At 45.4% G+C, this 72,089-nt stretch overlaps 1 protein-coding gene across 1 annotated transcript; it reads left to right on the top strand.

Moving 5' to 3' along the window:
- Positions 1 to 14,524: 14,524 nt before the first annotated feature.
- LOC142186715 (secreted Ly-6/uPAR-related protein 1-like) lies at positions 14,525 to 33,217 on the top strand. The gene is made up of 3 exons (XM_075261345.1): positions 14,525 to 14,528; positions 15,198 to 15,317; positions 32,964 to 33,217. Exons 1-3 carry the CDS (start codon positions 14,525 to 14,527, stop codon positions 33,215 to 33,217), a joined length of 378 nt encoding a protein of 125 aa, XP_075117446.1.
- The last annotated feature ends 38,872 nt before the right edge of the window (positions 33,218 to 72,089 follow it).

The following is a 72,089-nucleotide window of genomic DNA, read 5'->3' as shown; positions in this document are numbered from 1 at the left end:
TGTACATACATTACATTACTTTTCCTGTATTATACTCCAGAGCTGCGCTCACTATTCTGCTGGTACAGTCACTGTGTACATACATTACATTACTGATCCTGTATTATACTCCAGAGCTGCGCTCACTATTCTGCTGGTGCAGTCACTGTGTACATACATTACATTACTTATCCTGTATTATACCCCAGAGCTGCGCTCACTATTCTGCTGGTACAGTCACTGTGTACATACTTTAAATTACTTATCCTGTATTATACCCCAGAGCTGCGCTCACTATTCTGCTGGTACAGTCACTGTGTACATACATTACATTACTTATCCTGTATTATACTCCAGAGCTGCGCTCACTATTCTGCTGGTCACTGTGTACATACATTACATTACTTATCCTGTATTATACTCCAGAGCTGCGCTCACTATTCTGCTGGTACAGTCACTGTGTACATACATTACATTACTTATCCTGTATTATATTTCAGAGCTGCACTCACTATTCTGCTGGTACAGTCACTGTGTACATACATTACATTACTTATCCTGTATTATACACCAGAGCTGCGCTCACTATTCTGCCGGTGCAGTCACTGTGTACATACATTACATTACTTATCCTGTATTATACTCCAGAGCTGCGCTCACTATTCTGCTGGTACAGTCACTGTGTACATACATTACATTGCTTATCCTGTATTATACCCCAGAGCTGCGCTCATTATTCTGCTGGTGCAGTCACTGTGTACATACATTACATTACTTTTCCTGTATTATACTCCAGAGCTGCGCTCACTATTCTGCTGGTGCAGTCACTTTGTACATACATTACATTACTTATCCTGCATTATACTCCAGAGCTGCGCTCACTATTCTGCTAGTACAGTCACTGTGTACATACATTACATTACTTATCCTGTATTATACTCCAGAGCTGCGCTCACTATTCTGCTGGTGCAGTCACTGTGTACATACATTACATTACTTATCCTGTATTATACTCCAGAGCTGCGCTCACTATTCTGCTGGTACAGTCACTGTGTACATACATTACATTACTTATCCTGTATTCTACCCCAGAGTTGCGCTCACTATTCTGCTGTTGCAGTCACTGTGTACATACATTACATTACTTATCCTGTATTATACTCCAGAGCTGCACTCACTATTCTGCTGGTACAGTCACTGTGTACATACATTACATTACTTATCCTGTATTATACTCCAGAGCTGCGCTCACTATTCTGCTGGTGCAGTTACTGTGTACATACATTACATTACTTATCCTGTATTATACTCCAGAGCTGCGCTCACTATTCTGCTGGTGCAGTCACTGTGTACATACATTACATTACTTATCCTGTATTATACTCCAGAGCTGCGCTCACTATTCTGCTGGTACAGTCACTGTGTACATACATTACTTATCCTGTATTATACTCCAGAGCTGCGCTCACTATTCTGCTGGTACAGTCACTGTGTACATACATTACATTACTTATCCTGTATTATACTCCAGAGCTGCGCTCACTATTCTGCTGGTGCAGTCACTGTGTACATACATTACTTATCCTGTATTATACTCCAGAGCTGCGCTCACTCTTCTGCTGGTACAGTCACTGTGTACATACATTACATTACTTATCCTGTATTATACTCCAGAGCTGCGCTCACTTTTCTGCTGGTGCAGTCACTGTGTACATACACATTACTTATCCTGTATTATACTCCAGAGCTGCGCTCACTTTTCTGCTGGTGCAGTCACTGTGTACATACATTACATTACTTATCCTGTATTATACTCCAGAGCTGCGCTCACCATTCTGCTGGTACAGTCACTGTGTACATACATTACATTACTTATCCTGTATTATACCCCAGAGCTGCGATCACTATTCTGCTGGTACAGTCACTGTGTACATACATTACATTACTTATCCTGTATTATACCCAGAGCTGCGATCACTATTCTGCTGGTACAGTCACTGTGTACATACATTACATTACTTATTCTGTATTATACTCCAGAGCTGCGCTCACTATTCTGCTGGTACAGTCACTGTGTACATACATTACATTACTTATCCTGTATTACACTCCAGAGCTGCACTGACTATTCTGCTGGTACAGTCACTGTGTACATACATTACATTACTTATCCTGTATTATACTCCAGAGCTGCGCTCACTATTCTGCTGGTGCAGTCACTGTGTACATACATTACATTACTTATCCTGTATTATACTGCAGAGCTGCGCTCACTATTCTGCTGGTACAGTCACTGTTTACATACATTACATTACTTATCCTGTATTACACTCCAGAGCTGCGCTCACTATTCTGCTGGTGCAGTCACTGTGTACATACATTACATTACTTATCCTGTATTATACTCCAGAGCTGCGCTCACTATTCTGCTGGTGCAGTCACTGTGTACATACATTACATTACTTATCCTGTATTATACTCCAGAGCTGCGCTCACTATTCTGCTGGTACAGTCACTGTGTACATACATTACATTACTTATCCTGTATTATACTCCAGAGCTGCACTCACTATTCTGCTGGTACAGTCACTGTGTACATACATTACTTATCCTGTATTATACTCCAGAGCTGCGCTCACTATTCTGCTGGTACAGTCACTGTGTACATACATTACATTACTTATCCTGTATTATACTCAAGAGCTGCGCTCACTATTCTGCTGGTACAGTCAATGTGTACATACATTACTTATCCTGTATTATACTCCAGAGCTGCGCTCACTATTCTGCTGGTACAGTCACTGTGTACATACATTACATTACTTATCCTGTATTATACTCCAGAGCTGCACTCACTATTCTGCTGGTGCAGTCACTGTGTACATACATTACTTATCCTGTAGTATACTCCAGAGCTGCGCTCACTATTCTGCTGGTACAGTCACTGTGTACATACATTACATTACTTATCCTGTATTATACCCCAGAGCTGCGCTCAGTATTCTGCTGGTACAGTCACTGTGTACATAAATTACATTACTTATCCTGTATTATACTCCAGAGCTGCGCTCACTATTCTGCTGGTGCTGTCACTGTGTACATACATTACATTACTTATCCTGTATTATACTCCAGAGCTGCGCTCACTATTCTGCTGGTACAGTCACTGTGTACATACATTACATTACTTATCCTGTATTATACTCCAGAGCTGCGCTCACTATTCTGCTGGTACAGTCACTGTGTACATACATTACATTACTTATCCTGTATTATACTCCAGAGCTGCGCTCACTATTCTGCTGGTGCAGTCACTGTGTACATACATTACATTACTTATCCTGTATTATACTCCAGAGCTGCGCTCACTATGCTGCTGGTACAGTCACTGTGTACATACATTACATTACTTATCCTGTATTATACCCCAGAGCTGCGCTCAGTATTCTGCTGGTACAGTCACTGTGTACATAAATTACATTACTTATCCTGTATTATACTCCAGAGCTGCGCTCACTATTCTGCTGGTACAGTCACTGTGTACATACATTACATTACTTATCCTGTATTATACTCCAGAGCTGCGTTCACTATTCTGCTGGTACAGTCACTGTGTACATACATTACATTACTTATCCTGTATTATACTCCAGAGCTGCGCTCACTATTCTGCTGGTGCAGTCACTGTGTACATACATTACATTACTTATCCTGTATTATACTCCAGAGCTGCGCTCACTATTCTGCTGGTGCAGTCACTGTGTACATACACATTACTTATCCTGTATTATACTCCAGAGCTGCGCTCACTTTTCTGCTGGTGCAGTCACTGTGTACATACATTACATTACTTATCCTGTATTATACTCCAGAGCTGCGCTCACCATTCTGCTGGTACAGTCACTGTGTACATACATTACATTACTTATCCTGTATTATACCCCAGAGCTGCGATCACTATTCTGCTGGTGCAGTCACTGTGTACATACATTACATTACTTATCCTGTATTATACTGCAGAGCTGCGCTCACTATTCTGCTGGTACAGTCACTGTTTACATACATTACATTACTTATCCTGTATTACACTCCAGAGCTGCGCTCACTATTCTGCTGGTGCAGTCACTGTGTACATACATTACATTACTTATCCTGTATTATACTCCAGAGCTGCGCTCACTATTCTGCTGGTGCAGTCACTGTGTACATACATTACATTACTTATCCTGTATTATACTCCAGAGCTGCGCTCACTATTCTGCTGGTACAGTCACTGTGTACATACATTACATTACTTATCCTGTATTATACTCCAGAGCTGCGCTCACTATTCTGCTGGTACAGTCACTGTGTACATACATTACATTACTTATCCTGTATTATACTCAAGAGCTGCGCTCACTATTCTGCTGGTACAGTCAATGTGTACATACATTACTTATCCTGTATTATACTCCAGAGCTGCGCTCACTATTCTGCTGGTACAGTCACTGTGTACATACATTACATTACTTATCCTGTATTATACTCCAGAGCTGCACTCACTATTCTGCTGGTGCAGTCACTGTGTACATACATTACTTATCCTGTATTATACTCCAGAGCTGCGCTCACTATTCTGCTGGTACAGTCACTGTGTACATACATTACATTACTTATCCTGTATTATACCCCAGAGCTGCGCTCAGTATTCTGCTGGTACAGTCACTGTGTACATAAATTACATTACTTATCCTGTATTATACTCCAGAGCTGCGCTCACTATTCTGCTGGTACAGTCACTGTGTACATACATTACATTACTTATCCTGTATTATACTCCAGAGCTGCGCTCACTATTCTGCTGGTGCAGTCACTGTGTACATACATTACATTACTTATCCTGTATTATACTCCAGAGCTGCGCTCACTATTCTGCTGGTACAGTCACTGTGTACATACATTACATTACTTATCCTGTATTATACTCCAGAGCTGCGCTAACTATTCTGCTGGTACAGTCACTGTGTACATACATTACATTACTTATCCTGTATTATACTCCAGAGCTGCGCTCACTATTCTGCTGGTGCAGTCACTGTGTACATACATTACATTACTTATCCTGTATTATACTCCAGAGCTGCGCTCACTATTCTGCTGGTGCAGTCGCTGTGTACATACATTACATTACTTATCCTGTATTATACTCCAGAGCTGCGCTCACTATTCTGCTGGTACAGTCACTGTGTACATACATTACATTACTTATCCTGTATTATACTCCAGAGCTGCAGTCACTATTCTGCTGGTGCAGTCACTGTGTACATACATTACATTACTTATCCTGTATTATACTCCAGAGCTGCGCTCACTATTCTGCTGGTACAGTCACTGTGTACATACATTACATTACTTATCCTGTATTACACTCCAGAGCTGCGCTCACTATTCTGCTGGTACAGTCACTGTGTACATACATTACATTACTTATCTTGTATTATACTTCAGAGCTGCGCTCACTATTCTGCTGGTACAGTCACTGTGTACATACATTATATTACTTATCCTGTATTATACTCCAGAGCTGCGCTTACTATTCTGCTGGTACAGTCACTGTGTACATACATTACATTACTTATCCTGTATTATATTTCAGAGCTGCGCTCACTATTCTGCTGGTACAGTCACTGTGTACATACATTACATTACTTATCCTGTATTATATTTCAGAGCTGCACTCACTATTCTGCTGGTACAGTCACTGTGTACATACATTACATTACTTATCCTGTATTATACTCCAGAGCTGCGCTCACTATTCTGCTGGTACAGTCACTGTGTACATACATTATATTACTTATCCTGTATTATACTCCAGAGCTGCGCTCACTATTCTGCTGGTACAGTCACTGTGTACATACATTACATTACTTATCCTGTATTATACCCCAGAGCTGCGCTCACTATTCTGCTGGTGCAGTCACTGTGTACATACATTACATTACTTATCCTGTATTATACCCCAGAGCTGCGCTCACTATTCTGCTGGTGCAGTCACTGTGTACATACATTACATTACTTATCCTGTATAATACTCCAGAGCTGCGCTCACTATTCTGCTGGTGCAGTCACTGTGTACATACATTACAATACTTATCCTGTATTATACTCCAGAGCTGCGCTCACTATTCTGCTGGTACAGTCACTGTGTACATACATTACATTACTTATCCTGTATTATACTCCAGAGCTGCGCTCACTATTCTGCTGGTGCAGTCACTGTGTACATACATTACATTACTTATCCTGTATTATACTCCAGAGCTGCGCTCATTATTCTGCTGGTACAGTCACTGTGTGCATACATTACATTACTTCTCCTGTATTATACTCCAGAGCTGCGATCACTATTCTGCTGGTGCAGTCACTGTGTACATACATTACATTACTTATCCTGTATTATACTCCAGAGCTGCGCTCACTATTCTGCTGGTACAGTCACTGTGTACATACATTACATTACTTATCCTGTATTATACTCCAGAGCTGCGCTCACTATTCTGCTGGTGCAGTCACTGTGTACATACATTTCATTACTTATCCTGTATTATACTCCAGAGCTGCGCTCACTATTCTGCTGGTACAGTCACTGTGTACATACATTACATTACTTCTCCTGTATTATACTCCAGAGCTGCGCTCACTATTCTGCTGGTACAGTCACTGTGTACATACATTACATTACTTCTCCTGTATTATACTCCAGAGCTGCGCTCACTATTCTGCTGGTGCAGTCATACATTACATTACTTATCCTGTATTATACTCCAGAGCTGCGCTCACTATTCTGCTGGTACAGTCACTGTGTACATACTTTACATTACTTATCCTGTATTATACTCCAGAGCTGCGCTCACTATTCTGCTGGTGCAGTCACTGTGTACATACATTACATTACTTATCCTGTATTATACTCCAGAGCTGCGCTCACTATTCTGCTGGTGCAGTCACTGTGTACATACATTACATTACTTATCCTGTATTATACTCCAGAGCTGCGCTCACTATTCTGCTGGTACAGTCACTGTGTACATACATTACATTACTTATCCTGTATTATACTCCAGAGCTGCGCTCACTATTCTGCTGGTACAGTCACTGTGTACATACATTACATTACTTATCCTGTATTATACTCCAGAGCTGCGCTCACTATTCTGCTGGTACAGTCACTGTGTACATACATTACATTACTTATCCTGTATTATACTCCAGAGCTGCGCTCACTATTCTGCTGGTACAGTCACTGTGTACATACATTACATTACTTATCCTGTATTATACTCCAGAGCTGCGCTCACTATTCTGCTGGTGCAGTCACTGTGTACATACATTACATTACTTATCCTGTATTATACTCCAGAGCTGCGCTCACTATTCTGCTGGTACAGTCACTGTGTACATACATTACATTACTTATCCTGTATTATACTCCAGAGCTGCGCTCACTATTCTGCTGGTACAGTCACTGTGTACATACATTACTTATCCAGTATTATACTGCAGAGCTGCGCTCACTATTCTGCTGGTACAGTCACTGTGTACATACATTACATTACTTATCCTGTATTATACTCAAGAGCTGCGCTCACTATTCTGCTGGTACAGTCACTGTGTACATACATTACATTACTTCTCCTGTATTATACTCCAGAGCTGCGCTCACTATTCTGCTGGTGCAGTCATACATTACATTACTTATCCTGTATTATACTCCAGAGCTGCGCTCACTATTCTGCTGGTGCAGTCACTGTGTACATACATTACATTACTTATCCTGTATTATACTCCAGAGCTGCACTCACTATTCTGCTGGTGCAGTCACTGTGTACATACATTACATTACTTATCCTGTATTATACTCCAGAGCTGCGCTCACTATTCTGCTGGTACAGTCACTGTGTACATACATTACATTACTTATCCTGTATTATACTCCAGAGCTGCGCTCACTATTCTGCTGGTACAGTCACTGTGTACATACATTACATTACTTATCCTGTATTATACTCCAGAGCTGCGCTCACTATTCTGCTGGTGCAGTCACTGTGTACATACATTACTTATCCTGTATTATACTCCAGAGCTGCGCTCACTATTCTGCTGGTGCAGTCACTGTGTACATACATTACATTACTTATCCTGTATTATACTCCAGAGCTGCGCTCACTATTCTGCTGGTACAGTCACTGTGTACATACATTACATTACTTATACTGTATTATACCCCAGAGCTGCGCTCACTATTCTGCTGGTACAGTCACTGTGTACATACATTACATTACTTATCCTGTATTATACTCCAGAGCTGCGCTCACTATTCTGCTGGTACAGTCACTGTGTACATACATTACATTACTTTTCCTGTATTATACTCCAGAGCTGCGCTCACTATTCTGCTGGTACAGTCACTGTGTACATACATTACATTACTGATCCTGTATTATACTCCAGAGCTGCGATCACTATTCTGCTGGTGCAGTCACTGTGTACATACATTACATTACTTATCCTGTATTATACCCCAGAGCTGCGCTCACTATTCTGCTGGTACAGTCACTGTGTACATACATTACTTATCCTGTATTATACTCCAGAGCTGCGCTCACTATTCTGCTGGTACAGTCACTGTGTACATACATTACATTACTTATCCTGTATTATACTCCAGAGCTGCGCTCACTATTCTGCTGGTGCAGTCACTGTGTACATACATTACATTACTTTTCCTGTATTATACTCCAGAGCTGCGCTCACTATTCTGCTGGTACAGTCACTGTGTACATACATTACATTACTTATCCTGTATTATACTCCAGAGCTGCGCTCACTATTCTGCTGGTGCAGTCACTGTGTACATACATTACTTATCCTGTATTATACTCCAGAGCTGCGCTCACTATTCTGCTGGTGCAGTCACTGTGTACATACATTACATTACTTATTCTGTATTATACTCCAGAGCTGCGCTCACTATTCTGCTGGTACAGTCACTGTGTACATACATTACATTACTTATCCTGTATTATACCCCAGAGCTGCGCTCACTATTCTGCTGGTACAGTCACTGTGTACATACATTACATTACTTATCCTGTATTATACTCCAGAGCTGCGCTCACTATTCTGCTGGTACAGTCACTGTGTACATACATTACATTACTTATCCTGTATTATACCCCAGAGCTGCACTCACTATTCTGCTGGTACAGTCACTGTGTACATACATTACATTACTTATCCTGTATTATACCCCAGAGCTGCGCTCACTATTCTGCTGGTACAGTCACTGTGTACATACATTACATTACTTATCCTGTTTTATACTCCAGAGCTGCGCTCACTATTCTGCTGGTACAGTCACTGTGTACATACATTACATTACTTATCCTGTATTATACTCCAGAGCTGCGCTCACTATTCTGCTGGTACAGTCACTGTGTACATACATTACATTACTTCTCCTGTACTATACCCCAGAGCTGCGCTCACTATTCTGCTGGTGCAGTCACTGTGTACATACATTACATTACTTATCCTGTATTATACTCCAGAGCTGCGCTCACTATTCTGCTGGTACAGTCACTGTGTACATACATTACATTACTTATCCTGTATTATACTCCAGAGCTGCGCTCACTATTCTGCTGGTGCAGTCACTTTGTACATACATTACATTACTTATCCTGTATTATACTCCAGAGCTGCGCTCACTATTCTGCTAGTACAGTCACTGTGTACATACATTACATTACTTATCCTGTATTATACTCCAGAGCTGCGCTCACTATTCTGCTGGTGCAGTCACTGTGTACATACATTACTTATCCTGTATTATACTCCAGAGCTGCGCTCACTATTCTGCTGGTGCAGTCACTGTGTACATACATTACATTACTTATTCTGTATTATACTCCAGAGCTGCGCTCACTATTCTGCTGGTACAGTCACTGTGTACATACATTACATTACTTATCCTGTATTATACTCCAGAGCTGCGCTCACTATTCTGCTGGTGCAGTCACTGTGTACATACATTACATTACTTATCCTGTATTATACTCCAGAGCTGCGCTCACTATTCTGCTGGTACAGTCACTGTGTACATACATTACATTACTTATACTGTATTATACCCCAGAGCTGCGCTCACTATTCTGCTGGTACAGTCACTGTGTACATACATTACATTACTTATCCTGTATTATACTCCAGAGCTGCGCTCACTATTCTGCTGGTACAGTCACTGTGTACATACATTACATTACTTATCCTGTATTATACCCCAGATCTGCGCTCACTATTCTGCTGGTGCAGTCACTGTGTACATACATTACATTACTTTTCCTGTATTATACTCCAGAGCTGCGCTCACTATTCTGCTGGTACAGTCACTGTGTACATACATTACATTACTGATCCTGTATTATACTCCAGAGCTGCGCTCACTATTCTGCTGGTGCAGTCACTGTGTACATACATTACATTACTTATCCTGTATTATACCCCAGAGCTGCGCTCACTATTCTGCTGGTACAGTCACTGTGTACATACATTACATTACTTATCCTGTATTATACCCCAGAGCTGCGCTCACTATTCTGCTGGTACAGTCACTGTGTACATACATTACATTACTTATCCTGTATTATACTCCAGTGCTGCGCTCACTATTCTGCTGGTACAGTCACTGTGTACATACATTACATTACTTATCCTGTATTCTACCCCAGAGCTGCGCTCACTATTCTGCTGGTGCAGTCACTGTGTACATACATTACATTACTTTTCCTGTATTATACTCCAGAGCTGCGCTCACTATTCTGCTGGTACAGTCACTGTGTACATACATTACATTACTTTTCCTGTATTATACTCCAGAGCTGCGCTCACTATTCTGCTGGTGCAGTCACTGTGTACATACATTACATTACTTATCCTGTATTATACTGCAGAGCTGCGCTCACTATTCTGCTGGTACAGTCACTGTGTACATACATTACATTACTTATCCTGTATTATACTGCAGAGCTGCGCTCACTATTCTGCTGGTACAGTCACTGTGTACATACATTACATTACTTATCCTGTATTATACTCCAGAGCTGCGCTCACTATTCTGCTGGTACAGTCACTGTGTACATACATTACATTACTTATCCTGTATTATACTCCAGAGCTGCGCTCACTATTCTGCTGGTGCAGTCACTGTGTACATACATTACATTACTTATCCTGTATTATACTGCAGAGCTGCGCTCACTATTCTGCTGGTGCAGTCACTGTGTACATACATTACATTACTTATCCTGTATTATACTCCAGAGCTGCGCTCACTATTCTGCTGGTGCAGTCACTGTGTACATACATTACATTACTTATCCTGTATTATACTCCAGAGCTGCGCTCACTATTCTGCTGGTGCAGTCACTGTGTACATACATTACATTACTTATCCTGTATTATACTCCAGAGCTGCGCTCACTATTCTGCTGGTGCAGTCACTGTGTACATACATTACATTACTTATCCTGTATTATACTCCAGAGCTGCGCTCAGTATTCTGCTGGTGCAGTCACTGTGTACATACATTACTTATCCTGTATTATACTCCAGAGCTGCGCTCACTATTCTGCTGGTACAGTCACTGTGTACATACATTACATTACTTATCCTGTATTATACTCCAGAGCTGCGCTCACTATTCTGCTGGTACAGTCACTGTGTACATACATTACATTACTTATCCTGTATTATACTCCAGTGCTGCGCTCACTATTCTGCTGGTACAGTCACTGTGTACATACATTACATTACTTATCCTGTATTCTACCCCAGAGCTGCGCTCACTATTCTGCTGGTGCAGTCACTGTGTACATACATTACATTACTTTTCCTGTATTATACTCCAGAGCTGCGCTCACTATTCTGCTGGTACAGTCACTGTGTACATACATTACATTACTTTTCCTGTATTATACTCCAGAGCTGCGCTCACTATTCTGCTGGTGCAGTCACTGTGTACATACATTACATTACTTATCCTGTATTATACTGCAGAGCTGCGCTCACTATTCTGCTGGTACAGTCACTGTGTACATACATTACATTACTTATCCTGTATTATACTGCAGAGCTGCGCTCACTATTCTGCTGGTACAGTCACTGTGTACATACATTACATTACTTATCCTGTATTATACTCCAGAGCTGCGCTCACTATTCTGCTGGTACAGTCACTGTGTACATACATTACATTACTTATCCTGTATTATACTCCAGAGCTGCGCTCACTATTCTGCTGGTGCAGTCACTGTGTACATACATTACATTACTTATCCTGTATTATACTGCAGAGCTGCGCTCACTATTCTGCTGGTGCAGTCACTGTGTACATACATTACATTACTTATCCTGTATTATACTCCAGAGCTGCGCTCACTATTCTGCTGGTGCAGTCACTGTGTACATACATTACATTACTTATCCTGTATTATACTCCAGAGCTGCGCTCACTATTCTGCTGGTGCAGTCACTGTGTACATACATTACATTACTTATCCTGTATTATACTCCAGAGCTGCGCTCACTATTCTGCTGGTGCAGTCACTGTGTACATACATTACATTACTTATCCTGTATTATACTCCAGAGCTGCGCTCAGTATTCTGCTGGTGCAGTCACTGTGTACATACATTACTTATCCTGTATTATACTCCAGAGCTGCGCTCACTATTCTGCTGGTACAGTCACTGTGTACATACATTACATTACTTATCCTGTATTATACTCCAGAGCTGCGCTCACTATTCTGCTGGTACAGTCACTGTGTACATACATTACATTACTTATCCTGTATTATACTCCAGAGCTGCGCTCACTATTCTGCTGGTGCAGTCACTGTGTACATACATTACATTACTTATCCTGTATTATACTCCAGAGCTGCGCTCACTATTCTGCTGGTACAGTCACTATGTACATACATTACATTACTTATCCTGTATTATACTCCAGAGCTGCGCTCACTATTCTGCTGGTGCAGTCACTGTGTACATACATTACATTACTTATCCTGTATTATACTCCAGAGCTGCGCTCACTATTCTGCTGGTGCAGTCACTGTGTACATACATTACATTACTTATCCTGTATTATACTCCAGAGCTGCGCTCACTATTCTGCTGGTACAGTCACTGTGTACATACATTACATTACTTATCCTGTATTATATTCCAGAGCTGCGCTCACTATTCTGCTGGTACAGTCACTATGTACATACATTACATTACTTATCCTGTATTATACTCTAGAGCTGCGCTCACTATTCTGCTGGTGCAGTCACTGTGTACATACATTACATTACTTATCCTGTATTATACTCCAGAGCTGCGCTCACTATTCTGCTGGTGCAGTCACTGTGTACATACATTACATTACTTATCCTGTATTATACCCCAGAGCTGCGCTCACTATTCTGCTGGTGCAGTCACTGTGTACATACATTACATTACTTATCCTGTATTATACCCCAGAGCTGCGCTCACTATTCTGCTGGTACAGTCACTGTGTACATACATTACATTACTTATCCTGTATTATACCCCAGAGCTCCTGAATCCTTAATGTCACCTGTATCCTATAGGTCACCTGGTGAATTACCTGACTTGGAGTCTGCGCTCCTTGGAATTAACCCTTTGTGAATGTCAACTTGAATCTATTTTTTCGGATTGTTTATGATTTGGTCCCGAATGCTGAATGATAATTAGGAGAGGTCGATGATTGTGGGGTTAGATTATCTGTCTATGTCTACTTGGTATTAAATGAGGAAAGAGTTAAACCAATACTAAGACACAGAACTGACAAGGCCGTCCTGAAGGAAGTCATTTACACGCACCTACCATGTACCTACCATGTACCTACCATGTACCTATCATGTACTTACCATGTACCTACCATGTACCTATCATGTACTTACCATGTACCTACCATGTACCTATCATGTACTTACCATGTACCTACCATGTACCTACCATGTACCTACCATGTACTTACCATGTACTTACCATGTACCTACCATGTACCTACCATGTACTTACCATGTACTTACCATGTACCTACCATGTACCTACCATGTACCTACCATGTACTTACCATGTACCTACCATGTACTTACCATGTACTTACCATGTACCTACCATGTACCTACCATGTACTTACCATGTACTTACCATGTACCTACCATGTACCTACCATGTACCTACCATGTACTTACCATGTACTTACCATGTACCTACCATGTACCTACCATGTACTTACCATGTACTTACCATGTACCTACCATGTACCTACCATGTACCTACCATGTACCTACCATGTACCTATCATGTACTTACCATGTACCTACCATGTACCTACCATGTACCTACCATGTACTTACCATGTACTGCAGGAACACTATAGAAGAGATCAGGTATGGGCAACATGGAGGCTGGATTGAACTATGAGTAAGGAACGATAAATAGTTCCGAAACGCGCCAGTTAAGCGGTTTTAATTCACGTTTTTCTACCTTTCTCACTATGTCGTCTTGTCAAGCTGTTCTCTGCTTTTTGCCTGTTGTGGCTTAATTTTATAAAAGCTATGAAATAAAGCCTTTTACACGGGTTTTACACGCCCATGAGCTGCGGATCCTTCAAACTACCTGTCTGGTCCCATCTTCTTTAAGAATAGAACTACTATAAGGGCTAGTTCACATGTGGGGCGCCCGTGTGGGTTATGACACAGAGAGAGCCGCGGCGAGCCGCAAATGAATGAGCCGACACAGGAGGGTGCTGCCGCTAGGTGGAAGCCGCAGTCCAGCGCGCCGCAGTTTCCACCTGAAGATAGGGCAGGTCGCTTCTTCTCTCCGCTAGCAGCAGCCCGGCGCTAGTGGAAAAGAGAAGCCCAGCGGTCTGAATCGACCTCCATTGTAAAGGGGCGGATGTTGAAGCGAAATCCTCTGTCAAAATCCGCCCCTTTGTTCACGTGTGAACGAGCCCTTACATGTTATCTATAGGGACCTATATATGTGATTCGGTTACTCCTGTATTATAGTCGTTCCTCGGCCGTGGTCTCAGGTTTGTTCTCTTTCCTTATGACGTCTTACGTTGCTCCTTCCCTTTCTTATCTCCTTCAGTTCAGTCTCTTCAGTGCTACTTCTGCTATGAAGCTACTCAAGTCCAGAACTGCAACCAAATAAAGGATTGTCCGGAGGAGGCGAAAGGCTGTAAGACGGTCACCGCCAGCCCGAACACCGGTGAGAATAAGACGCGCTCTCCATAAACAACCCGGATGTTAGGAATGTATTGTACAGCCACTAAAGATCCCGCACAACCCCCGCTGGGCTCCATCTATCACTCCCTTACGGTATGTTCATGGCGGAAAATGGAATCCGCGTGTGAACATACCGCGCAGCTAGCCGCGGTGGAATGCCTAGTGGCGACTGTATAATCTGTATGTAATGAGCTCCCCCTAGTGGCGACTGTATAATCTGTATGTAATGAGCTCCCCCTAGTGGTGACTGTATAATCTGTATGTAGTGAGCTCCCCCTTGTGGTGACTGTATAATCTGTATGTAGTGAGCTCCCTCTAGTGGTGACTGTATAATCTGTATGTAGTGAGCTTCCCCTAGTGGTGACTGTATAATCTGTATGTAGTGAGCGCCCCCTAGTGGTGACTGTATAATCTGTATGTAGTGAGCTCCCTCTAGTGGTGACTGTATAATCTGTATGTAGTGAGCTCCTCCTAGTGGTGACTGTATAATCTGTATGTAATGAGCTCCCCCTAGTGGTGACTGTATAATCTGTATGTAGTGAGCTCCCCCTTGTGGTGACTGTATAATCTGTATGTAGTGAGCTCCCTCTAGTGGTGACTGTATAATCTGTATGTAGTGAGCTTCCCCTAGTGGTGACTGTATAATCTGTATGTAGTGAGCTCCTCCTAGTGGTGACTGTATAATCTGTATGTAGTGAGCTCCCCCTAGTGGTGACTGTATAATCTGTATGTATTGAGCTCCTCCTAGTGGTGACTGTATAATCTGTATGTAATGAGCTCCTCCTAGTCGTGACTGTATAATCTGTATGTAGTGAGCTCTCCCTAGTGGTGACTGTATAATCTGTATGTAATGAGCTCCCCCTAGTGGTGACTGTATAATCTGTATGTAGTGAGCTCCTCCTAGTGGTGACTGTATAATCTGTATGTAGTGAGCTCCCTCTAGTGGTGACTGTATAATCTGTATGTAGTGAGCTTCCCCTAGTGGTGACTGTATAATCTGTATGTAGTGAGCTCCTCCTAGTGGTGACTGTATAATCTGTATGTAGTGAGCTCCCCCTAGTGGTGACTGTATAATCTGTATGTATTGAGCTCCTCCTAGTGGTGACTGTATAATCTGTATGTAATGAGCTCCTCCTAGTCGTGACTGTATAATCTGTATGTAGTGAGCTCTCCCTAGTGGTGACTGTATAATCTGTATGTAGTGAGCTCTCCCTAGTGGTGACTGTATAATCTGTATGTAGTGAGCTCCCCCTAGTGGTGACTGTATAATCTGGATGTAGTGAGCTCCCCCTAGTGGCGACTGTATAATCTGTATGTAATGAGCTCCCCCTAGTGGTGACTGTATAATCTGTATGTAGTGAGTACCCCCTAGTGGTGACTGTATAATCTGTATGTAGTGAGCTCCTCCTAGTGGTGACTGTATAATCTGTATGTAGTGAGCTCCCCCTAGTGGTGACTGTATAATCTGTATGTAGTGAGCTCCTCCTAGTGGTGACTGTATAATCTGTATGTAGTGAGCTCCTCCTAGTGGTGACTGTATAATCTGTATGTAGTGAGCTCCCCCTAGTGGTGACTGTATAATCTGTATGTAGTGAGCTCCTCCTAGTGGTGACTGTATAATCTGTATGTAATGAGCTCCTCCTAGTGGTGACTGTATAATCTGTATGTAATGAGCTCCCTCTAGTAGTGACTGTATAATCTGTATGTAGTGAGCTCCCCCTAGTGGTGACTGTATAATCTGTATGTAGTGAGCTCCCCCTAGTGGTGACTGTATAATCTGTATGTAGTGAGCTCCCCCTAGTGGTGACTGTATAATCTGTATGTAGTGAGCTCCCTCTAGTGGTGACTGTATAATCTGTATGTAGTGAGCTCCTCCTAGTGGTGACTGTATAATCTGTATGTAGTGAGCTCCCCCTAGTGGTGACTGTATAATCTGTATGTAGTGAGCTCCCCCTAGTGGTGACTGTATAATCTGTATGTAGTGAGCTCCTCCTAGTGGTGACTGTATAATCTGTATTTAGTGAGCTCCCCTAGTGGTGACTGTATAATCTGTATGTAGTGAGCTCCCCCTAGTGGTGACTGTATAATCTGTATGTAGTGAGCGCCCCCTAGTGGTGACTGTATAATCTGTATGTAGTGAGCTCCCTCTAGTGGTGACTGTATAATCTGTATGTAGTGAGCTCCCTCTAGTGGTGACTGTATAATCTGTATGTAGTGAGCGCCCCCTAGTGGTGACTGTATAATCTGTATGTAGTGAGCGCCCCCTAGTGGTGACTGTATAATCTGTATGTAGTGAGCGCCCCCTAGTGGTGACTGTATAATCTGTATGTAGTGAGCGCCCCCTAGTGGTGACTGTATAATGTGTATGCAGTGAGCACCCCCTAGTGGTGACTGTATAATCTGTATGTAGTGAGCACCCCCTAGTGGTGACTGTATAATCTGTATGTAGTGAGCGCCCCCTAGTGGTGACTGTATAATCTGTATGTAGTGAGGCCCCCTAGTGGTGACTGTATAATCTGTATGTAGTGAGCACCCCCTAGTGGTGACTGTATAATCAGTATGTAGTGAGCTCCTCCTAGTGGTGACTGTATAATCTGTATGTAGTGAGCTCCCCCTAGTGGTGACTGTATAATCTGTATGTAGTGAGCTCCTCCTAGTGGTGACTGTATAATGTGTATGTAGTGAGCGCCCCCTAGTGGTGACTGTATAATCTGTATGTAGTGAGCTCCCCCTAGTGGTGACTGTATAATCTGTATGTAGTGAGCTCCTTCTAGTGGTGACTGTATAATGTGTATGTAGTGAGCGCCCCCTAGTGGTGATTGTATAATCTGTATGTAGTGAGCTCCCCCTAGTGGTGACTGTATAATCTGTATGTAGTGAGCTCCCTCTAGTGGTGACTGTATAATCTGTATGTAGTGAGCTCCTCCTAGTGGTGACTGTATAATCTGTATGTAGTGAGCTCCTCCTAGTGGTGACTGTATAATCTGTATGTAGTGAGCTCCCTCTAGTGGTGACTGTATAATCTGTATGTAGTGAGCGCCCCCTAGTGGTTACTGTATAATTGTATAATCTGTATGTAGTGAGCTCCCCCTAGTGGTGACTGTATAATCTGTATGCAGTGAGCTCCCCCTAGTGGTGACTGTATAATCTGTATGTAGTGAGCTCCCCCTAGTGGTGACTGTATAATCTGTATGTAGTGAGCTCCTCCTAGTGGTGACTGTATAATCTGTATGTAGTGAGCTCCCTCTAGTGGTGACTGTATAATCTGTATGTAGTGAGCTCCCTCTAGTGGTGACTGTATAATCTGTATGTAGTGAGCTCCCCCTAGTGGTGACTGTATAATCTGTATGTAGTGAGCTCCCCCTAGTGGTGACTGTATAATCTGTATGTAGTGAGCTCCCTCTAGTGGTGACTGTATTATCTGTATGTAGTGAGCTCCCTCTAGTGGTGACTGTATAATCTGTATGTAGTGAGCTCCCTCTAGTGGTGACTATATAATCTGTATGTAGTGAGCTCCCCCTAGTGGTGACTGTATAATCTGTATGTAATGAGCTCCCTCTAGTGGTGACTGTATAATCTGTATGTAGTGAGCTCCTCCTAGTGGTGACTGTATAATCTGTATGTAGTGAGCTCCCCCTAGTGGTGACTGTATAATCTGTATGTAGTGAGCTCCTCCTAGTGGTGACTGTATAATCTGTATGTAGTGAGCTCCCTCTAGTGGTGACTGTATTATCTGTATGTAGTGAGCTCCCTCTAGTGGTGACTGTATAATCTGTATGTAATGAGCTCCTCCTAGTGGTGACTGTATAATCTGTATTTAGTGAGCTCCTCCTAGTGGTGACTGTATAATCTGTATGTAGTGAGCTCCTCCTAGTGGTGACTGTATAATCTGTATGTAGTGAGCTCCTCCTAGTGGTGACTGTATAATCTGTATTTAGTGAGCTCCCTCTAGTGGTGACTGTATAATCTGTATGTAATGCGCTCCCCCCAGTGGTTACTGTATAATCTGTATGTAGTGAGCTCCTCCTAGTGGTGACTGTATAATCTGTATGTAGTGAGCGCCCCCTAGTGGTGACTGTATAATCTGTATGTAGTGAGCGCCCCCTAGTGGTGACTGTATAATGTGTATGCAGTGAGCACCCCCTAGTGGTGACTGTATAATCTGTATGTAGTGAGCACCCCCTAGTGGTGACTGTATAATCTGTATGTAGTGAGCGCCCCCTAGTGGTGACTGTATAATCTGTATGTAGTGAGGCCCCCTAGTGGTGACTGTATAATCTGTATGTAGTGAGCACCCCCTAGTGGTGACTGTATAATCAGTATGTAGTGAGCTCCTCCTAGTGGTGACTGTATAATCTGTATGTAGTGAGCTCCCCCTAGTGGTGACTGTATAATCTGTATGTAGTGAGCTCCTCCTAGTGGTGACTGTATAATGTGTATGTAGTGAGCGCCCCCTAGTGGTGACTGTATAATCTGTATGTAGTGAGCTCCCCCTAGTGGTGACTGTATAATCTGTATGTAGTGAGCTCCTTCTAGTGGTGACTGTATAATGTGTATGTAGTGAGCGCCCCCTAGTGGTGATTGTATAATCTGTATGTAGTGAGCTCCCCCTAGTGGTGACTGTATAATCTGTATGTAGTGAGCTCCCTCTAGTGGTGACTGTATAATCTGTATGTAGTGAGCTCCTTCTAGTGGTGACTGTATAATGTGTATGTAGTGAGCGCCCCCTAGTGGTGATTGTATAATCTGTATGTAGTGAGCTCCCCCTAGTGGTGACTGTATAATCTGTATGTAGTGAGCTCCCCCTAGTGGTGACTGTATAATCTGTATGTAGTGAGCTCCTCCTAGTGGTGACTGTATAATCTGTATGTAGTGAGCTCCTCCTAGTGGTGACTGTATAATCTGTATGTAGTGAGCTCCTCCTAGTGGTGACTGTATAATCTGTATGTAGTGAGCTCCCCCTAGTGGTGACTGTATAATCTGTATGTAGTGAGCTCCCTCTAGTGGTGACTGTATAATCTGTATGTAGTGAGCTCCCCCTAGTGATGACTGTATAATCTGTATGTAGTGAGCTCCCTCTAGTGGTGACTGTATAATCTGTATGTAGTGAGCTCCCCCTAGTGGTGACTGTATAATCTGTATGTAGTGAGCTCCCCCTAGTGGTGACTGTATAATCTGTATGTAGTGAGCTCCCCCTAGTGGTGACTGTATAATCTGTATGTAGTGAGCGCCCCCTAGTGGTGACTGTATAATCTGTATGTAGTGAGCTCCCCCTAGTGGTGACTGTATAATCTGTATGTAGTGAGCGCCCCCTAGTGGTGACTGTATAATCTGTATGTAGTGAGCTCCCTCTAGTGGTGACTGTATAATCTGTATGTAGTGAGCTCCCTCTAGTGGTGACTGTATAATCTGTATGTAGTGAGCTCCCTCTTGTGGTGACTGTATAATCTGTATGTAGTGAGCGCCCCCTAGTGGTGACTGTATAATCTGTATGTAGTGAGCGCCCCCTAGTGGTGACTGTATAATCTGTATGTAGTGAGCGCCCCCTAGTGGTGACTGTATAATCTGTATGTAGTGAGCGCCCCCTAGTGGTGACTGTATAATGTGTATGCAGTGAGCACCCCCTAGTGGTGACTGTATAATCTGTATGTAGTGAGCACCCCCTAGTGGTGACTGTATAATCTGTATGTAGTGAGCGCCCCCTAGTGGTGACTGTATAATCTGTATGTAGTGAGGCCCCCTAGTGGTGACTGTATAATCTGTATGTAGTGAGCACCCCCTAGTGGTGACTGTATAATCAGTATGTAGTGAGCATCTCCTAGTGGTGACTGTATAATCTGTATGTAGTGAGCTCCCCCTAGTGGTGACTGTATAATCTGTATGTAGTGAGCTCCTCCTAGTGGTGACTGTATAATCTGTATGTAGTGAGCTCCCCCTAGTGGTGACTGTATAATCTGTATGTAGTGAGCTCCTCCTAGTGGTGACTGTATAATCTGTATGTAGTGAGCTCCCTCTAGTGGTGACTGTATTATCTGTATGTAGTGAGCTCCCTCTAGTGGTGACTGTATAATCTGTATGTAATGAGCTCCTCCTAGTGGTGACTGTATAATCTGTATTTAGTGAGCTCCTCCTAGTGGTGACTGTATAATCTGTATGTAGTGAGCTCCTCCTAGTGGTGACTGTATAATCTGTATGTAGTGAGCTCCTCCTAGTGGTGACTGTATAATCTGTATTTAGTGAGCTCCCTCTAGTGGTGACTGTATAATCTGTATGTAGTGAGCTCCTCCTAGTGGTGACTGTATAATCTGTATGTAGTGAGCTCCTCCTAGTGGTGACTGTATAATTTGTATGTAGTGAGCTCCTCCTAGTGGTGACTGTATAATCTGTATGTAGTGAGCTCCCCCTAGTGGTGACTGTATTATCTGTAAGTAGTGAGCTCCCCCTAGTGGTGACTGTATAATCTGTATGTAGTGAGCTCATCCTAGTGGTGACTGTATAATCTGTATGTAGTGAGCTCCTCCTAGTGGTGACTGTATAATCTGTATGTAGTGAGCTCCTCCTAGTGGTGACTGTATAATCTGTATGTAGTGAGCTCCTCCTAGTGGTGACTGTATAATCTGTATGTAGTGAGCTCCCTCTAGTGGTGACTGTATAATCTGTATGTAATGCGCTCCCCCCAGTGGTTACTGTATAATCTGTATGTAGTGAGCTCCTCCTAGTGGTGACTGTATAATCTGTATGTAGTGAGCTCCCTCTAGTGGTGACTGTATAATCTGTATGTAATGAGCTCCTCCTAGTGGTGACTGTATAATCTGTATGTTATGAGCTCCCCCTAGTGGTGACTGTATAATCTGTATGTAGTGAGCTCCTCCTAGTGGTGACTGTATAATCTGTATGTAGTGAGCTCCTCCTAGTGGTGACTGTATAATTTGTATGTAGTGAGCTCCTCCTAGTGGTGACTGTATAATCTGTATGTAGTGAGCTCCCCCTAGTGGTGACTGTATTATCTGTATGTAGTGAGCTCCCCCTAGTGGTGACTGTATAATCTGTATGTAGTGAGCTCCTCCTAGTGGTGACTGTATAATCTGTATGTAGTGAGCTCCTCCTAGTGGTGACTGTATAATCTGTATGTAGTGAGCTCCTCCTAGTGGTGACTGTATAATCTGTATGTAGTGAGCTCCCTCTAGTCGTGACTGTATAATCTGTATCTAGTGAGCTCCCTCTAGTGGTGACTGTATAATCTGTATGTAGTGAGCTCCCTCTAGTGGTGACTATATAATCTGTATGTAGTGAGCTCCCCCTAGTGGTGACTGTATAATCTGTATGTAGTGAGCTCCTCCTAGTGGTGACTGTATAATCTGTATGTAGTGAGCTCCCTCTAGTGGTGACTGTATTATCTGTATGTAGTGAGCTCCCTCTAGTGGTGACTGTATAATCTGTATGTAATGAGCTCCTCCTAGTGGTGACTGTATCATCTGTATTTAGTGAGCTCCTCCTAGTGGTGACTGTATAATCTGTATGTAGTGAGCTCCTCCTAGTGGTGACTGTATAATCTGTATGTAGTGAGCTCCTCCTAGTGGTGACTGTATAATCTGTATTTAGTGAGCTCCCTCTAGTGGTGACTGTATAATCTGTATGTAATGCGCTCCCCCCAGTGGTTACTGTATAATCTGTATGTAGTGAGCTCCTCCTAGTGGTGACTGTATAATCTGTATTTAGTGAGCTCCTCCTAGTGGTGACTGTATAATCTGTATGTAGTGAGCTCCTCCTAGTGGTGACTGTATAATCTGTATGTAGTGAGCTCCCTCTAGTGGTGACTGTATTATCTGTATGTAGTGAGCTCCCCCTAGTGGTGACTGTATAATCTGTATGTAGTGAGCTCCTCCTAGTGTTGACTGTATAATCTGTATTTAGTGAGCTCCTTCTAGTGGTGACTGTATAATCTGTATGTAGTGAGCTCCTCCTAGTGGTGACTGTATAATCTGTATGTAGTGAGCTCCTCCTAGTGGTGACTGTATAATCTGTATTTAGTGAGCTCTCTCTAGTGGTGACTGTATAATCTGTATGTAATGCGCTCCCCCCAGTGGTTACTGTATAATCTGTATGTAGTGAGCTCCTCCTAGTGGTGACTGTATAATCTGTATGTAGTGAGCTCCCTCTAGTGGTGACTGTATAATCTGTATGTAATGAGCTCCTCCTAGTGGTGACTGTATAATCTGTATGTTATGAGCTCCCCCTAGTGGTGACTGTATAATCTGTATGTAGTGAGCTCCTCCTAGTGGTGACTGTATAATCTGTATGTAGTGAGCTCCTCCTAGTGGTGACTGTATAATTTGTATGTAGTGAGCTCCTCCTAGTGGTGACTGTATAATTTGTATGTAGTGAGCTCCTCCTAGTGGTGACTGTATAATCTGTATGTAGTGAGCTCCCCCTAGTGGTGACTGTATTATCTGTATGTAGTGAGCTCCCCCTAGTGGTGACTGTATAATCTGTATGTAGTGAGCTCCTCCTATTGGTGACTGTATAATCTGTATGTAGTGAGCTCCCCCTAGTGGTGACTGTATAATCTGTATATAGTGAGCTCCTGCTAGTGGTGACTGTATAATTTGTATGTAGTGAGCTCCTCCTAGTGGTGACTGTATAATCTGTATGTAGTGAGCTCCTCCTATTGGTGACTGTATAATCTGTATGTAGTGAGCTCCCCCTAGTGGTGACTGTATAATCTGTATATAGTGAGCTCCTCCTAGTGGTGACTGTATAATTTGTATGTAGTGAGCTCTCCCTAGTGGTGACTGTATAATCTGTATGTAGTGAGCTCCTCCTAGTGGTGACTGTATAATCTGTATGTAGTGAGCTCCTCCTAGTGGTGACTGTATAATCTGTATGTAGTGAGCTCCTCCTAGTGGTGACTGTATAATTTGTATGTAGTGAGCTCCTCCTAGTGGTGACTGTATAATCTGTATGTAGTGAGCTCCTCCTAGTGGTGACTGTATAATCTGTATGTAGTGAGCTCCTCCTAGTGGTGACTGTATAATCTGTATGTAGTGAGCTCCCCCTAGTGGTGACTGTATAATCTGTATGTAGTGAGCTCCCTCTAGTGGTGACTGTATAATCTGTATGTAGTGAGCTCCCCCTAGTGATGACTGTATAATCTGTATGTAGTGAGCTCCCTCTAGTGGTGACTGTATAATCTGTATGTAGTGAGCTCCCCCTAGTGGTGACTGTATAATCTGTATGTAGTGAGCTCCCTCTAGTGGTGACTGTATAATCTGTATGTAGTGAGCTCCCCCTAGTGGTGACTGTATAATCTGTATGTAGTGAGCTCCCCCTAGTGGTGACTGTATAATCTGTATGTAGTGAGCTCCCCCTAGTGGTGACTGTATAATCTGTATGTAGTGAACGCCCCCTAGTGGTGACTGTATAATCTGTATGTAGTGAGCTCCCTCTAGTGGTGACTGTATAATCTGTATGTAGTGAGCTCCCTCTAGTGGTGACTGTATAATCTGTATGTAGTGAGCTCCCTCTTGTGGTGACTGTATAATCTGTATGTAGTGAGCGCCCCCTAGTGGTGACTGTATAATCTGTATGTAGTGAGCGCCCCCTAGTGGTGACTGTATAATCTGTATGTAGTGAGCGCCCCCTAGTGGTGACTGTATAATCTGTATGTAGTGAGCGCCCCCTAGTGGTGACTGTATAATGTGTATGCAGTGAGCACCCCCTAGTGGTGACTGTATAATCTGTATGTAGTGAGCACCCCCTAGTGGTGACTGTATAATCTGTATGTAGTGAGCGCCCCCTAGTGGTGACTGTATAATCTGTATGTAGTGAGGCCCCCTAGTGGTGACTGTATAATCTGTATGTAGTGAGCACCCCCTAGTGGTGACTGTATAATCAGTATGTAGTGAGCTCCTCCTAGTGGTAACTGTATAATCTGTATGTAGTGAGCTCCTCCTAGTGGTGACTGTATAATGTGTATGTAGTGAGCGCCCCCTAGTGGTGACTGTATAATCTGTATGTAGTGAGCTCCCCCTAGTGGTGACTGTATAATCTGTATGTAGTGAGCTCCTTCTAGTGGTGACTGTATAATGTGTATGTAGTGAGCGCCCCCTAGTGGTGATTGTATAATCTGTATGTAGTGAGCTCCCCCTAGTGGTGACTGTATAATCTGTATGTAGTGAGCTCCCTCTAGTGGTGACTGTATAATCTGTATGTAGTGAGCGCCCCCTAGTGGTTACTGTATAATCTGTATGTAGTGAGCTCCCCCTAGTGGTGACTGTATAATCTGTATGTAGTGAGCTCCCCCTAGTGGTGACTGTATAATCTGTATGTAGTGAGCTCCCCCTAGTGGTGACTGTATAATCTGTATGTAGTGAGCTCCTCCTAGTGGTGACTGTATAATCTGTATGTAGTGAGCTCCCTCTAGTGATGACTGTATAATCTGTATGTAGTGAGCTCCCTCTAGTGGTGACTGTATAATCTGTATGTAGTGAGCTCCCCCTAGTGGTGACTGTATAATGTGTATGCAGTGAGCACCCCCTAGTGGTGACTGTATAATCTGTATGTAGTGAGCTCCCCCTAGTGGTGACTGTATAATCTGTATGTAGTGAGCTCCCCCTAGTGGTGACTGTATAATCTGTATGTAGTGAGCTCCCTCTAGTGGTGACTGTATTATCTGTATGTAGTGAGCTCCTCCTAGTGGTGACTGTATAATCTGTATGTAGTGAGTTCCTCCTAGTGGTGACTGTATAATCTGTATGTAGTGAGCTCCTCCTAGTGGTGACTGTATAATTTGTATGTAGTGAGCTCCTCCTAGTGGTGACTGTATAATCTGTATGTAGTGAGCTCCTCCTAGTGGTGACTGTATAATCTGTATGTAGTGAGCTCCTCCTAGTGGTGACTGTATAATCTGTATGTAGTGAGCTCCCCCTAGTGGTGACTGTATAATCTGTATGTAGTGAGCTCCCTCTAGTGGTGACTGTATAATCTGTATGTAGTGAGCTCCTCCTAGTGGTGACTGTATAATCTGTATTTAGTGAGCTCCTCCTAGTGGTGACTGTATAATCTGTATGTAGTGAGCTCCTCCTAGTGGTGACTGTATAATCTGTATGTAGTGAGCTCCTCCTAGTGGTGACTGTATAATCTGTATTTAGTGAGCTCCCTCTAGTGGTGACTGTATAATCTGTATGTAATGCGCTCCCCCCAGTGGTTACTGTATAATCTGTATGTAGTGAGCTCCTCCTAGTGGTGACTGTATAATCTGTATGTAGTGAGCTCCCTCTAGTGGTGACTGTATAATCTGTATGTAATGAGCTCCTCCTAGTGGTGACTGTATAATCTGTATGTTATGAGCTCCCCCTAGTGGTGACTGTATAATCTGTATGTAGTGAGCTCCTCCTAGTGGTGACTGTATAATCTGTATGTAGTGAGCTCCTCCTAGTGGTGACTGTATAATCTGTATGTAGTGAGCTCCTCCTAGTGGTGACTGTATAATCTGTATGTAGTGAGCACCCCCTAGTGGTGACTGTATAATCTGTATGTAGTGAGCGCCCCCTAGTGGTGACTGTATAATCTGTATGTAGTGAGGCCCCCTAGTGGTGACTGTATAATCTGTATGTAGTGAGCACCCCCTAGTGGTGACTGTATAATCAGTATGTAGTGAGCTCCTCCTAGTGGTGACTGTATAATCTGTATGTAGTGAGCTCCTCCTAGTGGTGACTGTATAATCTGTATGTAGTGAGCTCCTCCTAGTGGTGACTGTATAATGTGTATGTAGTGAGCGCCCCCTAGTGGTGACTGTATAATCTGTATGTAGTGAGCTCCCCCTAGTGGTGACTGTATAATCTGTATGTAGTGAGCTCCTTCTAGTGGTGACTGTATAATGTGTATGTAGTGAGCGCCCCCTAGTGGTGATTGTATAATCTGTATGTAGTGAGCTCCCCCTAGTGGTGACTGTATAATCTGTATGTAGTGAGCTCCCTCTAGTGGTGACTGTATAATCTGTATGTAGTGAGCTCCTCCTAGTGGTGACTGTATAATCTGTATGTAGTGAGCGCCCCCTAGTGGTTACTGTATAATCTGTATGTAGTGAGCTCCCCCTAGTGGTGACTGTATAATCTGTATGTAGTGAGCTCCTCCTAGTGGTGACTGTATAATCTGTATATAGTGAGCTCCCCCTAGTGGTGACTGTATAATCTGTATGTAGTGAGCTCCCCCTAGTGGTGACTGTATAATCTGTATGTAGTGAGCTCCTCCTAGTGGTGACTGTATAATCTGTATGTAGTGAGCTCCCTCTAGTGGTGACTGTATAATCTGTATGTAGTGAGCTCCCTCTAGTGGTGACTGTATAATCTGTATGTAGTGAGCTCCCCCTAGTGGTGACTGTATAATGTGTATGCAGTGAGCACCCCCTAGTGGTGACTGTATAATCTGTATGTAGTGAGCTCCCCCTAGTGGTGACTGTATAATCTGTATGTAGTGAGCTCCCCCTAGTGGTGACTGTATAATCTGTATGTAGTGAGCTCCCTCTAGTGGTGACTGTATTATCTGTATGTAGTGAGCTCCCTCTAGTGGTGACTGTATAATCTGTATGTAGTGAGCTCCCTCTAGTGGTGACTGTATAATCTGTATCTAGTGAGCTCCCTCTAGTGGTGACTGTATAATCTGTATGTAGTGAGCTCCCTCTAGTGGTGACTATATAATCTGTATGTAGTGAGCTCCCCCTAGTGGTGACTGTATAATCTGTATGTAGTGAGCTCCTCCTAGTGGTGACTGTATAATCTGTATGTAGTGAGCTCCCTCTAGTGGTGACTGTATTATCTGTATGTAGTGAGCTCCTCCTAGTGGTGACTGTATAATCTGTATGTAGTGAGCTCCTCCTAGTGGTGACTGTATAATCTGTATTTAGTGAGCTCCTCCTAGTGGTGACTGTATAATCTGTATGTAGTGAGCTCCTCCTAGTGGTGACTGTATAATCTGTATGTAGTGAGCTCCTCCTAGTGGTGACTGTATAATCTGTATTTAGTGAGCTCCCTCTAGTGGTGACTGTATAATCTGTATGTAATGCGCTCCCCCCAGTGGTTACTGTATAATCTGTATGTAGTGAGCTCCTCCTAGTGGTGACTGTATAATCTGTATGTAGTGAGCTCCCTCTAGTGGTGACTGTATAATCTGTATGTAATGAGCTCCTCCTAGTGGTGACTGTATAATCTGTATGTTATGAGCTCCCCCTAGTGGTGACTGTATAATCTGTATGTAGTGAGCTCCTCCTAGTGGTGACTGTATAATCTGTATGTAGTGAGCTCCTCCTAGTGGTGACTGTATAATCTGTATGTAGTGAGCTCCTCCTAGTGGTGACTGTATAATCTGTATGTAGTGAGCTCCTCCTAGTGGTGACTGTATAATCTGTATGTAGTGAGCTCCCTCTAGTGGTGACTGTATAATCTGTATCTAGTGAGCTCCCTCTAGTGGTGACTGTATAATCTGTATGTAGTGAGCTCCCTCTAGTGGTGACTATATAATCTGTATGTAGTGAGCTCCCCCTAGTGGTGACTGTATAATCTGTATGTAGTGAGCTCCTCCTAGTGGTGACTGTATAATCTGTATGTAGTGAGCTCCCTCTAGTGGTGACTGTATAATCTGTATGTAATGAGCTCCTCCTAGTGGTGACTGTATAATCTGTATTTAGTGAGCTCCTCCTAGTGGTGACTGTATAATCTGTATGTAGTGAGCTCCTCCTAGTGGTGACTGTATAATCTGTATTTAGTGAGCTCCCTCTAGTGGTGACTGTATAATCTGTATGTAATGCGCTCCCCCCAGTGGTTACTGTATAATCTGTATGTAGTGAGCTCCTCCTAGTGGTGACTGTATAATTTGTATGTAGTGAGCTCCTCCTAGTGGTGACTGTATAATCTGTATGTAGTGAGCTCTCCCTAGTGGTGACTGTATAATCTGTATGTAGTGAGCTCCTCCTAGTGGTGACTGTATAATCTGTATGTAGTGAGCTCCCTCTAGTGGTGACTGTATAATCTGTATGTAGTGAGCTCCCTCTAGTGGTGACTGTATAATCTGTATGTAGTGAGCTCCTCCTAGTGGGGACTGTATAATCTGTATGTAGTGAGCTCCTCCTAGTGGGGACTGTATAATCTGTATGTAGTGAGCTCCCTCTAGTGGTGACTGTATAATCTGTATGTAGTGAGCTCCTCCTAGTGGTGACTGTATAATCTGTATGTAGTGAGCTCCTCCTAGTGGGGACTGTATAATCTGTATGTAGTGAGCTCCCCCTAGTGGTGACTGTATAATCTGTATGTAGTGAGCTCCTCCTAGTGGTGACTGTATAATCTGTATGTAGTGAGCTCCTCCTAGTGGTGACTGTATAATCTGTATGTAGTGAGCTCCTCCTAGTGGTGACTGTATAATCTGTATGTAGTGAGCTCCTCCTAGTGGTGACTGTATAATCTGTATGTAGTGAGCTCCCCCTAGTGGTGACTGTATAATCTGTATGTAGTGAGCTCCCCCTAGTGATGACTGTATAATCTGTATGTAGTGAGCTCCCTCTAGTGGTGACTGTATAATCTGTATGTAGTGAGCTCCCCCTAGTGGTGACTGTATAATCTGTATGTAGTGAGCTCCCTCTAGTGGTGACTGTATAATCTGTATGTAGTGAGCTCCCCCTAGTGGTGACTGTATAATCTGTATGTAGTGAGCTCCCCCTAGTGGTGACTGTATAATCTGTATGCAGTGAGCTCCTCCTAGTGGTGACTGTATAATCTGGATGTAGTGAGCTCCCCCTAGTGGTGACTGTATAATCTGTATGTAGTGAGCTCCCTCTAGTGGTGACTGTATAATCTGTATGTAGTGAGCTCCCCCTAGTGGTGACTGTATCATCTGTATGTAGTGAGCTCCTCCTAGTGGTGACTGTATAATCTGTATGTAGTGAGCTCCCACTAGTGGTGACTGTATAATCTGTATGTAGTGAGCTCCTCCTAGTAGTGTCTGTATAATCTGTATGTAGTGAGCTCCTCCTAGTGGTGAATGTATAATCTGTATGCAGTGAGCTCCCCCTAGTGGTGACTGTATAATCTGTATGTAGTGAGCTCCCCCTAGTGGTGACTGTATAATCTGTATGTAGTGAGCTCCCTCTAGTGGTGACTGTATAATCTGTATGTAGTGAGCTCCTCCTAGTGGTGACTGTATAATCTGTATGTAGTGAGCTCCTCCTAGTGGTGACTGTATAATCTGTATGTAGTGAGCTTCTCCTAGTGCTGTCTGTATAATCTGTATGTAGTGAGCTCCTCCTAGTGGTGACTGTATAATCTGTATGTAGTGAGCTCCCTCTAGTGGTGACTGTATAATCTGTATGTAGTGAGCTCCTCCTAGTGGTGACTGTATAAACTGTATGTAGTGAGCTCCTCCTAGTGGTGACTATATAATCTGTATGTAGTGAGCTCCTCCTAGTGGTGACTGTATAATCTGTATGTAGTGAGCTCCTCCTAGTGGTGACTGTATAATCTGTATGTAGTGAGCTCCCCCTAGTGGTGACTGTATAATCTGTATGTAGTGAGCTCCCTCTAGTGGTGACTGTATAATCTGTATGTAGTGAGCTCCCTCTAGTGGTGACTGTATAATCTGTATGTAGTGAGCTCCTCCTAGTGGTGACTGTATAATCTGTATGTAGTGAGCTCCCCCTAGTGGTGACTGTATAATCTGTATGTAGTGAGCTCCTCCTAGTGGTGACTGTATAATCTGTATGTAGTGAGCTCCCCCTAGTGGTGACTGTATAATCTGTATGTAGTGAGCTCCCTCTAGTGGTGACTGTATAATCTGTATGTAGTGAGCTCCCCCTAGTGGTGACTGTATAATCTGTATGTAGTGAGCTCCCTCTAGTGGTGACTGTATAATCTGTATGTAGTGAGCTCCCCCTAGTGGTGACTGTATAATCTGTATGTAGTGAGCTCCTCCTAGTGGTGACTGTATAATCTGTATGTAGTGAGCTCCCCCTAGTGGTGACTGTATAATCTGTATGTAGTGAGCTCCCCCTAGTGGTGACTGTATAATCTATATGTAGTGAGCTCCCCCTAGTGGTGACTGTATAATCTGTATGTAGTGAGCTCCTCCTAGTGGTGACTGTATAATCTGTATGTAGTGAGCTCCCCCTAGTGGTGACTGTATAATCTGTAGGTAGTGAGCTCCCCCTAGTGGTGACTGTATAATCTGTATGTAGTGAGCGCCCCCTAGTGGTGACTGTATAATCTGTATGTAGTGGCTCCCTCTAGTGGTGACTGTATAATCTGTATGTAGTGAGCTCCCCCTAGTGGTGACTGTATAATCTGTATGTAGTGAGCTCCCCCCTAGTGGTGACTGTATAATCTGTATGTAGTGAGCTCCCTCCTAGTGGTGACTGTATAATCTGTATGTAGTGAGCTCCTCCTAGTGGTGACTGTATAATCTGTATGTAGTGAGCTCCTCCTAGTGGTGACTGTATAATCTGTATGTAGTGAGCTCCCCCTAGTGGTGACTGTATAATCTGTAGGTAGTGAGCTCCCCCTAGTGGTGACTGTATAATCTGTATGTAGTGAGCGCCCCCTAGTGGTGACTGTATAATCTGTATGTAGTGGCTCCCTCTAGTGGTGACTGTATAATCTGTATGTAGTGAGCTCCCCCTAGTGGTGACTGTATAATCTGTATGTAGTGAGCTCCCCCTAGTGGTGACTGTATAATCTGTATGTAGTGAGCTCCCTCTAGTGGTGACTGTATAATCTGTATGTAGTGAGCTCCCCCTAGTGGTGACTGTATAATCTGTATGTAGTGAGCTCCCTCTAGTGGTGACTGTATAATCTGTATGTAGTGAGCTCCCCCTAGTGGTGACTGTATAATCTGTATGTAGTGAGCTCCTCCTAGTGGTGACTGTATAATCTGTATGTAGTGAGCTCCCCCTAGTGGTGACTGTATAATCTGTATGTAGTGAGCTCCCCCTAGTGGTGACTGTATAATCTATATGTAGTGAGCTCCCCCTAGTGGTGACTGTATAATCTGTATGTAGTGAGCTCCTCCTAGTGGTGACTGTATAATCTGTATGTAGTGAGCCCCCCCTAGTGGTGACTGTATAATCTGTATGTAGTGAGCTCCCTCTAGTGGTGACTGTATAATCTGTATGTAGTGAGCGCCCCCTAGTGGTTACTGTATAATCTGTATGTAGTGAGCTCCCCCTAGTGGTGACTGTATAATCTGTATGTAGTGGCTCCCTCTAGTGGTGACTGTATAATCTGTATGTAGTGAGCTCCCCCTAGTGGTGACTGTATAATCTGTATGTAGTGAGCTCCCCCCTAGTGGTGACTGTATAATCTGTATGTAGTGAGCTCCTCCTAGTGGTGACTGTATAATCTGTATGTAGTGAGCTCCCTCTAGTGGTGACTGTATAATCTGTATGTAGTGAGCTCCTCCTAGTGGTGACTGTACAATCTGTATGTAGTGAGCTCCTCCTAGTGGTGACTGTATAATCTGTATGTAGTGAGCTCCCTCTAGTGGTGACTGTATAATCTGTATGTAGTGAGCTCCCCCTAGTGGTGACTGTAACATATTATTGTTCTCTGTTGGGGGCATCTGAGTAATATGGTGTCTTTCCTGTTTGCAGGCTATCCCTTTGTGTCTGGCGTAGAGCTCGTGACCAGGGACTGCGCTGACAATTGCTTCCAGAGCGATTTCGGGGCCCTCGGTCAGGAGAATATGGTGTACTGCTGCCAAGGGAACCTGTGTAACCACCTGTATGAGCTTTACACAAACTTCACCGGTCACACCCCGAATAATTCTGATGGTCTCTTGATGGGCGGTGTTTCCTTAGGACTCATCACCAGCTTGGCCTTACTCAGCCTTGGACTCTCCATGTAGCTGTCCGGTCACTTTGGTATCACTGAAACTGGAGAGAGATAGGATGGTCCTAAAATGTGCTGCAGGGCATTGCTGGGGAGCGATGGGGGAGGGGGCAACCAGGCTATACCCTGTGCCCGCTCTCTATAAACCATGGCCATGACCCGTCTTACCTATGCGCACATTCACACCTGGCACTGTTTACTGACTGTTATATATAATAAATTATACTACAAATCGCAGCCGTCCTCAGATTCACTGAATTCCTTGTAAATCCTTCTCCAAGCGCCCTCACAATGAATAAGCTGGGACAATGGACACCATTGGTGCAAGAAGATCCTAAACCATACCCCAATGACCAGTGGCTTAGTTCCCAGTCTCTGGTCGGGGTCTCGGTCCTGATGGCTGCTGGTTTATTGACTCTCTGCTTGGTGTCAAGTACTTAAAGGGATTCTACCATTAACAACCTTTTTTTTTTCTTGTCGACATGACGGAATAGCCTTAAGAAAGGCTATTCTACTCCTGCCTTTAGATGTCTTCTCCGTTCGGTTAAAATCCCGTTTTTCGCCGGTATGCAAATGAGTTCTCTCGCAGCACTGAGGGCGATCCCCAGCGGTCAAACAGCACTGGGGGCATCTCCAATGCTGCGAGAGAACTCTCCAGCGCCGCCTCCACCTTCTTCAGGGATGGGGTCTTCATGCGTCTTCTTCTGGGGGTTGGCTTCAAACTTCTAGGCCTCGGGCCTAGGGCAAAGCCAACACAGTAAGTAAGCAGCCATTTTCCTGTGGCTGGCGATCATGCGTATTCGGTGTTGCCCTATAGTTAGCCTCCTTCTGTACCAGTTAGTTGCTCAGATGAGCAGGTATTTATTTTATTTTTATTTTGCTCATTTTGTGCCTGGAGGTTTATTTATTTTCCTGTTTTTTTTTCTAAACCATTTGCTGCATGTTTTGTGTCCCTTTCTTGACTGTTTGGGTCGGCACCACTGCTTCTACTGATATACTTCCTCACATATGGTGGAGGATGCGGGCAACCCAAGTTAAACAGTCTTAAAGAGACATACACATTGTTTTCCTCTCCTATGTCCTGGGTGAAAGCCTCAGCAGAGATTAATAATGGAGGACTTTGTAAAACAGTTTGGGCAGGTCACCCCACAGCAGCAGCAGTTGTAGTGGCGCCTTCTCTCACTGGGGAACCTCAGAAGGCCTACTGTGACCTGTGGGAAAGAGACCAAAGAAAATCTCAGGACTGAACCTGCCAGAAAGCAGAGTGAGTAAATGGGAATAGCTGCCAATGTCTATAATATGATAGAGACTAATACAGAAGAACAGACTAGGGAATGTGAACAGTGCCAAAAGGAAATACGTAATAGCAAGAAACACAAAGTCATATTACAAAATAGCATAAAGATAACCCATAGCAGTACACTCAGACACCCATGGACAGGCGTGGGAGTGTACTGGTCTGGCGTGGGAGTGTACTGGTCTGGCGTGGGAGTGTACTGGTCTGGCGTGGGAGTGTACTGGTCTGGCGTGGGAGTGTACTGGTCTGGCGTGGGAGTGTACTGGTCTGGAGTGGGAGTGTACTGGTCTGGAGTGGGAGTGTACTGGTCTGGCGTGGGAGTGTACTGGTCTGGAGTGGGAGTGTACTGGTCTGGAGTGGGAGTGTACTGGTCTGGCGTGGGAGTGTACTGGTCTGGAGTGGGAGTGTACTGGTCTGGTGTGGGAGTGTACTGGTCTGGTGTGGGAGTGTACTGGTCTGGAGTGGGAGTGTACTGGTCTGGTGTGGGAGTGTACTGGTCTGGCGTGGGAGTGTACTGGTCTGGTGTGGGAGTGTACTGGTCTGGTGGGACTGAAAGTGTTAAGCCCAGGTCTCAGAATGGAGACTCATATCCCCTCAGGTGTTGGCGGTGCCATTACATTGCCTCATACTGTCCCATGACGACTGAGGTCATAGACTGCAGCAGTTCCAGGTGGTCGTCCCTGTTTGCCCAACCCCAAATGTGTACTGTGCCTATAGCAGGGCGTGCGGGACTGGCTCTCCTGGACTCTGGTAACCCTGGTGCACCATGACCTAGGCGACCCTGCACTGTACAGTGGACACACTATTGGGGTCTTTTGCATACATGGTGACACTAGGCGGTGTCCTATTGCAGAGGTCGCTATAAAAACTACCTCTGGCTCCGCCTCTCACACAGTGGGCGTGGTTAAGTCCCTGTTCCATAGGGGATTATAGGGAGGGATTTTACTCTGTTGTGGGATTTGTGGAGAAAGCAGAAGCCGCCATGTCCTAAAAATGTGAATAATGTCTGGCCTAAGGTGACCCCTGAACCTTGTGATCCTGACAGGGAAACCCCAGCTGTAGGGGGGACCCCAGATGGTAATGATCCCCCTGTCTGTGGTAGCTGGTAATACTGAAGGTCAGGAGGGAGTTCCAGAGATGCCGGAGCTCGAGGTGTCCCGGGACAATGGTGGGACGGCTCAGGAGAGATCCTAATCTGAGTGATGTCAGAGGAAACGTACAAGTGGTAAAGGGGCTCCTTGGCAATTTGCTTATCCGAAGTATCAGGGGCCCGGGCGCAGGGTATCGTGTAGTATAATCTCACCCCACTAGTATATACTGGTGCCCCCTAGCAGACTTTACAACAGAACCTACCAAGTCCATGGCCAGGGAAAAAAGCAGAGAGGATTCGCTTCCTGAGGATGGAACCACAATTGTAATTGATTATTGGACCGTTGCCCCTTCCTATAGATGTTGGGGTAACCACTCTTCTTTTTCAAGGGAGCTCAGTAATTTTGATATCCGAAGGCCTTTGGCCAGGGTCACCACTAATTGGACAAACGACCGTCAGGACGGACAAGGTCGTGTAGTAGAACTACAATATGGTAGAATACGAGGAATTCCACTGTGGCCAAACCAGAGGGCGCGCACCCTTGTGATACAGAATCGGGACCCGAGGATATGGTCAGAAGAATCTTACTGATAAGGTAACACGTTTTGGGGTATATAGCGTTATAAAAACATAACCCCTTCTTCAGATCTAATAACACACTCTCTATACTCTCACACTCTATAATGGGTCGGGGTACCAGAGGCCTCCTGTGACCCCGGGGTGGTTAGCTGACATTTTGGGCAGGAGTTATAATACTCTTGGATATGTTTATCCATTCCTGGACAATAGTAACGCTGTAGAATTCGCTCTTTGGTCCTCTCGTACCTCAGGTGTCCTCCTAATACAGGCTCATGTACCACATCTAACACCCCCCTCTGATAGGGCCGGGGCACCACCAATGGCTCCATAATCTCTCCCCGTATTTGGTTCCCCCTATACAGTAGGTCCTGGTTCCTGGACATATAGGGGAGCTCCTTATCAGCCCCTTGGATATTGGGGGTCACCATTTATGTGTTCTCTCGGACAGGTCTACCCAAGGAGATCCCGACTGACCAAGGGGCTCCTCTTATGTGCAAGGTAATGAAAGAGATGTGTACGCTCCTGCAAATGATACACCTGCGACCTTCTGTGTATACCCCAGACAGATGGCCTAGTGGTGCAATACAACCCTTAAGGGCCACTAGAGAGGGTGGGTGGCGAGGACGGCAAAGATTGGGATTGCCTACTGCCCTATGTGATATCTGCAGTCCGGGAGGTGCCCCAGTCCTCCACAGGTTATCCCCATTGGGGTTGGTGTATGATGGACGCCCATGTGGTCTCCTAGACATGGCCAAGGAAATCTGGAAACAAGAGCAAACTCCTTACAGGGGTGTAATAGAGCCCATTACCCTGATGCAGGACAGAATCGCAGCAGTAACGTCTATTGTGAAGGAACATAAGGAGCGGCCCAAATGGCCCAGAGCCGGGTCTATAACAGAATGGCTAAACGTAGGACCTTTAGTCCCGGTGATCGGGTGTGGGTGTTGGTTCCTATGGTGGAAAGTAAATTTCTGGCCAAATAGCAAGGGCTGTATGAGATTATTGAAGAGGAAAAGGGGACCAAAGGTCCGTTGAGGGAGAACCGCACACACTGGTAAGTTTAGGAAGATGGTAAACCAGGGTCCAATCACACAGGGTTTATTGGGTAGTTAAAAATACAGCATATAGTACGACGCGTTTCGGGCCTTACACTGGCCCTTTCTCAAGTGCAAAAAACGAGAGCTGTAGGATGATACAATAAAACATACTAAATAAAAACATAAAATAATATAAAGGGACCATCAAGGTATAATCAAACGAACAAGAGGGCGTCTGACCCATTAGAATGCAGCAACATATATTGAAAGATACGGATGGATACATTTAAAGGAAAACATAAATTGGTTTTGACATTCTGTAAAAAATTAATTAGATGACAAGTGTCAAGCTCGAAGGATGTAACTATAATAGGTGTGACATTAGGTATAGAGTCTAGAATAAAAATTATACTGCAAACAACAATATAGATATAGCTACAAGTGTGCCACATCTCGTAATGATGAGAATAGTGATCCAACTGGTGGATAGCGCGCACCCACAGTCAGTATTATGGATGAATAGAATGCAAATACATATACAACAGTAGTGGTGAACATGTAACACAGTAGCAGATTGTGCTCTGAATGGATACACATTGATACAAATGACATTGGTGTTCGCCAGATACAAAAAAGTTGAAGATTGAAATCTCCCACAACCCAGTGGTTGATGAAGGGTCAATGACAGAGGGAAATGGAGGGCGAGGAAATTCATAGCCACATGCATAGATAATAAAATATGGGTAACTGAATATATGGGGAATTGAAAATAAGGTCCTAGTGGGGACCACTTGTAAATCACATTTGGAGGAGGGAAGGGAACGGGGTGAGGTATCCCCCGACAGCAAGTCCATTGAATATCTAGATCTTCTCCTCATGAGTGAAAACGATAACATCGCCTCAGAAGATGTAACCAAATGAGTCCCCTACATCCATCGAATTCAGAGGTCCTCTAACCACTAACAGTCCTGTATAATGAAATAACACTGTAAGACTAATAATGGATTCCTAGGTGGTTTGCCCCCCACAGACGCAGTTCTGCTGTTGGTGTAAGCAGTCTCCCATTTGTTTGGTAGCCATCCTTTGCCTGCTTAGTAGTCCCTTATGGGCTGACACATTTGACATCACCACCATCCCAGGACTGCCTGGCCATGTGCACCAGGTTCCATAGAACACCGTCACGCACATACTCCATGTGGGGGGGCGGCAAACAGACGCGCACACAGGAAGTAGTTTCCCGCCCACATCTACCAATGCGTTAAATACTCAGGTTGCGGCCGGGTGGACAAGCGTCTGACCTGACGGGACCGGGTAAGTTCTGTTCTATCATGCTATACTAAGCTTTACTACATGTTGTGTAAGATCTGTGGATATTGTGAGGGAGGATGTGGCACCTGGGGGATCACTTCACCCCGTCCCCTTCCCTCCTCTAAATGTGATTTACAAGTGGTCCCCACTAGGACCTTATTTTCAATTCCCCATATATTCAGTCACCCATATTTTATTATCTATGCATGTGGCTATGAATTTCCTCGCCCTCCATTTCCCTCTGTCATTGACCCTTCATCAACCACTGGGTTGTGGGAGATTTCAATCTTCAACTTTTTTGTATCTAGCGAACACCAATGTCATTTGTATCAATGTGTATCCATTCAGAGCACAATCTGCTACTGTGTTACATGTTCACCACTACTGTTGTATATGTATTTGCATTCTATTCATCCATAATACTGACTGTGGGTGCGCGCTATCCACCAGTTGGATCACTATTCTCATCATTACGAGATGTGGCACACTTGTAGCTATATCTATATTGTTGTTTGCAGTATAATTTTTATTCTAGACTCTATACCTAATGTCACACCTATTATAGTTACATCCTTCAAGCTTGACACTTGTCATCTAATTAATTTTTTACAGAATGTCAAAACCAATTTATGTTTTCCTTTAAATGTATCCATCCGTATCTTTCAATATATGTTGCTGCATTCTAATGGGTCAGACGCCCTCTTGTTCGTTTGATTATACCTTGATGGTCCGTGGCCATCTGGTCCACGTTAATACTTACCCAGTTTTTAATCATTTGTGTACTCTCAAATACTACACTTAGTGCGCTCGGTGTCTTTGTTTTGTTTTATATTTTTCATATGAGATTATTGAGAGAGTGGGGGGAGCAAAGTATAAGATACCAGCCGGGCAAGAGGAAGCCCAAACATATATACCATATACATGTACTGAACCCTGGAAGGACAGGGAGGTGCTGGCGTCAGTAGGTGCCCCTATAAGGTCACTACTCCTGGCAGGGCTTCACCTGAGGGGCACAGAGACCCCGTCTAAGGCCCAGAAACAGGAGACGCCTGGACGCCCCCGTGTGATAGAACATGACAGTCACCGAGCCGCAGGTACGGGGTAATCTAACACCATACAGGGTACCTGAAGCTCGCAGACAAGCCGTTTAGGAGGAGGTCAGAGATATGGAGGCACTTGGGGTAAGTGATGAATCTAAGAGTGACTGGTCTATTGTTCTGATCCCTGAGCCAGATGGTTCTAGAAGGTTCTGTAATGATTTCCGTAAGCTAAATAAAGTTTCACAGTTTGATGCCTCCCCGATGCCCAGAGTCGATGAGTTAATGGAGAGGTTGGGACATGCCAGATATTTCTTCACCCTCGACTTAACCAAAAGGTCCTGGCTGGTGCCGCTCACTAAAGAGGCCACAGAAAAAACTCTCACCCCAGAGGGCTTGTTCCAAATTGTGACGATGGGTTACAGGGGGCTCCAGCAATCCTCTAGAGGTCGATGGACAGAGTCCTTAAGCCCCATGGAAGGTCTGCTCCAGCCTGGAGGACATTGTCATCTTTAGAGCAGACTGGGAGAGTCTCTTACCAAAGGTTCAGGCCCTTCTAAGTTCCCTCCGAGCAGCCGGTCTAACAGCCAACCCAAAGAAGTGTGCTTAGGTCTGGAGGAGGCCGATACCTGGGGTGAATAATAAGGAAGAGTGCTGGAGTCACAGTATCTCTCCCCCAGATTCCTGACTTATGAGTGGTCCAGGGCGGGTCTGAAGTAGCCTCGGGTCTGGGTCCTGGGCTCACTACTGGCCCATAAGAAGCTGCAGATCCTGAGAGCGCGAGGAGACGTCCGGGTCTGTCCTGCTATACTGAGCCTGTGCTGTTCTGTTTGTTCCTGTGGCTGGTAGTAAGCCCCGCGTATAGTACGCCTCCTTCTCTACCAGTTAGTGCTCAGATGAGCAGGACTTATAATTTGCCTGAAGTTAAGGCTGGATTTTATTTTTGCTCATTTTTGTGTTTTTTTTCTAAATAAACCAGTTTGCTGCAGCAATGTGTCGCTGTTCTACCGAGCTAACGTACCCACAATATATATATATATATATATATATATATATATATATATATATATATATATATATATATATATACTAGTGAGCTGATAACTATAACCAATAAACCCATAACACCCACAAACCAGTGCACAGACACCCCCCCCCCCCATTTTCTTTGGAGTACTTCTTTTTTTTTTTTTTTTAACATGTGATGAGATCCCTGATGATCCATTGGGGGAAAATAACTCATAACAGATACATATAATAATATAATAATATCCCTGGTGATCTAGTGGGAAAATAACTCATAACGGAGACATGCATGCTTGTAAAGTCAAGTGTGGGGTAGACCGGGAGCCCAATTTGATCCTCATACCCCTTGGCTCCCACATCACCCAGTTCCAGTGCCGTCCCCTGCTGAGCACCTGCAGCTCCTGCCAATGGCTGTTCCGTTGCCTTCTGTTTTGTGATTGGCAGGTGGAGCTCGACCTCATCTCTAGACTACTTCAGGGAAAACTTCCTGCGTCTTGTTCCTGGGCATGTGAATAGCAAATTCAATTGCTTCTGTTCCTGACCTTGGCTCCTGTTTGCCCATTGAATATTCTGCTGGTACTTGTGGTTCTACTTCTGGTCTTGACTCCTGGGTATACCTGACTGTATGCTTGACCTGCTGGTTGCAGATTCTGCCTTGTCCTAGCTATACCTGCATATACTCTTTGCACACCTTGCACATTGGATATTCCTCCTGGTACTTGTAGTGCTATTCTTAGTCCTGACTCTTGCCTTACACATTGGGTATTCCTCCTGGTACTTGTAGTGCTATTCTTAGTCCTGACTCCTGCCTTGCACATTGGATCTTCCTCCTGGTACTTGTAGTGCTATTCTTAGTCCTGACTCCTGCCTTGCACATTGGATCTTCCTCCTGGTACTTGTAGTGCTATTCTTAGTCCTGACTCCTGCTTTGCACATTGGGTCGTCCTCCTGGTACTTGTAGTGCTATTCTTAGTCCTGACTCCTGCTTTACACATTGGGTATTCCTCCTGGTACTTGTAGTGCTATTCTTAGTCCTGACTCCTGCTTTACACATTGGGTATTCCTCCTGGTACTTGTAGTGCTATTCTTAGTCCTGACTCCTGCTTTACACATTGGGTCGTCCTCCTGGTACTTGTAGTGCTATTCTTAGTCCTGACTCCTGCCTTGCACATTGGGTATTCCTCCTGGTACTTGTAGTGCTATTCTTAGTCCTGACTCCTGCCTTGCACATTGGATATTCCTCCTGGTACTTGTAGTGATATTCTTAGTCCTGACTCCTGCCTTGCACATTGGATATTCCTCCTGGTACTTGTAGTGCTATTCTTAGTCCTGACTCCTGCTTTACACATTGGGTATTCCTCATGGTACTTGTAGTGCTATTCTTAGTCCTGACTCCTGCTTTGCACATTGGATATTCCTCCTGGTACTTGTAATGCTATTCTTAGTCCTGACTCCTGCCTTGCACATTGGATCGTCCTCCTGGTCCTTGTAGTGCTATTCTTAGCCCTGACTCCTGACTTGCACATTGGATATTATTCCTCCTGGTACTTGTAGTGCTATTCTTAGTCCTGACTCTTGCCTTACACATTGGGCATTCCTCCTGGTACTTGTAGTGCTATTCTTAGTCCTTACTCCTGCCTTGCACATTGGATCGTCCTCCTGGTACTTGTAGTGCTATTCTTAGTCCTGACTCCTGCCTTGCACATTGGGTATTCCTCCTGGTACTTGTAGTGCTACTCTTAGTCCTGACTCCTGCCTTGCACATTGGGTATTCCTCCTGGTACTTGTAGTGCTATTCTTAGTCCTGACTCCTGCCTTGCACATTGGATATTCCTCCTGGTACTTGTAGTGATATTCTTAGTCCTGACTCCTGCTTTACACATTGGGTATTCCTCCTGGTACTTGTAGTGCTATTCTTAGTCCTGACTCCTGCTTTGCACATTGGATATTCCTCCTGGTACTTGTAATGCTATTCTTAGTCCTGACTCCTGCCTTGCACATTGGATCGTCCTCCTGGTCCTTGTAGTGCTATTCTTAGCCCTGACTCCTGACTTGCACATTGGATATTATTCCTCCTGGTACTTGTAGTGCTATTCTTAGTCCTGACTCTTGCCTTACACATTGGGTTTTCCTCCTGGTACTTGTAGTGCTATTCTTAGTCCTGACTCTTGCCTTACACATTGGGTATTATTCCTCCTGGTACTTGTACTGCTATTCTTAGTCCTGACTCTTGCCTTACACATTGGGCATTCCTCCTGGTACTTGTAATGCTATTCTTAGTCCTGACTCCTGCTTTGCACATTGGGCATTCCTCCTGGTACTTGTAGTGCTATTCTTAGTCCTGACTCCCGCCTTGCACATTGGATCTTCCTCCTGGTACTTGTAGTGCTATTCTTAGTCCTGACTCCTGCCTTGCACATTGGATCTTCCTCCTGGTACTTGTAGTGCTATTCTTAGTCCTGACTCCTGCCTTGCACATTGGATATTCCTCCTGGTACTTGTAGTGCTATTCTTAGTCCTGACTCCTGCCTTGCACATTGGATCTTCCTCATGGTACTTGTAGTGCTATTCTTAGTCCTGACTCCTGCCTTGCACATTGGATCTTCCTCCTGGTACTTGTAGTGCTATTCTTAGTCCTGACTCCTGCCTTGCACATTGGGTCGTCCTCCTGGTACTTGTAGTGCTATTCTTAGTCCTGACTCCTGCCTTGCACATTGGATATTCCTCATGGTACTTGTAGTGCTATTCTTAGTCCTGACTCCTGCCTTGCACATTGGATCTTCCTCCTGGTACTTGTAGTGCTATTCTTAGTCCTGACTCCTGCCTTGCACATTGGATATTCCTCCTGGTATTGTAGTGCTATTCTTAATCCTGACTCCTGCCTTGCACATTGGATCTTCCTCCTGGTACTTGTAGTGCTATTCTTAGTCCTGACTCCTGCCTTGCACATTGGATCTTCCTCCTGGTACTTGTAGTGCTATTCTTAGTCCTGACTCCTGCCTTGCACATTGGATATTCCTCCTGGTACTTGTAGTGCTATTCTTAGTCCTGACTCCTGCCTTGCACATTGGATATTCCTCCTGGTATTGTAGTGTAGTCTCCTGACTTGCTACAGGTTTCTGTTCAGTCTCATCCTCTAGCCCCTTTGCCTCCTGATTGCTCTCATGTTGGTGACCCTCAGCTCTGTTCCTGACCACACACCCATCCAATAACACCACCAGAACAATTCTAGGGACTGTGATTGGGAATTCTCCTGCAGCAATGTCCTAGTGAAGGGTAACGGTGAATATCAGGTGAATCCTCAGATGCTGCGCCCCAGCCTATTTCTTATCTGTATTCTGAGGGTGCACATTTTGTTCTGTGGTCATAACACACCAGGGGGGTAGCCCTGTCCATAATGATGGGACCCAAGCATGGTAATGATCCCCAAGACACCTACTGACCATGGGACCCCCCATATTGTATGAACACAGAGTCTTGGGTCACGGTTGGGTTTGGTCTTGGGTCATCCCAGCTGTGGTTGACCATCTCCGTCCTGATCTTGTGCTCACGTTCCGAGGACTGGAATCGCGTAAAACCAATAAACCTTAATAAGTATTTACAAGACGGGAGGAATCTGCAACCTAATAAACTAATAATAGCAGAAAGTTTCACATAAAAGCTACCATGTCTCAGCGTGACTAAGGCCACATGTCTGATCATAGCAATGTGACTGGGAGGAACGTCCTGCTGGAGGCGCTATGATAAGGGCGCACCGACCTAGCAGACAATGAACCCTTCATTATAATATTATCATATGTCTGTAAATGAGATCATTGGGTGACACTCCTTACAATATTGGTAATTACCGCCTAAAACTCTCAGAACAGATCGTTTAGCGTCCTGATAAATATCTATTGCCACTATATTTATGTTAATAAGATGGAGAAGAAGGACTATAAATATCAGGGATCCTGCGCCCGCTCCTCGTCTTCACTCCTTCCACAAGCAAGATGAAGAAATTGATCATCTGTCTGGTGGCGGCCGCACTCTGCATGGACTTGGGTAAGCTCACTGGTCACTGTCCGGCCATGGCCGGCCCCCGTCTACATATACGAGCCCTGAATATCTATACTTAGACTATACTCCAGAGCTGCATTCATGATTCTGCTGCTTCTCTCTAGAGCACAGACTGCAGGTTATCTGCACTGCACAGTCTACATCTAAGCCCTGTCTGTGACATCACAGGACATATAATGGTGCCGTTTTAGTTGTGATTGTCCTTGTCCTGACATGTGGCTATATCTGACCATACTCTCTCCTTACCCATTGTATGCTCTGCCTGGTACTTGTAGTACTACACCTGGCCCTGACATGTGGCTATATCTGACCATGCTCTCTCCTTACACATTGTATGCTCTGCCTGGTACTTGTAGTACTACACCTGGCCCTGACATGTGGCCATATCTGACCATGCTCTCTCCTTACACATTGTATGCTCTGCCTGGTACTTGTAGTACTACACCTGGCCCTGACATGTGGCTATATCTGACCATGCTCTCTCCTTACACATTGTATGCTCTGCCTGGTACTTGTAGTACTACACCTGGCCCTGACATGTGGCTATATCTGACCATGCTCTCTCCTTACACATTGTATGCTCTGCCTGGTACTTGTAGTACTACACCTGGGCCTGACATGTGGATATATCTGACTATGCTCCCTACTTACACATTGTATGCTCTGCCTGGTACTTGTAGTACTACACCTGGGCCTGACATGTGGATATATCTGACTATGCTCCCTACTTACACATTGTATGCTCTGCCTGGTACTTGTAGTACTACACCTGGCCCTGACATGTGGCTATATCTGACCATGCTCTCTCCTTACACATTGTATGCTCTGCCTGGTACTTGTAGTACTACACCTGGGCCTGACATGTGGCTATATCTGACCATGCTCTGTACTTACACATTGTATGCTCTGCCTGGTACTTGTAGTACTACACCTGGGCCTGACATGTGGCTATATCTGACCATGCTCTGTACTTACACATTGTATGCTCTGCCTGGTACTTGTAGTACTACACCTGGTCCTGACATGTGGCTATATCTGACCATGCTCTCTACTTACACATTGTATGCTCTGCCTGGTACTTGTAGTACTACACCTGGGCCTGACATGTGGCTATATCTGTCCATGCTCTCTACTTACACATTGTATGCTCTGCCTGGTACTTGTAGTACTACACCTGGCCCTGACATGTGGATATATCTGACCATGCTCTCTCCTTACACATTGTATGCTCTGCCTGGTACTTGTAGTACTACACCTGGCCCTGACATGTGGCTATATCTGACCATGCTCCGTACTTACACATTGTATACTCTGCCTGGTACTTGTAGTACTACACCTGGCCCTGACATGTGGCTATATCTGACCATACTCTCTACTTACACATTGTATGCTCTGCCTGGTACTTGTAGTACTACACCTGGCCCTGACATGTGGATATATCTGTCCATGCTCTCTCCTTACACATTGTATGCTCTGCCTGGTACTTGTAGTACTACACCTGGCCCTGACATGTGGCTATATCTGACCATGCTCTCTCCTTACACATTGTATGCTCTGCCTGGTACTTGTAGTACTACACCTGGTCCTGACATGTGGCTATATCTGACCATACTCTCTCCTTACCCATTGTATGCTCTGCCTGGTACTTGTAGTGCTACACCTGGCCCTGACATGTAGATATATCTGACCATGCTCTCTACTTACACATTGTATACTCTGCCTGGTACTTGTAGTACTACACCTGGCCCTGACATGTGGCTATATCTGACCATGCTCTCTACTTACACATTGTATGCTCTGCCTGGTACTTGTAGTACTACACCTGGTCCTGACATGTGGCTATATCTGACCATGCTCTCTCCTTACACATTGTATGCTCTGCCTGGTACTTGTAGTACTACACCTGGTCCTGACATGTGGCTATATCTGACCATGCTCTCTCCTTACCCATTGTATGCTCTGCCTGGTACTTGTAGTGCTACACCTGGGCCTGACATGTGGCTATATCTGACCATGCTCCGTACTTACACATTGTATACTCTGCCTGGTACTTGTAGTACTACACCTGGCCCTGACATGTGGCTATATCTGACCATGCTCTGTACTTACACATTGTATGCTCTGCCTGGTACTTGTAGTACTACACCTGGTTCTGACATGTGGCTATATCTGACCATGCTCTCTCCTTACACATTGTATGCTCTGCCTGGTACTTGTAGTACTACACCTGGCCCTGACATGTGGCTATATCTGTCCATGCTCTCTCCTTACACATTGTATGCTCTGCCTGGTACTTGTAGTACTACACCTGGTTCTGACATGTGGCTATATCTGACCATGCTCTGTACTTACACATTGTATGCTCTGCCTGGTACTTGTAGTACTACACCTGGCCCTGACATGTGGCTATATCTGACCATGCTCTCTACTTACACATTGTATGCTCTGCCTGGTACTTGTAGTACTACACCTGGCCCTGACATGTGGCTATATCTGACCATGCTCTCTCCTTACACATTGTATGCTCTGCCTGGTACTTGTAGTACTACACCTGGTCCTGACATGTGGCTATATCTGACCATACTCTCTCCTTACCCATTGTATGCTCTGCCTGGTACTTGTAGTGCTACACCTGGCCCTGACATGTAGATATATCTGACCATGCTCTCTACTTACACATTGTATACTCTGCCTGGTACTTGTAGTACTACACCTGGCCCTGACATGTGGCTATATCTGACCATGCTCTCTACTTACACATTGTATGCTCTGCCTGGTACTTGTAGTACTACACCTGGGCCTGACATGTGGCTATATCTGACCATGCTCCGTACTTACACATTGTATGCTCTGCCTGGTACTTGTAGTACTACACCTGGTCCTGACATGTGGCTGTATCTGACCATGCTCCGTACTTACACATTGTATACTCTGCCTGGTACTTGTAGTACTACACCTGGCCCTGACATGTGGCTATATCTGACCATGCTCTCTCCTTACACATTGTATGCTCTGCCTGGTACTTGTAGTACTACACCTGGTCCTGACATGTGGCTATATCTGACCATGCTCTCTCCTTACCCATTGTATGCTCTGCCTGGTACTTGTAGTGCTACACCTGGGCCTGACATGTGGCTATATCTGACCATGCTCCGTACTTACACATTGTATACTCTGCCTGGTACTTGTAGTACTACACCTGGCCCTGACATGTGGCTATATCTGACCATGCTCTGTACTTACACATTGTATGCTCTGCCTGGTACTTGTAGTACTACACCTGGCCCTGACATGTGGCTATATCTGACCATGCTCCCTACTTACACATTGTATGCTCTGCCTGGTACTTGTAGTGCTACACCTGGCCCTGACATGTGGCTATATCTGTCCATGCTCTCTCCTTACACATTGTATGCTCTGCCTGGTACTTGTAGTACTACACCTGGTTCTGACATGTGGCTATATCTGACCATGCTCTGTACTTACACATTGTATGCTCTGCCTGGTACTTGTAGTACTACACCTGGCCCTGACATGTGGCTATATCTGACCATGCTCTCTACTTACACATTGTATGCTCTGCCTGGTACTTGTAGTACTACACCTGGCCCTGACATGTGGCTATATCTGACCATGCTCTCTCCTTACACATTGTATGCTCTGCCTGGTACTTGTAGTACTACACCTGGCCCTGACATGTGGCTATATCTGACCATGCTCTGTACTTACACATTGTATGCTCTGCCTGGTACTTGTAGTACTACACCTGGCCCTGACATGTGGCTATATCTGACCATGCTCTCTACTTACACATTGTATGCTCTGCCTGGTACTTGTAGTGCTACACCTGGCCCTGACATGTGGCTATATCTGACCATGCTCTCTACTTACACATTGTATGCTCTGCATGGTACTTGTAGTGCTACACCTGGCCCTGACATGTGGATATATCTGACCATGCTCTCTACTTACACATTGTATGCTCTGCCTGGTACTTGTAGTACTACACCTGGCCCTGACATGTGGCTATATCTGACCATGCTCTCTACTTACACATTGTATGCTCTGCCTGGTACTTGTAGTGCTACACCTGGCCCTGACATGTGGATATATCTGACCATGCTCTCTACTTACCCATTGTATGCTCTGCCTGGTACTTGTAGTACTACTCCTGGCCCTGACATGTGGATATATCTGACCATGCTTCCTACTTACACATTGTATGCTCTGCCTGGTACTTGTAGTACTACACCTGGCCCTGACATGTGGCCATATCTGACCATGCTCCCTACTTACACATTGTATGCTCTGCCTGGTACTTGTAGTACTACTCCTGGCCCTGACATGTGGATATATCTGACCATGCTCCCTACTTACACATTGTATGCTCTGCCTGGTACTTGTAGTACTACACCTGGCCCTGACATGTGGCTGTATCTGACCATGCTCTCTACTTACACATTGTATGCTCTGCCTGGTACTTGTAGTACTACACCTGGTCCTGACATGTGGCTATATCTGACCATGTCCTCTACTTACACATTGTATGCTCTGCCTGGTACTTGTAGTACTACACCTGGCCCTGATATGTGGTTGTCACAGAGCTGAGGTATACGTCTTCCTCCGGATGGTCTTTTGAATCAACACGGACGCAAGAGGTCGGGAGACAACAGCAATTTATTGTAATCCACAAAGTTAGTAGCCGGCGGCGGTCACATCAACCGTAATAACAATAAGTCCACAGAAGTCACAATCCAATGATAGCTTTGGCTCCTTGGTCCTGTAACTAAATCCTGGCTCTCTGCAGAGCTGTGCACAGGCCGGCTAACTCATACTAACTGCTAGCTATATACTATATACTAAACTGTTACACCTATATCTGTGGGTGGGAAGAGCTGAGTCACAGATCCTTCCCCCCTCACCTATACCAAGGAGAGCAGACTCCCTGTCTCTTTTGAACAATGCACAGTCCAACATCTTCTTGGAGACACTGATCAGATTATCTCCACCCATTGTCCTCACTAGTTAGAGGTATTTGCATATAATGTGCTAACACACTAGACCCTAATCAGCCAACTACACATTGCTGTATATAACAGGTTAGAGAATACATTCCACATGAAATATATATTACACATTGCCTATAGTATAGACTCTAACCATCCCGTGACAACCCCTCCCCCTCTCAAAACATGTGCATGACACAATTGGCCTACACAGGTAAATTGGGGAATGCACATCAGTCTCTATAGCTCATATGTCCTCCTGCCGGGATAACCCATCTGTGTTCTGGTGTTGGTTCCCTCGGCGGTACTGAATGGTAAAGTTGTAGGGTTGAAGGGCTGGCATCTGTCAGAAAATCCGGTGGATCCATGTTGGCTTCTCCCTGAGCTTGGCTTCGGGTCACTGCTCCCACAAAGTGGCACTGTAGATTTCCAACATCGTTGCCTAACAGAACATCGGCCGGCAGCCCGCTCATCACACCAATTGTGCATCGTTTTGGTCCATAACCATAGTCGAGTTCCACGGTAGCTTTAGGAATACGTTTCCGAGTACCTCCTGCCAACTCGATAGAAAGGCCAGGGCCCTCCTCTAGGGCCTCGGGTCGCACAACTCGGGGGTCCGCTACCGTTAGGAAAGCTCCCGAGTCCCGGAATCCAACAACTGTTCGGCCATCCAGTAGGACCTCCTGCAAGTGCTTCCTCTGAAGGTTTGCGGGATGTGTGGCGGAAGGCTGAATCCCATAGACCCCTGGAGGTGGAACAGATGGGTCATTCATGGAGTCATCTGGAAATGGGGCCAAACTTTCTGTCCTAGGGGTGGTTCCCAGGTAGTGAATAGGCCAGGATGCCACGGTGGCCCGTGCCCCCATGTTAACAGGGCAACTAGCTTGCAAATGTCCAGGCCGCCCGCACCCAAAACATCTGCGCTCTAGCATTCTTCCAGTAGGTCGTTGTCTAGGGACAGGGTTGTTCATAGCTGGAGGCCGATGGGCTGGGGCAGGGGTAGAGGGGGAATTGTAATCCTGAGGCCGGGCACGAAAGGTGGGTGGCTGGCTGAAGGGTGTCTGGCGGACTGTGGTAGTTTTCCGCTCCTCTGCAAACAACCTCTTCCACTGCGGCTTGATGGTCAGGCCCTCATCTGCAAGGGAAGCAGCTTGCTCCACTGTGGCTGGGTTCCGTTCCAGCACCCACTCACGGATCTCAGCGGGGCACTGGGAAAAGAACTGTTCCTTAAGTATGACTTGGAGGATCTTATCGACTGTGACAGCCTCCTCTCCTTCTAGCCAGCGCTTGCATGCTTGCTTCAACTTGTGGGCGAACATGTGGAAGGAGCTTCCCCCATTGTAAGACAAAGAGCGGAACTGAACTCGGTAGGTCTCTGGAGTGACTGCATAATACTTCTGCACCGCTCTTTTAATGGCCTCATAGTCCCGCTGATCACTAGGGTCCATGGCTCTGAGAGCTTCCGCAGCCCCATCTCGTAGGTGCCCCACCAGATACCGGACCCAATCCTTCTCTGGGACTTCCATCAGGCGGCACTGGTGTTCGAAGTCCTGAAAATATCCATCAACATCCCCAGCCGCTTCATCAAAGGTCTTGAAGTGTTTATGGGAGACATATGGTGGTTCTCTCACTGTTGGGCTGGGGGTCGACGTTTGATTATAATTCCGCGTAGTTATCTCAGCCATTCGCATTTCATGCGCCATTCTTTCCTTTTCATGCGCCATTCTCTGTTCCTCCTTCTCCGTTTCCTGAGCCCTCTGTAATGCTCTACTCCTTTGCTCTGCAGTTGCTCCTAGCCCCAGCACTGCCAATTCCTCCTCATACAAAACAACCCATCTGCTCTTTTGGGTCTGTACCTGCCACTCCTGTATCTCTCCAGTCTCCTGGGGGCAGCCCTCCTCATGGTCGCTTTGCAGGGTCATCTCCTCCAGTGCTTCGATCAGTTGCTCTTTCGTTCTTCCCTGATAACTCAGGTTTAGTTCCCGGGCCCTTACTTGTAGACTTGCCATAGTCCAGTTCCTGTATTCTGAGGTTGTGGCTCCATTAATCGCTGGGCTGCTGTAGTCCATCTCGCTGTCCGCTGTTGATCCCACCGCTGCCAACCAGTTGTCACAGAGCAAAGGTATACGTCTTCCTCCGGATGGTCTTTTGAATCAACACGGACGCAAGAGGTCGGGAGACAACAGCAATTTATTGTAATCCACAAAGTTAGTAGCCGGTGGCGGTCACATCAACCGTAATAACAATAAGTCCACAGAAGTCACAATCCAATGATAGCTTTGGCTCCTTGGTCCTGTAACTAAATCCTGGCTCTCTGCAGAGCTGTGCACAGGCCGGCTAACACATACTAACCGCTAGCTACATCTATATACTAAACTGTTACTTCCTATATCTGGGGGTGGGAAGGGCTGAGTCACAGATCCTTCCCCCCTCACCTATACCAAGGAGAGCAGACTCCCTGTCTACTATGGACAATGCACCATCCAACATCTTCTTGGAGACACTGATCAGATTATCTCCACCCATTGTCCTCACTAGTTAGAGGTATTTGCATACAATGTGCTAACACACTAGACCCGAATCAGCCAACTACACACTGATGTATATAACAGGTTAGAGAATACATTCCACATGAAATATATATTACACATTGCCTATAGTATAGACTCTAACCATCCCGTGACAGTGGTTGTATCTGACCATGCTCTCTACTTACACATTGTATGCTCTGCCTGGTACTTGTAGTACTACACCTGGCCCTGACATGTGGCTATATCTGTCCATGCTCTCTACTTACACATTGTATGCTCTGCCTGGTACTTGTAGTACTACACCTGGCCCTGACATGTGGCTATATCTGACCATGCTCTATACTTACACATTGTAGGCTCTGCCTGGTACTTGTAGTACTACACCTGGCCCTGACATGTGGCTATATCTGTCCATGCTCTCTACTTACACATTGTATGCTCTGCCTGGTACTTGTAGTACTACACCTGGCCCTGACATGTGGCTATATCTGTCCATGCTCTCTACTTACACATTGTATGCTCTGCCTGGTACTTGTAGTACTACACCTGGCCCTGATATGTGGCTATATCTGTCCATGCTCTCTACTTACCCATTGTATGCTCTGCCTGGTACTTGTAGTACTACACCTGGCCCTGACATGTGGCTATATCTGACCATGCTCTCTACTTACACATTGTATGCTCTGCCTGGTACTTGTAGTACTACACCTGGCCCTGACATGTGGATATATCTGACCATGCTCCCTACTTACACATTGTATGCTCTGCCTGGTACTTGTAGTACTACACCTGGCCCTGACATGTGGCTATATCTGTCCATGCTCTCTACTTACACATTGTATGCTCTGCCTGGTACTTGTAGTGCTACACCTGGCCCTGACATGTGGCTATATCTGACCATGCTCTCTACTTACCCATTGTATGCTCTGCCTGGTACTTGTAGTACTACACCTGGCCCTGACATGTGGCTATATCTGACCATGCTCTCTACTTACACATTGTATGCTCTGCCTGGTACTTGTAGTACTACACCTGGCCCTGACATGTGGCTATATCTGACCATGCTCTCTCCTTACACATTGTATGCTCTGCCTGGTACTTGTAGTACTACACCTGGCCCTGATATGTGGCTGTTTCTGACCATGCTCTCTACTTACACATTGTATGCTCTGCATGGTACTTGTAGTACTACACCTGGCCCTGACATGTGGCTATATCTGACCATGCTCTCTACTTACACATTGTATGCTCTGCCTGGTACTTGTAGTACTACACCTGGCCCTGACATGTGGCTATATCTGACCATACTCTCTCCTTACGCATTGTATGCTCTGCCTGGTACTTGTAGTACTACACCTGGTTCTGACATGTGGCTATATCTGACTATGCTCCCTACTTACACATTGTATGCTCTGCCTGGTACTTGTAGTACTACACCTGGCCCTGACATGTGGCTATATCTGACCATGCTCTCTACTTACACATTGTATACTCTGCCTGGTACTTGTAGTACTACACCTGGCCCTGACATGTGGCCATATCTGACCATGCTCTCTACTTACACATTGTATGCTCTGCCTGGTACTTGTAGTACTACACCTGGCCCTGACATGTGGCTATATCTGACCATGCTCTCTACTTACACACTGCATGCTCTGCCTGGTACTTGTAGTGCTACACCTGGCCCTGACATGTGGCTATATCTGTCCATGCTCTCTACTTACACATTGTATGCTCTGCCTGGTACTTGTAGTACTACACCTGGCCCTGACATGTGGCTATATCTGACCATGTCCTCTACTTACACATTGCATGCTCTGCCTGGTACTTGTAGTACTACACCTGGCCCTGACATGTGGCTATATCTGACCATGTCCTCTATTTACACATTGTATGCTCTGCCTGGTACTTGTAGTACTACACCTGGTCCTGACATGTGGCTATATCTGTCCATGCTCTCTCCTTACACATTGTATGCTCTGCCTGGTACTTGTAGTACTACACCTGGCCCTGACATGTGGCTATATCTGACCATGCTCTCTACTTACACATTGTATGCTCTGCCTGGTACTTGTAGTACTACACCTGGCCCTGACATGTGGATATATCTGACCATGCTCTCTACTTACACATTGTATGCTCTGCCTGGTACTTGTAGTACTACACCTGGCCCTGACATGTGGATATATCTGACCATGCTCTCTCTTTACACATTGTATGCTCTGCCTGGTACTTGTAGTACTACACCTGGTCCTGACATGTGGCTATATCTGACTATGCTCCCTACTTACACATTGTATGCTCTGCCTGGTACTTGTAGTACTACACCTGGCCCTGACATGTGGCTATATCTGACCATGCTCCCTACTTACACATTGTATGCTCTGCCTGGTACTTGTAGTACTACACCGGGCCCTGACATGTGGCTATATCTGTCCATACTCTCTACTTACACATTGTATGCTCTGCCTGGTACTTGTAGTACTACACCTGGCCCTGACATGTGGCTATATCTGACCATGCTCTCTACTTACACATTGTATGCTCTGCCTGGTACTTGTAGTACTACACCTGGCCCTGACATGTGGCTATATCTGACCATACTCTCTCCTTACGCATTGTATGCTCTGCCTGGTACTTGTAGTACTACACCTGGTTCTGACATGTGGCTATATCTGACTATGCTCCCTACTTACACATTGTATGCTCTGCCTGGTACTTGTAGTACTACACCTGGCCCTGACATGTGGCTATATCTGTCCATGCTCTCTCCTTACACATTGTATGCTCTGCCTGGTACTTGTAGTACTACACCTGGCCCTGACATGTGGCTATATCTGACCATGCTCTCTACTTACACATTGTATACTCTGCCTGGTACTTGTAGTACTACACCTGGCCCTGACATGTGGCCATATCTGACCATGCTCTCTACTTACACATTGTATGCTCTGCCTGGTACTTGTAGTGCTACACCTGGCCCTGACATGTGGCTATATCTGTCCATGCTCTCTACTTACACATTGTATGCTCTGCCTGGTACTTGTAGTACTACACCTGGCCCTGACATGTGGCTATATCTGACCATGTCCTCTACTTACACATTGCATGCTCTGCCTGGTACTTGTAGTACTACACCTGGCCCTGACATGTGGCTATATCTGACCATGTCCTCTATTTACACATTGTATGCTCTGCCTGGTACTTGTAGTACTACACCTGGTCCTGACATGTGGCTATATCTGACTATGCTCCCTACTTACACATTGTATGCTCTGCCTGGTACTTGTAGTACTACACCTGGCCCTGACATGTGGCTATATCTGTCCATGCTCTCTCCTTACACATTGTATGCTCTGCCTGGTACTTGTAGTACTACACCGGGCCCTGACATGTGGCTATATCTGTCCATACTCTCTACTTACACATTGTATGCTCTGCCTGGTACTTGTAGTACTACACCTGGCCCTGACATGTGGATATATCTGACCATGCTCTCTACTTACACATTGTATGCTCTGCCTGGTACTTGTAGTACTACACCTGGCCCTGACATGTAGATATATCTGACCATGTCCTCTATTTACACATTGTATGCTCTGCCTGGTACTTGTAGTACTACACCTGGTCCTGACATGTGGCTATATCTGACTATGCTCCCTACTTACACATTGTATGCTCTGCCTGGTACTTGTAGTACTACACCTGGCCCTGACATGTGGCTATATCTGACCATGCTCCCTACTTACACATTGTATGCTCTGCCTGGTACTTGTAGTACTACACCTGGCCCTGACATGTGGCTATATCTGTCCATGCTCTCTCCTTACACATTGTATGCTCTGCCTGGTACTTGTAGTACTACACCGGGCCCTGACATGTGGCTATATCTGTCCATACTCTCTACTTACACATTGTATGCTCTGCCTGGTACTTGTAGTACTACACCTGGCCCTGACATGTGGATATATCTGACCATGCTCTCTACTTACACATTGTATGCTCTGCCTGGTACTTGTAGTACTACACCTGGCCCTGACATGTAGATATATCTGACCATGCTCTCTCCTTACACATTGTATGCTCTGCCTGGTACTTGTAGTACTACACCTGGCCCTGACATGTGGATATATCTGACTATGCTCTCTACTTACACATTGTATGCTCTGCCTGGTACTTGTAGTACTACACCTGGACCTGACATGTGGCTATATCTGACCATGCTCCCTACTTACACATTATATGCTCTGCCTGGTACTTGTAGTACTACACCTGGCCCTGACATGTGGCTATATCTGTCCATGCTCTCTACTTACACATTGTATGCTCTGCCTGGTACTTGTAGTACTACACCTGGCCCTGACATGTGGCTATATCTGTCCATGCTCTCTACTTACACATTGTATGCTCTGCCTGGTACTTGTAGTACTACACCTGGCCCTGATATGTGGCTATATCTGACCATGCTCTGTACTTACCCATTGTATACTCTGCCTGGTACTTGTAGTACTACACCTGGCCCTGACATGTGGCTATATCTGTCCATGCTCTCTACTTACACATTGTATGCTCTGCCTGGTACTTGTAGTACTACACCTGGCCCTGACATGTGGATATATCTGTCCATGCTCTCTACTTACACATTGTATGCTCTGCCTGGTACTTGTAGTACTACACCTGGCCCTGACATGTGGATATATCTGTCCATGCTCTCTACTTACACATTGTATGCTCTGCCTGGTACTTGTAGTACTACACCTGGGCCTGACATGTGGCTATATCTGACCATGCACTCTACTTACACATTGTATGCTCTGCCTGGTACTTGTAGTACTACACCTGGTCCTGACATGTGGATATATCTGACCATGCTCTCTCCTTACACATTGCATGCTCTGCCTGGTACTTGTAGTACTACACCTGGCCCTGACATGTGGCTATATCTGACCATGCTCCCTACTTACACATTGTATGCTCTGCCTGGTACTTGTAGTACTACACCTGGCCCTGACATGTGGCTATATCTGACCATGCTCTCTACTTACACATTGTATGCTCTGCCTGGTACTTGTAGTACTACACCTGGCCCTGACATGTGGATATATCTGAACATGCTCTCTACTTACACATTGTATGCTCTGCCTGGTACTTGTGGTACTACACCTGGCCCTGACATGTGGCTATATCTGACTATGCTCTCTACTTACACATTGTATGCTCTGCCTGGTACTTGTAGTACTACACCTGGCCCTGACATGTGGATATATCTGACCATGCTCTCTCCTTACACATTGTATGCTCTGCCTGGTACTTGTAGTACTACACCTGGCCCTGACATGTGGCTATATCTGACCATGCTCTCTCCTTACACATTGTATGCTCTGCCTGGTACTTGTAGTACTACACCTGGCCCTGACATGTGGCTATATCTGACCATGCTCTCTACTTACACATTGTATGCTCTGCCTGGTACTTGTAGTACTACACCTGGCCCTGACATGTGGCTATATCTGACTATGCTCTCTACTTACACATTGTATGCTCTGCCTGGTACTTGTAGTACTACACCTGGCCCTGACATGTGGATATATCTGACCATGCTCCCTACTTACACATTGCATGCTCTGCCTGGTACTTGTAGTACTACACCTGGCCCTGACATTTGGATATATCTGACCATGCTCTGTACTTACACATTGTATGCTCTGCCTGGTACTTGTAGTGCTACACCTGGCCCTGACATGTGGCTGTATCTGACCATGCTCTCTACTTACACATTGTATGCTCTGCCTGGTACTTGTAGTACTACACCTGGCCCTGACATGTGGCTATATCTGTCCATGCTCTCTCCTTACACATTGTATGCTCTGCCTGGTACTTGTAGTACTACACCTGGCCCTGACATGTGGCTATATCTGACCATGCTCTCTACTTACACATTGTATACTCTGCCTGGTACTTGTAGTACTACACCTGGCCCTGACATGTGGCTATATCTGACTATGCTCTCTACTTACACATTGTATGCTCTGCCTGGTACTTGTAGTACTACACCTGGTCCTGACATGTGGCTATATCTGACCATGCTCTCTACTTACACATTGTATGCTCTGCCTGGTACTTGTAGTACTACACCTGGTCCTGACATGTGGCTATATCTGACCATGCTCTCTACTTACACATTGTATGCTCTGCCTGGTACTTGTAGTACTACACCTGGCCCTGACATGTGGATATATCTGACCATGCTCTCTACTTACACACTGCATGCTCTGCCTGGTACTTGTAGTGCTACACCTGGCCCTGACATGTGGCTATATCTGACCATGCACTCTACTTACACATTGTATGCTCTGCCTGGTACTTGTAGTACTACACCTGGCCCTGACATGTGGCTGTATGTGACCATGCTCTGTACTTACACATTGTATGCTCTGCCTGGTACTTGTAGTACTACACCTGGCCCTGATATGTGGCTATATCTGACCATGCTCTCTCCTTACACATTGTATGCTCTGCCTGGTACTTGTAGTACTACACCTGGCCCTGACATGTGGCTATATCTGACCATGCTCCCTACTTACACATTGTATGCTCTGCCTGGTACTTGTAGTACTACACCTGGCCCTGACATGTGGATATATCTGACCATGCTCTCTCCTTACACATTGTATGCTCTGCCTGGTACTTGTAGTACTACACCTGGCCCTGACATGTGGCTATATCTGACTATGCTCTCTACTTACACATTGTATGCTCTGCCTGGTACTTGTAGTACTACACCTGGCCCTGACATGTGGATATATCTGACCATGCTCTCTCCTTACACATTGTATGCTCTGCCTGGTACTTGTAGTACTACACCTGGCCCTGACATGTGGCTATATCTGACTATGCTCTCTACTTACACATTGTATGCTCTGCCTGGTACTTGTAGTACTACACCTGGCCCTGACATGTGGCTATATCTGACCATGCTCTCTACTTACACATTGTATGCTCTGCCTGGTACTTGTAGTACTACACCTGGCCCTGACATGTGGCTATATCTGACCATGCTCTGTACTTACACATTGTATGCTCTGCCTGGTACTTGTAGTACTACACCTGGCCCTGACATTTGGATATATCTGACCATGCTCTGTACTTACACATTGTATGCTCTGCCTGGTACTTGTAGTACTACACCTGGCCCTGACATGTGGATATATCTGACCATGCTCCCTACTTACACATTGTATGCTCTGCCTGGTACTTGTAGTACTACACCTGGTTCTGACATGTGGATATATCTGACCATGCTCTCTCCTTACACATTGTATACTCTGCCTGGTGCTTGTTGTACTACACCTGGCCCTGACATGTGGCTATATCTGACCATGCTCTCTACTTACACATTGTATGCTCTGCCTGGTACTTGTAGTACTACACCTGGCCCTGACATGTGGATATATCTGACCATGCTCTCTACTTACACACTGCATGCTCTGCCTGGTACTTGTAGTGCTACACCTGGCCCTGACATGTGGCTGTATCTGACCATGCTCTCTACTTACACATTGTATGCTCTGCCTGGTACTTGTAGTACTACACCTGGCCCTGACATGTGGCCATATCTGACCATGCTCTCTACTTACACATTGTATGCTCTGCCTGGTACTTGTAGTACTACACCTGGCCCTGACATGTGGATATATCTGACCATGCTCTCTCCTTACACATTGTATGCTCTGCCTGGTACTTGTAGTACTACACCTGGCCCTGACATGTGGATATATCTGACCATGCTCTCTCCTTACACATTGAATGCTCTGCCTGGTACTTGTAGTACTACACCTGGCCCTGACATGTGGCTATATCTGACTATGCTCTCTACTTACACATTGTATGCTCTGCCTGGTACTTGTAGTACTACACCTGGCCCTGACATGTGGCTATATCTGACCATGCTCTGTACTTACACATTGTATGCTCTGCCTGGTACTTGTAGTACTACACCTGGCCCTGACATGTGGATATATCTGACCATGCTCCCTACTTACACATTGCATGCTCTGCCTGGTACTTGTAGTACTACACCTGGCCCTGACATTTGGATATATCTGACCATGCTCTGTACTTACACATTGTATGCTCTGCCTGGTACTTGTAGTACTACACCTGGTTCTGACATGTGGATATATCTGACCATGCTCTCTCCTTACACATTGTATACTCTGCCTGGTGCTTGTAGTACTACACCTGGCCCTGACATGTGGCTATATCTGACCATGCTCTCTACTTACACATTGTATACTCTGCCTGGTACTTGTAGTACTACACCTGGCCCTGACATGTGGCTATATCTGACCATGCTCTCTACTTACACATTGTATACTCTGCCTGGTACTTGTAGTACTACACCTGGCCCTGACATGTGGCTGTATCTGACCATGCTCTCTACTTACACATTGTATGCTCTGCCTGGTACTTGTAGTACTACACCTGGCCCTGACATGTGGCTATATCTGACTATGCTCTCTACTTACCCATTGTATGCTCTGCCTGGTACTTGTAGTACTACACCTGGTCCTGACATGTGGCTATATCTGACCATGCTCTCTACTTACACATTGTATGCTCTGCCTGGTACTTGTAGTACTACACCTGGCCCTGACATGTGGATATATCTGACCATGCTCTCTACTTACACATTGTATACTCTGCCTGGTACTTGTAGTACTACACCTGGCCCTGACATGTGGCTATATCTGACTATGCTCTCTACTTACCCATTGTATGCGCTGCCTGGTACTTGTAGTACTACACCTGGTCCTGACATGTGGCTATATCTGACCATGCTCTCTACTTACACATTGTATGCTCTGCCTGGTACTTGTAGTACTACACCTGGCCCTGACATGTGGATATATCTGACCATGCTCTCTACTTACACATTGTATGCTCTGCCTGGTACTTGTAGTACTACACCTGGCCCTGACATGTGGATATATCTGACCATGCTCTGTACTTACACATTGTATGCTCTGCCTGGTACTTGTAGTACTACACCTGGCCCTGACATGTGGCTGTATCTGACCATGCTCTCTACTTACACATTGTATGCTCTGCCTGGCACTTGTAGTACTACACCTGGCCCTGACATGTGGCTGTATCTGACCATGCTCTCTACTTACACATTGTATGCTCTGCCTGGTACTTGTAATGCTACACCTGGCCCTGACATGTGGCTATATCTGACCATGCTCTCTCCCTACACATTGTATACTCTGCCTGGTACTTGTAGTACTACACCTGGCCCTGACATGTGGATATATCTGACCATGCTCTCTACTTACACATTGTATGCTCTGCCTGGTACTTGTAGTACTACACCTGGCCCTGACATGTGGATATATCTGACCATGCTCTCTCCTTACACATTGTATGCTCTGCCTGGTACTTGTAGTACTACACCTGGTCCTGACATGTGGCTGTATCTGACCATGTCCTCTACTTACACATTGCATGCTCTGCCTGGTACTTGTAGTACTACTTCTGGCCCTGACATGTGGCTATATCTGACCATGTCCTCTACTTACACATTGTATGCTCTGCCTGGTACTTGTAGTACTACACCTGGCCTTGACATGTGGCTATATCTGACCATGCTCCCTACTTACACATTGTATGCTCTGCCTGGTGCTTGTAGTACTACACCTGGCCCTGACATGTGGCTATATCTGACCATGCTCTCTACTTACACATTGTATGCTCTGCCTGGTACTTGTAGTACTACACCTGGCCCTGACATGTGGCTATATCAGTCCATGCTCTCTACTTACACATTGTATGCTCTGCCTCGTACTTGTAGTACTACACCTGGCCCTGACATGTGGCTATATCTGACTATGCTCTCTACTTACACATTGTATGCTCTGCCTGGTACTTGTAGTACTACACCTGGCCCTGACATGTGGCTATATCTGACCATGCTCTCTACTTACACATTGTATACTCTGCCTGGTACTTGTAGTACTACACCTGGCCCTGACATGTGGATATATCTGTCCATGCTCTCTCCTTACACATTGTATGCTCTGCCTGGTACTTGTAGTACTACACCTGGCCCTGACATGTGGCTATATCTGACCATGCTCTCTACTTACACATTGTATGCTCTGCCTGGTACTTGTAGTACTACACCTGGCCCTGACATGTGGATATATCTGACCATGCCCTCTACTTACACATTGTATGCTCTGCCTGGTACTTGTAGTACTACACCTGGCCCTGACATGTGGCCATATCTGACCATGCTCTGTACTTACACATTGTATGCTCTGCCTGGTACTTGTAGTACTACACCTGGCCCTGACATGTGGATATATCTGACCATGCTCTCTCTTTACACATTGTATACTCTGCCTGGTACTTGTAGTACTACACCTGGCCCTGACATGTGGCTATATCTGACCATGCTCTGTACTTACCCATTGTGTGCTCTGCCTGGTACTTGTAGTACTACACCTGGCCCTGACATGTGGCTATATCTGACCATACTCTCTCCTTACACATTGTATGCTCTGCCTGGTACTTGTAGTACTACACCTGGCCCTGACATGTGGCTATATCTGACCATGCTCCCTACTTACACATTGTATGCTCTGCCTGGTACTTGTAGTACTACACCTGGCCCTGATATGTGGCTATATCTGACCATGCTCTCTACTTACCCATTGTATGCTCTGCATGGTACTTGTAGTACTACACCTGGCCCTGACATGTGGATATATCTGACCATGCTCCCTACTTACACATTGTATGCTCTGCCTGGTACTTGTAGTACTACACCTGGCCCTGACATGTGGCCATATCTGACCATTCTCTCTCCTTACACATTGTATGCTCTGCCTGGTACTTGTAGTACTACACCTGGCCCTGACATGTGGCTATATCTGACCATGCTCCCTACTTACACATTGAATGCTCTGCCTGGTACTTGTAGTACTACACCTGGCCCTGACATGTGGCTATATCTGACTATGCTCTCTACTTACCCATTGTATGCGCTGCCTGGTACTTGTAGTACTACACCTGGTCCTGACATGTGGCTATATCTGACCATGCTCTCTACTTACACATTGTATGCTCTGCCTGGTACTTGTAGTACTACACCTGGCCCTGACATGTGGATATATCTGACCATGCTCTCTACTTACACACTGCATGCTCTGCCTGGTACTTGTAGTGCTACACCTGGCCCTGACATGTGGCTGTATCTGACCATGCTCTCTACTTACACATTGTATGCTCTGCCTGGCACTTGTAGTACTACACCTGGCCCTGACATGTGGCTGTATCTGACCATGCTCTGTACTTACACATTGTATGCTCTGCCTGGTACTTGTAGTACTACACCTGGCCCTGACATGTGGCTATATCTGACCATGCTCTCTCCTTACACATTGTATGCTCTGCCTGGTACTTGTAGTACTACACCTGGTCCTGACATGTGGCTGTATCTGACCATGTCCTCTACTTACACATTGCATGCTCTGCCTGGTACTTGTAGTACTACTTCTGGCCCTGACATGTGGCTATATCTGACCATGTCCTCTACTTACACATTGTATGCTCTGCCTGGTACTTGTAGTACTACACCTGGCCTTGACATGTGGCTATATCTGACCATGCTCCCTACTTACACATTGTATGCTCTGCCTGGTGCTTGTAGTACTACACCTGGCCCTGACATGTGGCTATATCTGACCATGCTCCGTACTTACACATTGTATGCTCTGCCTGGTACTTGTAGTACTACACCTGGCCCTGACATGTGGATATATCTGACCATGCTCTCTCTTTACACATTGTATACTCTGCCTGGTACTTGTAGTACTACACCTGGCCCTGACATGTGGCTATATCTGACCATGCTCTGTACTTACCCATTGTGTGCTCTGCCTGGTACTTGTAGTACTACACCTGGCCCTGACATGTGGCTATATCTGACCATACTCTCTCCTTACACATTGTATGCTCTGCCTGGTACTTGTAGTACTACACCTGGCCCTGACATGTGGCTATATCTGACCATGCTCCCTACTTACACATTGTATGCTCTGCCTGGTACTTGTAGTACTACACCTGGCCCTGATATGTGGCTATATCTGACCATGCTCTCTACTTACCCATTGTATGCTCTGCATGGTACTTGTAGTACTACACCTGGCCCTGACATGTGGATATATCTGACCATGCTCCCTACTTACACATTGTATGCTCTGCCTGGTACTTGTAGTACTACACCTGGCCCTGACATGTGGCCATATCTGACCATTCTCTCTCCTTACACATTGTATGCTCTGCCTGGTACTTGTAGTACTACACCTGGCCCTGATATGTGGCTATATCTGACCATGCTCTGTACTTACACATTGTATGCTCTGCCTGGTACTTGTAGTACTACACCTGGCCCTGACATGTGGATATATCTGACCATGCTCTCTACTTACACATTGTATGCTCTGCCTGGTACTTGTAGTACTACACCTGGCCCTGACATGTGGCCATATCTGACCATGCTCTCTACTTACACATTGTATGCTCTGCCTGGTACTTGTAGTACTACACCTGGCCCTGACATGTGGCTATATCTGACCATGCTCCCTACTTACACATTGAATGCTCTGCCTGGTACTTGTAGTACTACACCTGGCCCTGACATGTGGATATATCTGACCATGCTCTGTACTTACACATTGTATGCTCTGCCTGGTACTTGTGGTACTACACCTGGCCCTGACATGTGGATATATCTGACCATGCTCTCTCCTTACACATTGTATGCTCTGCCTGGTACTTATAGTACTACACCTGGCCCTGACATGTGGATATATCTGACCATGCTCTGTACTTACACATTGTATGCTCTGCCTGGTACTTGTAGTACTACACCTGGCCCTGACATGTGGATATATCTGACCATGCTCTCTACTTACACATTGTATGCTCTGCCTGGTACTTGTAGTACTACACCTGGCCCTGACATGTGGCCATATCTGACCATGCTCTCTACTTACACATTGTATGCTCTGCCTGGTACTTGTAGTACTACACCTGGCCCTGACATGTGGCTATATCTGACCATGCTCCCTACTTACACATTGAATGCTCTGCCTGGTACTTGTAGTACTACACCTGGCCCTGACATGTGGATATATCTGACCATGCTCTCTCCTTACACATTGTATGCTCTGCCTGGTACTTATAGTACTACACCTGGCCCTGACATGTGGATATATCTGACCATGCTCTGTACTTACACATTGTATGCTCTGCCTGGTACTTGTAGTACTACACCTGGCCCTGACATGTGGCTATATCTGACCATGCTCTCTCCTTACACATTGTATACTCTGCCTGGTACTTGTAGTACTACACCTGGCCCTGACATGTGGATATATCTGACCATGCTCTGTACTTACACATTGTATGCTCTGCCTGGTACTTGTGGTACTACACCTGGCCCTGACATGTGGATATATCTGACCATGCTCTCTCCTTACACATTGTATGCTCTGCCTGGTACTTATAGTACTACACCTGGCCCTGACATGTGGATATATCTGACCATGCTCTGTACTTACACATTGTATGCTCTGCCTGGTACTTGTAGTACTACACCTGGCCCTGACATGTGGATATATCTGACCATGCTCTCTACTTACACATTGTATGCTCTGCCTGGTACTTGTAGTACTACACCTGGCCCTGACATGTGGCCATATCTGACCATGCTCTCTACTTACACATTGTATGCTCTGCCTGGTACTTGTAGTACTACACCTGGCCCTGACATGTGGCTATATCTGACCATGCTCCCTACTTACACATTGAATGCTCTGCCTGGTACTTGTAGTACTACACCTGGCCCTGACATGTGGATATATCTGACCATGCTCTCTCCTTACACATTGTATGCTCTGCCTGGTACTTATAGTACTACACCTGGCCCTGACATGTGGATATATCTGACCATGCTCTGTACTTACACATTGTATGCTCTGCCTGGTACTTGTAGTACTACACCTGGCCCTGACATGTGGCTATATCTGACCATGCTCTCTCCTTACACATTGTATACTCTGCCTGGTACTTGTAGTACTACACCTGGCCCTGACATGTGGCTATATCTGACCATGCTCTGTACTTACCCATTGTATGCTCTGCCTGGTACTTGTAGTACTACACCTGGCCCTGACATGCGGCTATATCTGACCATGCTCCCTACTTACACATTGTATGCTCTGCCTGGTACTTGTAGTACTACACCTGGGCCTGACATGTGGATATATCTGACCATGCTCTCTACTTACACATTGTGTGCTCTGCCTGGTACTTGTAGTACTACACCTGGCCCTGACATGTGGCTATATCTGACCATACTCTCTCCTTACACATTGTATGCTCTGCCTGGTACTTGTAGTACTACACCTGGCCCTGACATGTGGCTATATCTGACCATGCTCCCTACTTACACATTGTATGCTCTGCCTGGTACTTGTAGTACTACACCTGGCCCTGACAGGTGGCTATATCTGACCATGCTCTGTACTTACACATTGTATGCTCTGCCTGGTACTTGTAGTACTACACCTGGCCCTGACATGTGGCTATATCTGACTATGCTCTCTACTTACACATTTTATGCTCTGCCTGGTACTTGTAGTACTACACCTGGCCCTGACATGTGGCTATATCTGACCATGCTCTCTACTTACACATTGTATGCTCTGCCTGGTACTTGTAGTACTACACCTGGCCCTGACATGTGGCTATATCTGTCCATGCTCTCTCCTTACACATTGTATGCTCTGCCTCGTACTTGTAGTACTACACCTGGCCCTGACATGTGGCCATATCTGACCATGCTCTCTACTTACACATTGTATGCTCTGCCTGGTACTTGTAGTACTACACCTGGCCCTGACATGTGGCTATATCTGACCATGCTCTCTACTTACCCATTGTATGCTCTGCCTGGTACTTGTAGTACTACACCTGGCCCTGACATGTGGCTATATCTGACCAGGCTCTCTACTTACACATTGTATGCTCTGCCTGGTACTTGTAGTACTACACCTGGCCCTGACATGTGGCTATTTCTGACCATGCTCTCTACTTACACATTGTATGCTCTGCCTGGTACTTGTAGTACTACACCTGGCCCTGACATGTGGATATATCTGACCATGTCCTCTACTTACACATTGTATGCTCTGCCTGGTACTTGTAGTGCTACTCCTGGCCCTGACATGTGGCTATATCTGACCATGCTCTCTACTTACACATTGTATGCTCTGCCTGGTACTTGTAGTACTACACCTGGCCCTGACATGTGGCTATATCTGACCATGCTCCCTACTTACACATTGTATGCTCTGCCTGGTACTTGTAGTACTACACCTGGCCCTGACATGTGGCTATATCTGACCATGCTCTCTACTTACCCATTGTGTGCTCTGCCTGGTACTTGTAGTACTACACCTGGCCCTGACATGTGGATATATCTGACCATGCTCTCTACTTACACATTGTATGCTCTGCCTGGTACTTGTAGTACTACACCTGGCCCTGACATGTGGATATATCTGTCCATGCTCTCTACTTACACATTGTATGCTCTGCCTGGTACTTGTAGTACTACACCTGGCCCTGACATGTGGATATATCTGACCATGCTCCCTACTTACACATTGTATGCTCTGCCTGGTACTTGTAGTACTACACCTGGCCCTGACATGTGGATATATCTGACCATGCTCTCTCCTTACACATTGTATGCTGTGCCTGGTACTTGTAGTACTACACCTGGCCCTGACATGTGGCTATATCTGACCATGCTCCCTACTTACACATTGTATACTCTGCCTGGTACTTGTAGTACTACACCTGGCCCTGACATGTGGCTATATCTGACCATGCTCCCTACTTACACATTGTATGCTCTGCCTGGTACTTGTAGTACTACACCTGGCCCTGACATGTGGATATATCTGTCCATGCTCTCTACTTACACATTGTATGCTCTGCCTGGTACTTGTAGTACTACACCTGGCCCTGACATGTGGCTATATGTGACCATGCTCTCTACTTACACATTGTATGATCTGCCTGGTACTTGTAGTGCTACACCTGGCCCTGACATGTGGCTATATCTGACCATGCTCCCTACTTACACATTGTATGCTCTGCCTGGTACTTGTAGTACTACACCTGGCCCTGACATGTGGCTGTATCTGACCATGCTCTCTACTTACACATTGTATGCTCTGCCTGGTACTTGTAGTACTACACCTGGCCCTGATATGTGGCTGTATCTGACCATGCTCTCTACTTACCCATTGTATGCTCTGCCTGGTACTTGTAGTACTACACCTGGCCCTGACATGTGGCTATATCTGACCATGCTCCCTACTTACACATTGTATGCTCTGCCCGGTACTTGTAGTACTACACCTGGCCCTGACATGTGGCTATATCTGACCATGTCCTCTACTTACACATTGTATGCTCTGCCTGGTACTTGTAGTACTACACCTGGCCCTGACATGTGGCTATATCTGACCATGCTCTTTACTTCCCCATTGTATGCTCTGCCTGGTACTTGTAGTACTACACCTGGCCCTGACATGTGGCTATATCTGACCATGCTCTCTCCCTACACATTGTATACTCTGCCTGGTACTTGTAGTACTACACCTGGCCCTGACATGTGGCTATATCTGACCATGCTCTCTACTTACACATTGTGTGCTCTGCCTGGTTCTTGTAGTACTACACCTGGCCCTGACATGTGGATATATCTGACCATGCTCTCTACTTACACATTGTGTGCTCTGCCTGGTACTTGTAGTACTACACCTGGCCGTGACATGTGGCTATATCTGACCATGCTCCCTACTTACACATTGTATGCTCTGCCTGGTACTTGTAGTACTACACCTGGCCCTGACATGTGGCTATATCTGACCATGCTCCCTACTTACACATTGTATGCTCTGCCTGGTACTTGTAGTACTACACCTGGGCCTGACATGTGGCTATATCTGACCATGCTCCGTACTTACACATTGTATGCTCTGCCTGGTACTTGTAGTACTACACCTGGCCCTGACATGTGGCCATATCTGACCATGCTCCCTACTTACACATTGTATGCTCTGCCTGGTACTTGTAGTACTACACCTGGCCCTGACATGTGGATATATCTGACCATGTCCTCTACTTACACATTGTATGCTCTGCCTGGTACTTGTAGTACTACACCTGGCCCTGACATGTGGCTATATCTGACCATGCTCTCTCCTTACACATTGTATGCTCTGCCTGGTACTTGTAGTGCTACACCTGGCCCTGACATGTGGATATATCTGACCATGCTCTGTACTTACACATTGTATGCTCTGCCTGGTACTTGTAGTACTACACCTGGTTCTGACATGTGGCTATATCTGACCATGCTCTGTACTTACACATTGTATGCTCTGCCTGGTACTTGTAGTACTACACCTGGCCCTGACATGTGGCCATATCTGACCATGCTCTGTACTTACACATTGTATGCTCTGCCTGGTACTTGTAGTACTACACCTGGCCCTGACATGTGGCTATATCTGACCATGCTCCCTACTTACACATTGTATGCTCTGCCTGGTACTTGTAGTACTACACCTGGCCCTGACATGTGGCTATATCTGACCATGCTCCCTACTTACACATTGTATGCTCTGCCTGGTACTTGTAGTACTACACCTGGTTCTGACATGTGGCTATATCTGACCATGCTCCCTACTTACACATTGTATGCTCTGCCTGGTACTTGTAGTACTACACCTGGTTCTGACATGTGGCTATATCTGACCATGCTCCCTACTTACACATTGTATGCTCTGCCTGGTACTTGTAGTACTACACCTGGCCCTGACATGTGGCTATATCTGACCATGCTCTCTACTTACACATTGTATGCTCTGCCTGGTACTTGTAGTACTACACCTGGCCCTGACATGTGGCCATATCTGACCATGCTCCCTACTTACACATTGTATGCTCTGCCTGGTACTTGTAGTACTACACCTGGCCCTGACATGTGGCCATATCTGACCATGCTCTCTACTTACACATTGTATGCTCTGCCTGGTACTTGTAGTACTACACCTGGCCCTGACATGTGGATATATCTGACCATGCTCTCTACTTACACATTGTATGCTCTGCCTGGTACTTGTAGTACTACACCTGGTTCTGACATGTGGCTATATCTGACCATGCTCCCTACTTACACATTGTGTGCTCTGTCTGGTACTTGTAGTGCTACACCTGGTCCTGACATGTGGATATATCTGACCATGCTCTCTACTTACACATTGTGTGCTCTGCCTGGTACTTGTAGTACTACACCTGGCCCTGACATGTGGCCATATCTGACCATGCTCCCTACTTACACATTGTATGCTCTGCCTGGTACTTGTAGTACTACACCTGGCCCTGACATGTGGCCATATCTGACCATGCTCCCTACTTACACATTGTATGCTCTGCCTGGTACTTGTAGTACTACACCTGGCCCTGACATGTGGCCATATCTGACCATGCTCCCTACTTACACATTGTATGCTCTGCCTGGTACTTGTAGTACTACACCTGGCCCTGACATGTGGATATATCTGACCATGTCCTCTACTTACACATTGTATGCTCTGCCTGGTACTTGTAGTACTACACCTGGCCCTGACATGTGGCTATATCTGACCATGCTCTCTCCTTACACATTGTATGCTCTGCCTGGTACTTGTAGTGCTACACCTGGTTCTGACATGTGGCTATATCTGACCATGCTCTGTACTTACACATTGTATGCTCTGCCTGGTACTTGTAGTACTACACCTGGCCCTGACATGTGGCCATATCTGACCATGCTCTGTACTTACACATTGTATGCTCTGCCTGGTACTTGTAGTACTACACCTGGCCCTGACATGTGGCTATATCTGACCATGCTCTCTACTTACACATTGTATGCTCTGCCTGGTACTTGTAGTACTACACCTGGCCCTGACATGTGGCTATATCTGACCATGCTCCCTACTTACACATTGTATGCTCTGCCTGGTACTTGTAGTACTACACCTGGCCCTGACATGTGGCTATATCTGACCATGCTCTCTACTTACACATTGTATGCTCTGCCTGGTACTTGTAGTACTACACCTGGCCCTGACATGTGGCCATATCTGACCATGCTCCCTACTTACACATTGTATGCTCTGCCTGGTACTTGTAGTACTACACCTGGCCCTGACATGTGGCCATATCTGACCATGCTCTCTACTTACACATTGTATGCTCTGCCTGGTACTTGTAGTGCTACACCTGGTTCTGACATGTGGCTATATCTGACCATGCTCCCTACTTACACATTGTATGCTCTGTCTGGTACTTGTAGTGCTACACCTGGTCCTGACATGTGGATATATCTGACCATGCTCTCTACTTACCCATTGTATGCTCTGCCTGGTACTTGTAGTACTACACCTGGCCCTGACATGTGGCTATATCTGACCATGTCCTCTACTTACACATTGTATGCTCTGCCTGGTACTTGTAGTACTACACCTGGCCCTGACATGTGGCTATATCTGACCATGTCCTCTACTTACACATTGTATGCTCTGCCTGGTACTTGTAGTACTACACCTGGCCCTGACATGTGGCCATATCTGACCATGCTCTCTACTTACACATTGTATGCTCTGCTTGGTACTTGTAGTACTACACCTGGCCTTGACATGTGGCTATATCTGACCATGCTCTCTACTTACACATTGTATGCTCTGCCTGGTACTTGTAGTACTACACCTGGTTCTGACAT

Source organism: Leptodactylus fuscus, unplaced genomic scaffold, assembly GCF_031893055.1.
Source record: "Leptodactylus fuscus isolate aLepFus1 unplaced genomic scaffold, aLepFus1.hap2 HAP2_SCAFFOLD_114, whole genome shotgun sequence".
Classification (NCBI taxonomy): Eukaryota; Metazoa; Chordata; class Amphibia; order Anura; family Leptodactylidae; genus Leptodactylus; species Leptodactylus fuscus.
This window is presented reverse-complemented; position numbering and strand designations above follow the sequence as displayed.

Coding starts and splice junctions, on each gene's coding strand:
- LOC142186715 (XM_075261345.1), top strand. Junction 15,318..32,963: donor CACCGCCAGCCCGAACACCG/GTGAGAATAAGA, acceptor TCCTGTTTGCAG/GCTATCCCTTTGTGTCTGGC.